Source organism: Cygnus olor, chromosome 5 (assembly GCF_009769625.2).
Source record: "Cygnus olor isolate bCygOlo1 chromosome 5, bCygOlo1.pri.v2, whole genome shotgun sequence".
NCBI classification, from domain to species: domain Eukaryota; kingdom Metazoa; phylum Chordata; class Aves; order Anseriformes; family Anatidae; genus Cygnus; species Cygnus olor.
The window spans coordinates 8,861,251-8,932,126 of NC_049173.1; the positions used below are offsets into that span (position 1 = coordinate 8,861,251).

At 44.3% G+C, this 70,876-nt stretch overlaps 3 protein-coding genes across 15 annotated transcripts in view; all 3 read left to right on the top strand.

Annotated features, from left to right (window-relative positions):
* Positions 1 to 19,620: 19,620 nt before the first annotated feature.
* GPR132 (G protein-coupled receptor 132) lies at positions 19,621 to 39,849 on the top strand. Its single transcript, XM_040560497.1, has 2 exons — positions 19,621 to 20,826; positions 35,073 to 39,849. The coding sequence occupies exons 1-2, from the start codon at positions 20,704 to 20,706 to the stop codon at positions 36,201 to 36,203; spliced, it is 1,254 nt and encodes a 417-aa protein (XP_040416431.1). The 5' UTR covers positions 19,621 to 20,703; the 3' UTR covers positions 36,204 to 39,849.
* An 11,198-nt stretch (positions 39,850 to 51,047) lies between these two features.
* On the top strand, positions 51,048 to 59,071 carry CDCA4 (cell division cycle associated 4). Of its 8 annotated transcripts, none has more exons than XM_040560499.1 (5): positions 51,066 to 51,198; positions 52,978 to 53,048; positions 54,701 to 54,781; positions 56,646 to 56,936; positions 57,075 to 59,071. In XM_040560499.1, exons 3-5 carry the CDS (start codon positions 54,743 to 54,745, stop codon positions 57,828 to 57,830), a joined length of 1,086 nt encoding a protein of 361 aa, XP_040416433.1. In that variant the 5' UTR covers positions 51,066 to 51,198; positions 52,978 to 53,048; positions 54,701 to 54,742; the 3' UTR covers positions 57,831 to 59,071. The 8 variants fall into 8 exon arrangements, with proteins under 8 accessions (XP_040416432.1, XP_040416438.1, XP_040416433.1 ...); XM_040560500.1 differs by lacking the exon at positions 51,066 to 51,198 and adding an exon at positions 51,601 to 52,674; XM_040560498.1 differs by lacking the exon at positions 52,978 to 53,048 and having other exon boundaries at positions 51,048 to 51,198.
* A 6,170-nt stretch (positions 59,072 to 65,241) lies between these two features.
* LOC121071787 (SERTA domain-containing protein 2-like) overlaps positions 65,242 to 70,876 on the top strand; it is a 14,147-nt gene continuing 8,512 nt past the window's right edge. The window contains exons 1-3 of one of the 6 annotated variants that reach the window (XR_005820770.1): positions 65,242 to 65,389; positions 67,921 to 68,039; positions 70,306 to 70,397. The gene's annotated coding sequence lies outside the window, so the exon portion shown is untranslated. The other 5 variants (XM_040560513.1, XR_005820771.1, XM_040560512.1 and 2 more) reach the window with 5 other exon arrangements.

Sequence of the window (70,876 nt, forward strand, 5' to 3'; positions counted from 1 at the left end):
TGGGAAAGTCAGCCCTTCTGGTGCGTGTCCCAGGGAGGTATCGTTAAGGATTTACTCTGTGGTTTTGCCCTTCCACTAGCACCTGCCTTTGGCCAAGGCTGGAGACAGACACAGAGCTGGGAGGACCCTTCTGCCCCAGTTCATGTTTCAGGCTTCATGTGAGGTAGCTCCAGTTCTTCCCCTCCTCTCAGCTCTTGTTGTATCAGCAGTTAGCGTGCTTGCAGTCTTCGCAAGCTTTTGATTGCCTTGATTCCTTGATGGCTTTTGATTTCCTCTCTCCCCTGTCTCAGGGACATGCCTAAACAAGCAGACTGCCTGGTTTTGAGAAGGGGGGGTCTCAGCCCCTGCTGTTGGAGCAGGTCTGGTTTGTGCTGCTAGTTAGCTGTTCAGTGGAGCAGTAACCTATAACCTGACTTTCCCACATCACACACATGAGTGTCCTGACCTATGGGGCTGCCGAGTCCATCTTCCACTTCTTCTTTCTGCTCCAGTGAATGTTTAATTATTTATATAACATGGTACAGCTCCTGCACGACTTTGAGACCAAACTCCAGATGATGTATCAGTTGGATGCTCACACACTTTCCCAGGACGTGGGAACCATACGAAATGCAGGCTCAGTCTGGGTTTCCAAGCTAGGAGAGGGCTGCAACCAGTGGCATCTGTTGTCAGTGCAGATTACTGATGTGCTTAAAATGCTCATGGGATGTAGCCATTTATAGACTTACATGGCCCCCGTAAATTTAGAGGATAAAATTTTAATCAAGCCAGGAAAGATGCTGGATTTCCCATTTGTTTACACAGGCCAGGACATCATCAGGCAGTGTTAGGCATGATCTCCCCAGCCAAGCCAAGATTTAGGCTGCTTTGTGTACAGGAACATGTCAGAAATGTCAGCACTACGTACAGCTAGGTAGGGCAGACACTCCTGTGTCAAGTTAGGCTCAAAGTATCAGTTAGACCCTACCTGCCTTCATGGAGTTAACCTGCAATAAGTGCACCACACTAAGCTGCAGAAATGCTATTTAAGTGATTGTGTATATACGGTTAACACAAGGAGGAGGGAAAGATATGAAGGCACACACAAACACTACCGTGAGTATGACTTTCCTGCAGCATAGCCTTTGCTTAGGTTGCATATCGCAAGGAGAGATTTTATTAGAGCTCATTAAATTTTAAAGCCTTAATGGTACCTTCTGTGCTGCGTGACTGGTACATAAAGGAGAGCTCGACAAACCATTAATGCAGCAGGGTGAAAGCCTCCACTGCAGTGCCTGTGGCTGGGAGATAAGCTCGGGGCTGCAGGGCATCCACAGGATTAGCGTGACATCGTCTGGTGAGAGGCGGTACGAGTCCTCCAGCGCCAGGCTGGAGCATCCCTGGGCTGGCAGGAGCTGAGCAGACAAGCAGAGAAGACCTGCGAGGTGGCTGGGCTGGTCCTGATGCCTTTTAGAAAAGCGTCAGAGTGTCAGGTCGGAGGCAAGGACAGCAGCAAGGCAGGTGAGTACAGCAAACCTAGTGTAACAAAAGTGTAAGCAACACACAAGTCCAGCTTCTCACTTCGTATAAATGGGCTAGATATGTCTGCTCAGTCTACTGGCTCTTTACTTCCTTCTTCTCCCTCACTTTACCCACTCTTGGCTTATTTTATACTTTAAAACTTCAGCAACAAGTTGACATTTTTTTTCCATCCCACTTGTCTACCACCTCCAGCCACACTTTGCAGAGCAGAGGAAGCGTGCAGCTGTGGGACAGGGCTGCTGCCTGAAGCAGAAATGGGCAGAAGCGGGAGGAGTGAGCCCCCACCAGAGTGAAACACTCTGAGAAGGATGCTCTGTGTGTGACTTGAGTCTTTGCATTTAGAACCCAAGAATTCATCTGTAAGGCCAGTGTAATTTAGGGGCACAGGGGAATTTTCAAAAATCTTTAAAGGTACAGTTTCACATCTCCAACTCAGTCTCCTCAGATGTTGAAGGTCTAAAAACACTCAGTTCTCTTTCTCTCTGAGCTGAACACCCACAACAGTAATCTGAAACTGTGCATGTTGGTATCCAGGTCAGGGAGATAGCATAAGAGCTCATTTGCCTGACTCACCAACTTCCTTGCCAAGTGAGCATGAAATTTTCATGACACTGCAAAGCAGCAGATCCACAGCCTCCTAAATGTCACTGCTCCAGAGATTTTATACCCAGGAAGCACCCTGACAAGTTGATTTGCTTTTGGGATGCAGGATTATTTTTATTATTTTTTGTGTGTGTATGTGCGTGTGTCGGTAGTGCTGCTGGTTTGGGGAAAGCATATCAGTTGAGTAGCGGAAAACAAAGCCTCTATAAAATCTTGGGTGGGATAAGAGCACCTACCAGCTCTGTATTGAAATTCCTAACACAAACCAGAGGAAGATGATGCATGGATGTGAATTTAAGCTTGTTCCTGGACTGGAGGAACAGTTTCCAGTCTTGGACATGGAGTGTCTACCAGCCCATCCTTTTAATACAACCAGTGTCAATTGCTCAGATGGAGACACTGTTCTCCTGGGAGTGCTGAACATCTGTCCCAAAGCCTTTCAATGGCAGCTTAAAGTGGCCTCCTACAATCATTCACAGCTTTTTCATGTTGATGTTTTTGTTGTTGTTGTTTGGTTTAGTTCGTTGTTTGGTTTTGGTTTTTTGTTTTTTGGTCATAAGTTTGTGCCCATTATGTTTTGGCATTCTGAAAGATGCTAATGAAAAAAGTAAACAGACCAAGCAGTGAATCTGTGTGTTATCCATCATTTTCAAATCGCAAGGGTTTGAATGACAAATGGCCTCAAAGGCTGAATGCTGGCAGTGCTTGTCCCAACTTTTTCTCTTCATTGGCTCAGACGGCAACCACAGAGGCATGTGAAACCTTTCTCCATATCCCATTTTCATGGTCTAATGCTCAGAAGTGCCTCCCTGCCTCAGACACTTTCCCTGCAGGACTGAGCAGTTTCCATGACCAGGTGTATCCAAGGGGAGCTACAACTCTGGAGAGTGGGGCAGCGGGAAGGATTGAAGCCTCAGCGAGAAGAGTCATGCCCACGTCTATTTAACTGGCAGCACAGGTTAGACACTAAGAAAGATGCAGTGCTCTGCAGCCTTTCATAGCCCATTTCATAGGGCAATTCCTTTTTCCTCCTGTTATATATACAGCACTCAGGCCATGATACGAAGTGTCCACAGTGCCCAGCAGGGACTTTGTGCTCTGCAGAATGTGAAGCATCACCTCCCTGTGAGTACTCGGTTCACTGCTCCCTTAGCCAACAGCGGATGGGACAGAGAGTTTTCCTCCTGTCCTACTTACATAGCTTCTTCTGGACATGTCACAGCGGATGGCTTGTTTGTTGCCCATGTCAAGGGACATGTCCTGAAGATGACATCCCTTCTGCAGGACCACTGTTAGGTACAGTCAGCCTGGGACCTTCCTGAATCCCTCTGCTTTGAGAGGTTCACACATCAAAAATCGTCTATCAGTTAGACTTACAAGATACTTCGGAGCTACATGTTGCAAGCTGGGTCTTGCTTTTAACACTCAGTGGGGCCCAGACTGGGTCTCTTTATTATTCAATTGCACTACATCTTAGTCACATTATTTTTTCAACATGGAAACAGCTAAATTCCTTCTGTGAGCAAAGAGGCTGGATGTGCAGCCGGCACAGTCGAGGCATGTCTGAATTTGCCTCTTTCAAACTCTTTGATAATTTTCTCTACCCTTGAGTAATTCAAATAGTTTTACAAAGAGTGACCCAGAAAAAAATTATATATATATATATGTATATAAGAAGCAGCTCTCTGTGAATGCATGAGCTTTGAAAGGTTCCCTTCAGATGAGGAGATTATGACAGCCTTTCTGTGCCACCTCTGAGCTCTCTGCAAGAAGAGGTGCGAGCTTCCTTCAGTCGTGTAAGAACAAGAAGAGCTCTGCACAGCTAACAGGCATTTGAAGATATTTATCGAGGCAGCCAGCCTAACACAACACGGGCAAAATGTAAACGAGCGCCGCTTCGGTGCTCGCACACCGAGCATGCACGGGCTCCTCACCGCAGCTGCAGGGTCTCTTTTTAATAAATAGCCAAGTAGAAAATTAAAAGCGGCTAGGTACCAGCAGCAGGGAGCTCTGTTGAGCTGCTCCTGGCCCGGCGTGAGGCCTCCTTCCCTGGGGCTGGCTGGGCAGAGCTCTCCAGGCACATGGCACCAAGTACGTGTGTCTGTGAGGAACCCAGGCACCCACACATGAGAGGGGCTGTGGTGATTATCCTCCAGACCCAGGGTAAAAAGCGAAAATTGTCTTTCCTGACAAAAACAGGGCTGCTTTCAGGATGTCTCTTGTGCAGCCTTTTGGGCCTGGACCCGGTGACCAGGTGGTGGTGGCCCTGGCTGGAACAGCTCTGATTCCTTACTGAGGGCACCTCTAGCAGGCTGTCCAACTGGCCAGCAGGCCCTACCTGGGGACAGATGGACAGAGAGACAGACAGTAAAAGGATTCCCCTCTGACATGTGCTTTCCCAGTGCATTGACTCTGTTTCCCAGTCATACAGACAGGCAGAGAGGAGCTAGAGAGCTTCATTTTCATTTTGAAACGCTCCCTGTTTGATTCAAAGCAGCAACAACAACAACAACAACAACAAAAAGCAAGTTTGATGTCTGCAAAGAGAGGACTTTCAGGGCAGTCTCAGGAAATTTTCTGAGTCAGGGGGAAGGCAGCGTGGTACCACCAAGCTGGGTGGCAGTGGGAAAGCCCCGCAGCAACCCCAGAACCTCTGGTGTCCTCCTCCTCACTCCAGGCTGCCGGGACTTCACAGGCAGAGTGGGCGCTCGGAGGTTTGTGTTTCTCATGAGAGATGTCTACACGATGCTCCTCACTTAGCTGAGAAGACTAGGTAGAAATAGATTGTCTTCAAAAGGTCCTGTTTAGTCCCAAGTCCAGGGTCCCTGCTCAGCCCTGAAGCATAGGATCCCTGGGTTGACAGCCATCCTTCAGCCCGTCCCACTGAGCTAGCTGGCACACATGGGCAATAGAGTTTGTGTGAAGGATTTTGTCTGGGAACTTGCACCTTTACGTTGCTGAACGTCTTGGGTTGTGAAGTTTTCATATTCATAAGCCTTTCCTCCAAGGGTTTCTTCTCTCAGATCTCTCCATTTCCCCCAAAGCTTCTTGGCTCCCTTGGGATGAAAAGGGTCTTCTACAAGGTCCACCAATTTCTCTTTTCATTCTTCTCTGAGCTGACATGATCGTACTCTCATCTGAGAGATTCTGCCATTCCCTGCTAGCCAGGTTCTTCTCCCTAGCTCCCCAAAGCAGCTCTCCACTCCCGTTCTACATTTCAGGCAGTCATTCTGAGCTCTCTTGCAGCCAGCTTTCTTTTCAGAAAACTGGTGACTCCATGCATCACCTCTCAGGACAACTGATACTGCCTGCACATCCACTTGCCTCCTGCCTCTGAGCTTCTCCATGCCCCTAAAGCTAACACAGCCCTGGTGGCGGGTCCCACCAACTCCACCCAGAGCCTCCCTGGTGAACCTTCATCCCTGTCTGCTCCAGGAGCCACATTTTAATCCTTTGGTACCTGTCCCACAGGTCATCTGTGCAGTCCTTACCAGTGGTGGCAGCATCACCATTTGCCAGCCTGCCTACCCCCAGCAAACTTGTCCCCATTCCCTTTCACAGTAACTTTTTATTTGAGGATATTTTCACCTGTGTTGTTAGTCTGTTATCTCTGTAACTATGAAGTCTTATTTGTCCCACAACCATTTCAAATACTGCCTTTCCTATAATAAAAATTACTTTTTGAACTAATCCTGTTCCTTTTAATGTCTCCATGCCAAATCCCTTCTCCTTTCCTTCTCCTTTCTTATTATTTCTCTGCAGTCAGATTTGATAATTTCTGCCCTTGCTTACAGCAATGCCAACTCTAGGGCATTTCTCATTGTGCTCACACTAAAACCTCCTGTCTTCACACCCTCTTCATCTTCAACAGCCTTCACTAGCACAAATTCCTGTTCCCTGACTTCCTAGCCAAAATGCCACAGGTGAAGAAATCTCCTTGCCCTCCCTACAGCAGCCCACTCTTCCTGACCTTCTTGTGCCTCCTCTGACTGTAATACCTTCCACTAGGTCCTGACTTCCTAGAGCAGACATGGCAATGACTCCTTCATCCTTATGTCCCTTACTACTCCCTGCAGGCTCCATCTGACCCTCCTCACACTGCCCAATGCAGCACCCATGCTCTGGGTCATGGGATGCAGCAACCACCTGCCTGGGTAGCCTTCTGCCTTTATGCAGAAGATGCCTGCATCTGGCTCAAGACTTTTACATTCCTCCACCCATATTAGCCTCTGCAGCCAGGACAAAGGCCAGTCCCTCAATCTGGGCAAGTGCTGGGTAGGCTTGGCCATCCCGTTATGGGATGGGATCCAGGACCTAGGAGCCAGGACCATGCTGGTGGCTAACACATTGCCCTGCCACGTGCTGCAGCAGCTCCCAAAGTGGGAGGCTGGCTGGCTCACAGTGTTTCTCCCTTTCTCAAACCCATGTTCAATCACTGCTACTGTCTTGCACTCTTTTCTCTCTCCTCTTCTTAAAAGACACTCCCAACATCACAGTTCGTCTCACAAGCGCCTTCCCCTGGGCCAGATATTGTAAATGATGTTTCATTTTCTATTAATTACTGTAACAGTGTTGTATGTGACCCAAGAGTGGTTTAGAGTTAGTCTCACTTGTAGATGTGAATGCCTACAGATTAGCAGAACTGATCGTGGAAACTCCTAAAACTAGGTATTTTCTCATGAGCATTCAGGTCTTTCTTGTTTTCATCCAAGTAGAGCTGATGTGAAACACTAGCCTGAACACAACAAAAAAGATTTTGACTGCTAGTCTGACATATAAAGGCAAAGCAGAACAACCTGGGAATCACAGAATCATAAAATCATGAGCTGTAGGTAGGCAGCACAACAGGTATGAGGCAACCTAGTTTGGTTTTGCTTGTTTTGTATTTGTGGTAGAGGTTTTACATCAGGAATAGAAAAAAAATGGCTGTTACATAGGTCCCACCTATTTTTAGCGGGGGGCAATAGAGAGGTGGTTAGACTAACAACACCAAAAAGCGTCTGAGAAAGTGAACGTCATGCAACTCTGCAGGCAGACAACTCAGCAAGGCTGAGAGAAAAAAAAAAAAAAAAAAGAACTTGCAGTCATTTATATCAGTGCTAGAAAGCTCGGTAACAACTGAGGCAGACAGGAAGTTATGTTACTTGTGAAGAAATTTGATGCAATTAATGCCTGTGAAGCCTGGTGAGATGACTTTCCCGATTACAGTAACAAAACTGCTGATAAGGAAGGGCCTCCTGGGTGGTGGTTCTCCATATCGTCACTATCAGCTTGTGAGTTGCTGTGAAGTCAGATTTACAGAGATGCTGAGCAAAAGAGGAAGAGTATCTAAAGAATGATCTGCTACAGACATCAGGCATAGTGAGGAAATCAGAAAGAGTTATTCCTTAAACCCATTATTCACTAAACCCTTGTCCGATTTGTGGAAATAAAAGTTCTGTATTCATGGAGGGCTTTAGCATGGGCAAAATATGCTAGTGATGCATGCAGGTGAAAGAAAAACAGTATTCAGGTGGTACAGCAGGTACTATGCCCAAGGTGAGATCCTTCATTACAGCAAACCATGGTGAACTATTCACTGAATGGAAAGTTTGCCACCCTCTAAATACCAGCCATCATGATTGTGATCTGATTACCTGAAGCATTAGGTGCCCTAACAGCTCTGAATTAAAAAGTTAAGCTCTCTAACTTGAGTAAAGTTACTGTCCAGATTCACCAGTAGAAGAAAATGTGGACAGAAAAATCTGAATGCAAGTTGAATCCTCTGATGAAGAGTTTATCAGATAGACAGAAAGTCGGACAAGTGTACAAAGATAACATGCTAAAAATCTCATCCTGGTTCAGCGACAAGATGAAGGAATCAATATGAAATAGAAAAGCTATCTACCACAAAGGTGAAAGGGGGAAATAGCTCCCAATCAATATAAAATAGAAGTAACAAAATGCGAGAAATGAGTCAGTGAAATTAAAACTATCCGGAAACAGCTCAGAGCAAAGAAAGATTGTGTATCAACATCTATTAAGACCACAAGAAGCTTAACTATAGCGCAGGAATATCACAAGGGAGAGGTAGTAAAATTAATAATGACATAATAAAGGAGAGAACTTAATAAAAAATTGTTGTCTGTATTCAGAAAGAAGACAGATCATGTACATGTATAACATGGGGCTGATGACAGACTTTTCTGCTTGGTAGTATCTCGAGAGGTTAGTAAACAATGTACTAGGGAGCAATATTTTCAATGAGCAGTCTGATTAGTACGCTTAAAAGATATGATGTGATATCTTGCCTGGTTCAGTGTGAAGAAATGCTTACACTGTGTCAACACTACTAAAAGGTAGAGATGATGAACTGGACAAGTACAGGAAAATAGAAGTGTCAGATACAACCACCTGTGAGCTAAGGTTGGAACCAAGGCAAACGCTCACAAGCATCTTTCAAAGAACAATGAGATTTATTTCCAAACTGAGTTCCAGACTTTATGATTCTGGCCTAGATGTGGTGGATTCAGGGTTTTAAAAGGCATTCGATGCTGTTCCATAAAATAAACAGGAGAAGTAAGAGATTTCAAATAGAAATGAATGACCACTCCCAGAACAGCACTACAGCATGAGGAACTGCACCTGTGAGCATGTATACATTGACAAATTTAGGCAGGGTTGTAGAGAAATTATTTTATCTTTGCACTCTCATGCATAGTATTGGAAAGATCAGTGCTGACATAGACTCTGACCTGCAGCCCTGTGGGGTCAGGCAGAGGCTTTGGGGAGAGGATGCTGTCCCCGTGATATGGCTTTTCCCCTGGGAGTGCTTTTAGACACTGTTGGAGACTGGATCTTGAGCTAGACAGACCGCTGGGCCCCAGTAAAGCCACTCTTACTGTTTTATGTTACCTGCACGCCTCCCATCTGTGCATTCTTCAGAGCGATCTGAAAGGGAAATCAGGGACTGCCTGCACCAGCCTAGAGACCAGAGCAAACACCCGCCCGTGAGAGGCTCAGGTCTCGCTCTGCTCTTCAGCCCTTTATTTGCTTTAGTCCTTATTCATCCTCGTTAAATCACCTCTTGGCTTTCAGTGACTGCGTGCAGGCTAATTGCACAAATATTTGCACAGAAAAGCTTCCTTTCTCGAGTCCCAGCTATCGCCACAGCCCGGCCTTTGGCGTGACCTTTGGCAGGCAGCAGTTGTGCTTCAGGCATTGCTGTCAGGGCTGGTTCTTCAGTAGATCCAACACAGCTGTCTGCTGAAAGACAAAAATAGCCCAGGGACCGGGACTTCCTTCTGAGCGCCAAGTTCCCCACTCACCAGGTCTGTTCCCCAGCCGCTTTTCTTCTGAACCGTAAATGTATTTCCCACGTGCTTTTGGTGGGAGAGATACAGACCTTACCCTCTTCCACCCCCCTCTTCATCACACCTTTTGTCCAGAACAACCAAATGCTTCGTAAGAATCAACAGGCACAGACAGGCACTCCCCACCATCTGGGGATGCCAAGAACTACAGTAGTGTAATTGCCATACATGAAAGAAAAAGATGACAATAGAAATTTGAAAGTAAATCTCAGCTGCAGCAGCATTTTCTGGAAGGACTCATTGATGTGAGCAGGATGGGTCTCCCTTACTGAGGCTTTTAGGAAAAGTGACCATGGTTTCTCCATGCGCACCTTTGAATCCAAAGGTGTTTTGCTGCTCAGCACTGGGCATGTGGAGAGTCTCGGCTGAAGCTTTCTGGGAATCTCAGATGCTGAAGAGCATGATTTCTAAGTAAGGAAACAGATTGTGGGTTAGATGTGGGCTAAACAGAAGGTGTGTTCATATTAGGTTTCTGTGTTTATACTAAAAATGGGTTCCCAGAGTTATGCCTTTTTTTTTGTACCTTGAATTCGCATGCGAAGAAAATACCAGGAACTAAAGACTGCTTTATTTTAGGTGAGAAGGCTGAAATAGTTGTGCTCCTTTTGTATGAAACAGGTGTTCTCCTTACATATAAATGATGTACTGGCTTCAGTGGAGCCCAGACGCACTGGGACTGGAATAAAGGAGGTACTTTTGAGGGATGACAACTGGGACAAAACACCATGGGAAGTGACCAAACTGGGGGGCTGGTGGAGTCTCCATTCTTTGCACCTCCGGAGTGAGGCCATACATCCCTCTGCAAGAGATGCTTCAACCCAGCATGATATCTTTGAACTCAACACAGAGCACTGGGGTGAAACAAACAGCTTGTGAGGCCCAGAGGCCATACTCCAAAGCCAGCAGAAACCTCCCCAGCCAAGGACCTGGCCCATTTTTAAGCATACTGGAGTTCTAGGGAAGGTCTGGGGAGAAGGAGATTGTTTGAGCTGGTTTTTCTTTTGAACCCTGTAATAACACTACTCATGTGTAGTTGCACATGCTCTTTAAAGAGCTGGGATTCCCCCTGCTGATAGAAGATACGGAGCACTCTCACTTCCTTTCATCTCCATCAAACTATTATTTCAACATACCACCTACACAGCCAGATGAAAAAGCATCAGTAGAAGGGAACCGTTGTTTTGTTTTTTCCTCCTCAGAAAAAAAAAAAAAAAAAAGATTAGCAGAAAAACTCAGAGTCCAGCTTTGTAAGTACTAACTCCTCCTCTCCATCTGGAAATTCCCCTTAGTTATACAATAAACATACTCCCCTCAAATATGCTAAAATAAAGTGAACTGAAATTCAGTACCAGACACGGAACAGCCTATTAGAACCAGAGACTACTTGTAATCTGGTGGTTACCAAAAAAAAAGATTGAGAGCAGATAGAATCTGATTTTTCATTTAAGACTATTTTAAATTACTTATTCAATGAAGTAATAATTCACTTTATAAAGTTGCACTTGAATACAGCCTTTCATGTGATTTTGTGATTGAGCTTAATAAGGTTGATAACTACAAGAGGTTGCTACTCTTCATTCCCAAATAAAGGATTAAACTTTGAAGAGCAAATACCACCGTGCTGCTAGTATTTTTCAAAAGGATTTTGGCAACATAAGATGATAATTTATTGCTTTGCTGTCCATTGATGCTTCCAGTAACACCCTCCTCTAACAGGGAGATAACAGACAGTATTCTAAGAGAAAACATACTTTGCTAGGAATAGGTGCAAAAATTTTAGATCACCATGACACACTCATAATTTTTTACAACACACCAGAGGATGCCTTTAATAATAAATAATATTCCAGCTTTTATTCTCTTCCCCTGCTTTTAAGCCTTTGGGTTGCGAAGAAGCTTTCTAGAGACATCAGCCAGGTATCCAGTCTATATTAACATTTCAGAGCAACAAAATTAGTAGAAACATCCCAGGCTGCCATTCAATCAACCAGCAGATTGAGACTGCATTTTTTTTTTTTTTCAAACTGCTGCCTCGTGCTAATAGGAACAGCCACTGGAGATCCTGATTTCGTTCCAACAGAGGTCTACTTACTAAAGTGGCTCGGATCTAACTGCATAGCTCAGGTCTAGAAATAAGACCTCAAGTCACAAAACATTTGAAGCACACTCTTCAGCCTGACATAAACTGCATGCAGCTGAGCCAGCGAAACAATTTGCTGCCAACCACCTTTGTACCATCTCTGGCATTTGTCAGACCAAATCCGTCTCACTAAAATGGCAGAAAACTATCCTATCATTTATCCTATCCTATCCTATCCTATCCTATCCTATCCTATCCTATCCTATCCTATCCTATCCTATCCTATCCTTTTTTTTCTTTTTCTTTTTCTTTTTCTTTTTCTTTTTCTTTTTCTTTTTCTTTTTCTTTTTCTTTTTCTTTTTCTTTTTCTTTTTCTTTTTCTTTTTCTTTTTCTTTTTCTTCTTCTTTTTTTTTTTTTAAGGGTAGATTTAGATTAGATATAAGGAAGAAACTCTTTACTATGAGGGCAGCAAGGCACTGGAACAAGTTGCCCAGAGAAGCTGTGGATGCCTCATCCCTGGAGATGCTCAAGGCCAGGCTGGATGGGGCTTTGGGCAGCTTGGGCTGGTGCGAGGTGTCCCTGCCCATGGCGGGGGGCTAGAACTGGATGATCTGCAAGGTCCCTTCCAACCCAAACTGCTCTGTGATTGCAAGCGTCTTGAAAACAAGCAGAGCAAAGCAGCTGCATCCTTTCTGGACCATCTTCCTTCTTCTTTTGTCCTCACAACCCTTTCCCACTGCTCCCAAAATGCTGTGATGTCACCAGAGGTGATGGGACATGAAGGGGCTGTTGTAGCAAAAAGGAAATCAGGCTTTGTGGGTATGCTTTTATTGGTGCTTTCCTGGATAGCTAGCACTGGGAGCCTCATGCTAGATACCCAGTAAAGCCTGTGCTTTATTTTGACCTGCTTATCTGCAGCTGGACTGCAACCTGTCTTTCTCCTGCAAGAGGTTCTCTTTGGCTGGGGTCTGAGTGGTGACACTGGCAGCATCCTGTGATACCTTCACCCAGTCAGGTCAGCAGGAATCTTGGCATTGATTTCTGTAGAGTTCTCTGAATTTCTTGCCTTTACACTTAGGTCTCTCTCTGTATACATATATATTTTAATTTGTACTAATTTCTGGGTCTCATATGGTGGGGTTTTGCCACCTCATCTCAAAATATCTTCAAAAGAAGCAGTCATCACAGCTGTCTCTCTAAATAGAGAAAACAAAGGTGCAAAGATGTGATTAATGAAAAGAACCCACAAGATCAGTCCAGCACTGAGTTGCATCTGTTTCCTTCCCATTTTTTTGTCCACATACTCTACCGAAGCTGGTGGAGAATAACCAGTTATTTGCATTTCTCTACATGCTGAGTCTTGCAAATTTGCCTGCATGAAGGTTTACTGCAAAAGGGCCCTGCATCTGAGCAACCTGGAGCACGCAGAGCTTTGCTTCCTCTTTGCAAACTCACGTTAAGAAAGCTAACTCAGGTGTCGCTCCCACGCACCGCAGACTGCAGAGCAGACAGACTTCCCGTCTCCAGCCCCGTGTGCTAAAATACCTCTGTACCACACCAGCACCAGGTGAAGTTACACCATTTGTCTTTCTGCAAGTAGCTCTGCATACGAAGCAACTGAAGCTGCTAGTCTTAGGAGAAAAGGAGGGAAGGGATCCTTGCAGTACTGCAAAGAATCCTTCTGTGTAACACGGTTGCTTCACAAATACGATTTCAAGAAACACATTCCCAGCACCAAGTAAGGTATGGAAACCATGTTAGGAAGATAAAGCTGTAAATTCATTGTTTAAGGGAATGGAAACTGATGAACACAAGCCAAAATCCCGAGTGTCTTTAGGAAGACAAATTTATAGGAAGATCTATTTATATCAAAAAAAAAATGTGCCAGACTCCAGAAGTCAGCATTTTCAAGGGTGATTTCCAGTGGATTTTTCTGTTGACTGTTCTATCTTTATGATGGAGTAAAAGGAACTGAAAAACTGGTGGGAAAGGAAGGGGAAAAGGATTTTTTCCCCTCAGTGTGCGTACATAACTAGAAATCTCAAGGAAATCCATACTTGTTATTTCTGACTCTATCAGGGAATTTGCTTGAAAAAAGCTGAAGAAAACACTTCAAGATATGTGCTCCACTAAATCCCTCACTTTAACTGCATGTCAGATCTTAATTAGGCACTTTCCTTTCTCCAAAACAGTAAGTCGCTCGTGGCAATACAGCAGCAGAGGCTGAAAGGGGCCTCTCACACCTACCAGCATCCCTCGAGGCTGAGAGAAGATGCCTCAAGAGGAGCATCATAGGTAGCTGTGTAACTGCAGGAGGTGGTTTCAGGGCCTGGCCACAGCAGCGTCGTGTCAGCACCCAGATCATCACCACGTGTGAAGCTCAGTTTCCCCAGTGGAAGCCAGCAACACACAGAAGGTAGAGCGAAATGAATAAACAAGCAGAGCCTGTGTAAGCTCTCTGGGCTCCCCACTGGAGGTGCAGTTGGATATCTCACAAAATACCTCGTAAAGGCTGAAGAAAAATGGTTGTGCAGAGGAGAAGTGTTGTGACACCTTCTTCTTGCATATACTAGGTTTTTGGGATGGCTGAGGCCTCCTCGACCATATCCATATTTTGTATGTGTCTGTTTATTGCTGTCAGCAACCTGGTTGGGCTCAGCACACGCAAGGGTTTCGCCCCCAGCAGGCTCCCCCTGATGCTGTTAGGGAGGGAGGTACGTGCTGCTGGCACAGCTGTGTCTCCTATTGCCTGCTGCGTGGGGTCAGTGCCCTGCAGGGAGGTCATGGAGACCTCTGAGGTCTTCTTGCAAAAAGGAGCTTTTTGAGAAAGTCTGAGAAACGGAGCATGGGAGGACAACTCCACCTTCATGTGCCGGCTCTTCAACCACTTCTCTGTCGCACGGAGGAATCGAAGTTCAGATTTGTGACTCAGGGGCTGGTTTGCTCTAGATAAGGGCTAGCATGCCCAGGGTGTTTCCAACCATATACACGAGGGAATTTCTGTTGCAGTAGAAACCCAAGATGACGCAAGTTGCCCATCTTGGTAAATAAATACAGACATTTCCTTTAAAGAGTGGACTCGCATCCTCAGCATTCGTGTGTGATCACAGAGGTGCACAATGCATCATGCTCAGGAGAAAACCCAGAACATGAAGTCCCGTGCCCGATTAAATCTGCCGACCCATTTTGTTGTCCTCGTGCCCTTTTCCTCCCACTCCTCCTCCGTCCCATTTCCTTTTCCTGTGATGCTTACATGGCAGCTCCTGCACATGCGAATCAGTAAATCAAACCATTTGCCGACTACTATTTTCAGCGTTATCTCTGCTCTGCAAAACATTTCCTGCTTTCCTGCCTGCGGCATTTCTCTAAGGTGCCCCTCAGCAGTGAAGTCCTAGCACAGATGTGACAGGGTAACCTGCGGGCACCGGTCGGCTCTGTGGCAGTTTCCCCTGGCAGAACACAAGCTTCCTAAAGCCCCTCACCCCCAGAGCACTTACCGCAGCTCCCCGAGGGGGTTTGATAGGGTCTTTGCCATGGAGAGTTGGCAGTGAGGCTCCCTGAGCATGCAAGGAGGAGGTGAGGTAGTATCAACACCAAAGCCTGTTGAACCTCTTGTTGAGCCTGGTTGCAGAGGAATGACAGGAGAAAAAAGCGTTTTGGATATATGGTTGAGGTCTTTGAGTGGGGTTTGGCTGATCCCAGGTTTGTCCAAGGCACCTGCTCTCTGTGCCGATTCCCTGTCCTTGAGCCATTTACCTCCCTGGGGTTTCCAAGCCAGAGGACAAATTTTATGACACTGTTTCCACTATTGACACCGTTTTTCCATTAACCCGAGATACAGTAATTAAAAATAAAAAGGACCATGCAGCAGCACCAGGCTTTGGGCTGCCAGAGGATAAAGTCCAACCTACTCCTAATTCGTCCCCTCAATGTGTACTGAAATACTGCAAGTTCACCAGCTTTTGGCTCTACCATGGAAGGCTTCCAATGAAAAAGAAAAACAAAGTGAGATTTGAAATTACAGTGCTGTGCACAGGAGGTGCAAAACCAGCTTGAATTTCTCCATATTTACACCACAGGATAAATGTGGTTGCTCAGGAGTTCAGACCATGTCGGAGACGTGCAGTTGGCTCTTCCCTCAGTGGCTGCTAAGGTTGACCAAAGTTCAGGTGCTGCCTCTTTGCCTTGGTAATAAAATCACACATGCGTATTCTCTGAGCCGCACCCTTTTCCTGCACACACTGACAAGTGTAACCTTCTTCACCCTGAGGGTGTTATAATTTCCTAGTATGAGGAGGTGTTTTCTTAAAAAAAAAAAAAAAAGCCAGACATATCTGTCAGTTGTCTGTTGTCTGCAACCTGGCTGCATGTGCAGCAGCAGCAGCAGTGCTGAGCCTACGCTGCATCTCGGTGGTCCAGGCTGCAGTCTCCACCTACTATCTGGATGTATTCATAGTTTTCAGCCACTTTTTGTTGTGGCAGTTTGAGCCATATGAAATAATAATGTGAATGGGCGGTAAGGCCTAAGGACGCAGAGCCAAATCCATTCTTGCTACAGCACTCACTAATTTCAGCCTGGGCTGTGGGTGAGCCAGTGGCAGTAGTACGTGTTGGTGAGGTTGCTGTATTTAAGGTAGCGATGTACCCCATCTTGTCACGAGGACCTCCACAGGCACACTGATGCCTCTTTACTCTTTTCATACAGAAGATAAATCTGTTATTGCCCTGGAGAAATAAGTAAAGTTAAAGGTCTCTAAAATGCACCATGTGACAATCAACCGCACGGTGCCAGGGAGCTCTTGCCAGGGTAGGTGTTAATCCCAGTGCCTGAAGGCAAAGGACTGTGTAACCAAACAGGGCTTTGCTCTTCAGGGTGAGAGGCTTTTGCTTGAAGGGGGCATGATCAGTCACACATTTGACTTACAGATTTCCACCCCCTAGGCACACGGGGTGCATCACTGCATCAGTGAAAGCTGTGGAAGGGCAGATTTCGATGTGTCACTCACAAAAGCAGGTGAATCGGAATCAGGAGAGCTTTAAAGCACAGAAGCGGGGTGCAGGCATTACGCAGCCTGACAAACCAGAAGTGGCCTGACTGTGTCATCCTGCCATACGACAGCGCAGTGCACATCATGCTTAGAAAAGCCAGTGAGCTGAAAATCTCAGCAGCTGACACTTCTGCGTCTCATTTCCAGCAGCAATACAGGAAGGTTTCTGTACTCCATGCAGGATGTGTGCTGTGAGATGGATGTGCATGGGAAGCCAGAAAGCCACATTAGTTTTTTTGCCACTTACCTGGCCTGTTTGCAAAGGTGGAATGGAGCAGCCCCGCACGTGCAAGGGGAAGACTGCGTGCAGACAGTTGCTGGGAGGAAACTGAGCTGTGGTTTCATCACACTCCTCATCCCACAGTGTCTCGTTTGAGGGATCCAACCTGCGGTCGATCCTGTTATCAACTTAAAAAAAAAAAAAAAAACAAACCAGCGCTGCTGGGTTTCTTCTGGGTTTTGTTCCTGCCTCAGATTAATGGCATCACAGCCACTGTCACAGCTAAACTGGGCTTGTGTCACGAGCTACTGAGAGCCTTCATTAGGCACAGTTGTGTATCATTCCTGTGCAGGGGGACTTGTTCACAGACATTTCCACCCTGTTCTTGGTGAGAGGGGCACAGAGTTCAGCAGTCCTTGGTGCTCCTTAGCCCTGCTCCTGGAGAGTTTTGTGGGGAGGTAGGACAGACAGGGAATTTGAGGTTTCCTCCATTCATAGTTTCTTGTTCTGAATAGCTTCCAAATGAAAAAGAGGAGTGAATAACTCAGCCTGAAAGTCCTTCAAAGACATTGGACCCCACCAGACTTCCATGGTTATTTCTGTTTTCTGGTCAATGGTGCAAAATCATTTTCTCTAAAAGTGCTGGAAATATCCCATGCTGTGTTATGCAGCCATGAGCTAACACAAAGCTGGACTCTTTTCTCCTTAATTTTTTGAAAGTCCTTGTACCCCAGTAAGAAGATGATGAAGATGATGAAGAGTGAAGACACCTTATATGCAGTTCAACATGCTTAGACATGGTACCTGCCTTAATAGCACCCAGAAACTAAAAGGTAGGAAAAAACATGCTCAAAATGTCCTATTTAAACTCCCTGAGGTGCAAAGAAATGTTTCCGTTTACTTCAGTTGGATTTAGACAGAGGCCAGAGGGTTTCTGCCTTCTGCTACAAATGTTTTTTTATCTGCCTTCTGCTACAAATGGTTCTTTATCTGATCTTTTTTCTGCCTGGATATGGCATCAGTACAGTATAATTCAGGCCAAAATTTATATTGCTGTACTGCTTGTATTATCTCTACTGAATACAGACTAAACTTACTTGAAATGTTTGATTTCTTTTTGCCACACATGGAAGTGCTAGCTGTGTTTTCATCTCCAGTCACTGAAGATCTTGTCGAAAGCTTTTGAAAGCATCTTCCAGTGTGAAATCTTGACATCTGACCCTAACTTGCTAGGGCAATAATCGTGGGTGATGTTGATTCAGGCCATGCGTTGATAGGGGCACAAACCAGCAGTGACTCTAAAATAGCAATGTTTTTCAGGTTCATATGGAAGATTGGGGGGCACAGAGAGCTGTTATCTTCCATTTCTCTATGGAGGACCACACAACTTTTAATGTGTCACCATAACGTCTAGTTGGCAAATGCGTATGTGCCTCTATTTGGGTATTCTCACTCCTATGTCAGCGTGAGCACGTATACGTAACAGGTAGCATAATCATGCAGGTATCTATCTGAGTGCACGTTTGACTGCACTCTAAAGCAAGCTGTGACCTGGTGCTCACAAATATCACAGAGAAGCCCACCAGTCCCCATGAAATTTCCAGTTCTTCAGGTCAGATAGCACTCCCCTCTCTCCTGTCCCACATCTCTGAATGAGGAATGGTCATCTACACAGAGAAATCAGCTTTAGCCACCTCAGAATCATGCCCAACCTTCTCCATGGTTTCCTTTGAGTTTGATATCTACACAGAGAAGGACAAGGTGGAAATCATGGGTGTGGAGCAATGCACAGACTGGATCCAGTGCTATGCCCAACCAGTCTGAGCTGGTGCAGATACAAATTTCACCGGTCTCCTCCACAGACAGAGGCTCCCAAGCTGGTTTCAGCCTCTTCTACCGCAGTTCCTCCTGGGCACTGGGAGTGAAGTGCTTTTTACAAGAAGACCCTTCCCCAGAAACCTTCTCTGGCAGAAGTGAACCAAAGTTACTTTTTCACCCCAGAATGAAAGTACACAGCAAGCATTTCTTTTATTTTCCAGAGGAAATATGTCACTTTCGATACAGCTATAAAAAGCAAATTCAGTAATCTTCTTGCCCTTGGTCGTAACCCAGTTCCTCCCTGGCTTACCTCAGCCCCCAGCACTCTGCAGACACTGACAGACCCCCAGGGAGGGCTGCAAGCACCTCACCACAGCTGGAATCAGGGGAAGTTGATCAGGAAGTTGCCCGAAAATCTAATAAATCTGGTTCTAACTGCTCAGGGTCACACGTTATCTGGCATGACACATGGAACAGGTCTCAGAAACGAGGTCTAAGCTGGCATTGTAACACTGATCTCTCCTTCCTCTGTCGCTTAAAGCCTGACCTAAGGCTTTTGCCCCCACAGTCCTTTTTATCATTACTCTTCACTGTCCTGCAAATCTGCTTCTTCTTGAAGCTGCTCAAACCACCATCTCATCTTCTGGGTACTCTGTCTTTTCTAGCACCACTGTCACCAGAAAGGTCTTTCCCTGATATTACCACCCCCTTCTATTGGGCTGTAATACTGCTCCTCATCCATCTAAATGCCCAACCTAATACATATACAAGTGACTATATCTGTAACGCCCGGGGTGGGTTTATCTCCACTTTACAAATAAGAAATAAGCACCAATTGCAGATATCCCATTCCTCTGCCAGAGCCTGGCAGCCCAAGCTGCTTCAGAAGACTTTTTAAAATGTTTGAATTTGCAGCAATGATGCAGAAACTCTGATAACTCTTTGGAGCAGTTCATTACTCTCCTGTCCCTCCATAGCACATTGGCACAATGACTGAGGTGCACACCCAGGACTGGACTCCAAGAGATGAAACTCCTGGTCACAGATGCAGTCTGCAAGATCTGCAAGATGCAGTTACAAGATCTGAATTTACATCTTCTCACCCTTCTACAAGTGACTGAATTTGAAAACAATTACTTCCTTTGTTAAGTTCTTTTTTTTTTCTTTTTTTTTTTTTTTTCTTAGCTGCTCGCCTGACTGCACTGGTCAGTCTCTGCTTCCTTTGTCAGCCAGCCCATCGTGCCATGGCCACACATGCCCAGCAGTGCCCAAGTTTACCTCCTGCATCTTGCAGCTTCACTGAAACAGCAAGAAGGATGGATTAAATAGAGGCTGGAGGCAAAGAGCAACAGCTCAAATACCACTAAAATGTGCTGGGCTGCCTGGCTGTGCACACGGGGAGGCAGAAAGCAGGGCCTTTCTCACAAGCCCCGTCCTAAAATGCAGCCATGGTTCCTTAGCTGCTAACTTGTGAAAGGCAGCAGCAATGTGTGGCTAGTCTCATGCGTGCAAGAGTCCACGGTGCAAAAGCAGCGCTGTGTGCAGGCACCATTTAGTGTCTGAAGGCAATGCGGGGGACATCCATGAGAACAGACTGCTTCACAGGACTTCTTGAGACCTTTGAATCTGCAGCAGTGTTGCAGAAACTCTGATAACCTCTGTGCTCTGATCAGTGGAAACGTCATAGCCCCCAGTCCGGGGGCTGTGCTTACTCACAGGCCCACGAGCATAATGATATTTATTCCTCTGTCTTCCTACTAATGTCACATTTTCCTGTCCTGACCATTTGTTTTTTCCCCTTTCTGAATATCCTCTACTTACAGTAATTAGTAAATAGTTTCTTCTGCCTCTTCTCAGTCTTTCAGTATATTTTCAGGAGCGGATCTTCCCAACGCGGTTAATATAGATGCCTTTTTACACTGACCTTCTCAAGTCATGACAGGACTACGATTTTCAAGGCTGGGGGATTCCAGTCACCCTCCTATCTATAACTGTGCACCTAGCTACAAGTGACACTGGTACCCTGGGGAAGTCACCAGCAATGTATTTTCTTTCGGCTCATGACACTTACAACTACGTGGTGTTGCAGGCAACTTCCTGAAGTGCCTACAGATCAGCCTGTGAGCGCGGCACAAGTCGGAGTGCCTTATCATCTCCTCTGCAACGGCCAGGGAAAAAAAGAAGTAAGTGGTTTCTAACTCTGAGATAAGGCATTCATTCTGCTTAGCAGCATTTGGCTTTGTTCTGCTTCGGTTGCTGCTTTTCCATGCTGCATATTCGTGCTTCAGTATTGTAGACTCTAGTGATGTTTCACAATCTAAAATGCCTTGTGATTGATGTAACAGGCATAAAGTGCTGTTGGGTCTGTGTTAGTTAGAGCTCATTGCAGTTGAAGGAATCTTTTATTCAACCTTGAGGGTCTCGTCCAACTTGGGACATTCTATGACTATGATTCTTTGCTATCTGCTTTCCTTACAAATTCCCTTTCCTATACAAAATATATTCTTTCCTTACAAAACGATTTCAGTTCCAGTCAGACATAAGTGATTACTAAGACTGAAAGACTTTGGGAGGATCCAGGTTGCTGTAAGGTTAGATATGACGATCACTGCAAGCACAAGGCATGAATACTAAACTACTTTAAAATGCCAATGGCATTGCCAGACTTCATTTGGTAGACCATTAGAGAATTCACACCCAGCCTTTCCTCTCATCCTTTCTCTGACGGAAAAACTAGACGGGCATTTTATCGTGATGCTTGCCTGATGGTCTATAGTGCCTGACTGGATATACAAACTTTATTTTTTTTCTCCATCTTCTGTTCACACAGTACTGTTGATCACTGACACGCAGAAATATCAAGACTAAGTTGAGATTATTTTTTTTTCCCACCAAATATCTTGGGATTTGCCTTGTTTTTCTGAGACACCAAAAATTCTGTGACCATGCTCGGTGTTGTCCTCTGCAAACACAAGACCTTGCTTTTATTTAAAAGCTGATACGCTTTTGCATTCAGCATAGCCATTGCTCAGTGTAGTAGCTACAGTTTTAAGGAGACCACACATCTTCTGATACAGTCACAGACTGGTAACAGCGGTTGCATCACACTGGCAGATGGGCAGAATGAATCAGTATGAGACTTTAAAGGATCCTAGTTTTGAGAAATTTTGAGAAATTCTGAGGTCAGAACGGATCTTTCTTACATCAAATGAAATTTAGCAAAGGGTAAACATCCTACAAGAGCTAGGCTCCCCTAATGACTAGATCAAACTGAACTGTTTCCCATATTTAGTTTCTCATAGGGTCTTAGTTGATTTTTATCTCCCTGGTACCTTCCCCCATATTTATTTATTTATTTATTTTTAATTTATGTTGCAATAGAAAACACTACAGTTTATAGATACAAGCTCATGTGGAATTTTTAAAACAAAGTTTGTTCCTCTGCCAAAGGCTGACGTGCACCTGAGCTGTTTTAACCTGCTTTTCCTGTGATACTATTTAGACCCATCTCTGCATTCAGACAAGTGGATCTTCAACTTCCAGTAACCTCATTACTCTGCTCTTCAACAGCCAATGGGCAGGCTTATTTTCTTCTGAGGAGCTTTCCATAGGTCTATACACAGGACACTACATTTAAACAAATAGAGTATAAATTGAGCACCTCTTCTGTAGAGGTTTCTGCCTGAAACTGCAGACGACTCTTTCAGGTTCAGCATTTCCCATGCCTCTTGGACAGACACGGAGTTTACAGCCTCATCATGATCACACAGATAGCACTGATTCAAGGACAGTGTTTTGACTACCTCTGGGTGCCCTGACAAATCTCTTCTGAGCTGAAATGGAAATTTCACAGTTTTATTCAGAATGATTTTACATTCCCAGCCAGGTTCCTTTATTTTTGCATACAAGAGGCTATGAAAGTGCAGATAGGTCACTGGTTCCCAAAACAGACAGAGCTGGGAGTGGGGAAGCAGACAGCAGTACTGCTGCGGTGACAAAGAGGGTCATGATATGGCTTACATTAATAGTTGTGGTCCCAATGCAGCGGGAACATGGCTGGAGTGATGGCTGCAGCAATATGAGGACAGGTTTCTGTGGCTGCTCTCCGCAACTTAGTACCTGTACATCTGACCTGAGCTCAGCACAAGCTCAGGTTTTGCTTGGCTATTCTTGACATGCATTGTGTTCTTGGTGTGCCATGGGGTGTATTTAGCTAAAGCAATGAGCAGTTCAGTGCTGAAATTAATCTGGGTTGTCATTGTCCTATTTCCACCTGAGGCTGTTTTTCTTTTAGCCGTTTTCCCTGGCCAAAAGCATCTGGATATCTCCTCACCGCTCCAGGGTTGCTGTGAATGTCTCATGCAGGTCTGACTGGGTTTACCAGACAACCCTCTACCTCTTGTCTCCTCAGTAGGCTGTGCCTCACTGTGTGAAAATCACTGCTTTAAATCAACTCTTTGGGGCCAGTGTATACAAGGGACACTATTTTTTGCTTTGTGATGTCTCCTGTGCTGGGGATATATTGGAGCACTGGAGTAGGAGGTAGTCAAGGATCCCATCATATTGGCAGAAATCCCATCATCTTTATGGATGCTTTCTGTAAGGCATGTCAGGCTCAACAGAATCTGGCTCTTAATTTATTGTTACTTTGATTTTATCTATGTTCATGGATCAAGGCTATTTTAAAAGCAGGGTGCAGTGCAGATGCATGCCATCAAACACATCTATTGTTCAGACCTGGTAGATGCATGGTGGAAGAAAGCATGTGACAAAAATATTCTCCAAGAATATCATGCTGTGGACCTGAAGTCTGTAAAGACAAAGGGTTGAGTACTCAGCCTCATATCTGGAAAGTGAAGTGGGTTACATCATTGCATAGGAAAGCAGGGTCTTACTGGAGTGGAAAGGCTGAGAAGTGGGAAATTCAGAACAGGGTCCACTGGAAATAATGCATGATTTTGATATCCCTAAGGAAGGATACTGTGAGGAATAGCTGGTAGCTGGGATTTTTACATATCTTTCAGTGTAAAGTCTAAGGGTCCCAACCACGAATGAGATACTCCGTGGCAGGTGTACAAAGGGCTGAAAGAGATGTCTGCTGAGGATATGGACAAGACACAACAGGAGATTTAGCAGACAGAGGAGTGGGCTCACAAACACGTCAGAAACACGTGGTTACCAAGAGGAATCTTTGAGCGTCACAGTTTTTACTGGTATAACTAAAGTCTTAAGGGGAAAACCCTGCTGCTGGTACATGAGTTATCTCTATAGGAGGTGACCCAGCTGGCAAAAAAAAGGAAAACAGTAGTTCTCCAATTAGTTGAGAGTGAATCACAGAAAAAGAAGGAACAAAGAAAATGAGTTTCAGGGTAAATGGAAGAGGAGGAAATACTGGTGTCTGAGTTCAGAGCACTCATAACTACCATCTTTAACTGTTCTGTTAAAAATAGGATTGCTTCAAGAATAGAAGGCACTGCGGTTTTCACAAGGCTTTGCAGATCCCACCTGCTGAGCCACATTCACTTCAGCCAGAGTAAAACAATTTTCAGTGAAAACTAACTAGAGTTATCAGCAACAAGCAATTAGTCAGTGAGCCTGAGTCTGGAAGGTTGCAAAATTATTTGGGGCATATTTTTGCTCTGTTTTTTCCCTGCAGCCTCTTAGTTAATATGACGCTACCAGCAGCAGTGCAGCTCCCACATGGCAGTGGTTCCTGCACAGATCCACAAGGGCAGTACCAAGACCAGTAAATTGCCCACAGCAGAGAGAAAATATAGTGTCACGAGGGCAAAGCTCAACAGCATCTTTGCATTTTCCTATTGCTGGCAGAGAGTATTTCCTATTACTGACATCCTCTCTGCACTGACTCTTTTCAGCACTGTTACACCACAATCGGTCTGTGGAATTTCAGTGGGATGAAAGGGACAGCCATATTTTCAGGTTGCAGGGAACGCCTGTGATTCCTGTGACTCACTGTTGCAATAGAGGTGTCAGTGGAGGAAGGATGGAAGCTTGTGAATTTGTGAGTTTGACCAGGAGATGTGTTTGGTTATGAGTAAATATTCTCTGCAAGTGTCACTGCCTGATGGCAGTGGACACTGTTGTCCCCTGAGCCAGCGTCTTCTGGCTTCCATGGGAACTTGAGCAGCAAAGTAGGTACAAGTTACCAGATGCGGTTCTCCTGGGTCAGCAGTGGATTGCAAATCACTGACTGAATTGGGATAGACGTGGGGAAAGCAACTGCAGGATGGCAAAAGGCAAGAGAAAACTATGGCCATGCACAGGCCACATATGGAGAAAGACACAACCAGGTGAAGACAGGCTGGCAGGATGTGACCTGATCTGTAATAGAGAACATACTCTGGCCAGGGCTCAGCGGTGAGGCCAACAGCACACAAGACCAACCTGTGGTTGGACAAAACCCTTGGCCATTAATAAAAAAAAGAACAACCAATACAGGGAAACAAATTGAGCCATCAGTGAGCCGCAGTCCACAGCCATCTTACAAAAAAAGCAAAGAAGCTTACCATAAGGTAGGATAAATACCCGTCACTAAAACACATGCCATCTACCTGTCTCTGTTACAACAGCATCACTCTGTTTATGTGTCATCAGCAGAGCCCAAGGGGCCACATAGCTTCTGTGGGTCCAGGAGCACAGCTGGGTGCCAGCTTCAGGCTACCACAAGCCATAGGCATGGCTATGCCATTCCCACGCTGATTGCCCTGCCTGAGAGCTGATGGGATTGAATGTTCACATCTCTGGACATGATGCAACCCAGCTGCTCCTAGCTGGGGCAAGCGTCTCTCTTGGCTGCAGGGTCACTGTTGTTGTCCTTTGCTTTCTCATGCACAGACTTAAAGGCCTTTATGTAGGCCTTGTGTTGGTCCAGGTGTCACAGGTGGCTACCTGCCTGCGCTTACTGAAGGGTGAAAATATACATGGCCTCATTCCAGAAATCCCCAGCAACTCCAGGCAGAGTTGCTGCCCCAGAGATGATTTAGAGTCTTGGTAGTTTGAGGTGAAAATGGCTCTAGCACAGGCCTTTCTGTGTCTCGGTGTGCTTCTTTCTGACCAGAGACGTTGGAGATTTGGCAGGAGTTTGCTGTTTGAAGGCCTGGATGACTGAAGCCCAGAAGGAGGAAGGTGTCCTTAAGGAGCTCCTGGGGAGAAACTAAGGGCAAGAGGGTGGTGGCACAGCAAGCCGTTTGTTGGCATTATTCTCTTGGCATCTCTTGGGTACCTACCCAAGAAATGTGAAGGAGGCCCAGAACTGTCAGTAGACAGAGATGAACAAAGAAGAGATCACTGAAGAGCTACGAGGAGAGAGCCAAGATTTGTCCACACCTTTGTATCAAGGGTTGGAAAGTGGGCCCCGCGAACCACCTGGGCCACAAGATAGAGCAGTTGGGTGATCCCAAAACCCCGGTGTCTGCTGTTGTTAACGCAGCAGTAGGAAGGCTCAGGCCTGAGGGCTGAAGGCAGACTGCAGCAGTCACAATCTGCCTCACACGGCCACCACACCACCAGTGAGGGCCAACTCCCTAACCCCTGCCTGTTCTTTTGGGAATCCAGAGCAGTATTCATCTTCACATTAGCTCTCTGTGACAAATTTTCTGGTGATTGGCTGTTTTAAATATCCGGGAGCACCCCAGGGGGTTCCAGAGAACCTGTGCATGGGAATCCCCCTCTCAACTCTTTCTTCCAAGACTCGGTGATTTCGGCATGAGCTAAGTAGAAAGTCAAGTTAATTTTTTAATAAGCCACTCAAGTAACAGAAGCCTTATTTAAATAGCCTCCACTCCCAAGGCTGTCAGTTATAGCTGGGCTAGCTTTATGGAGGCATCAAGCATGAGTGCCTACTGGTTTCATGTCTGGGGAAAAAGTGGGTGTGAAACAGCAGCACAAAACTTGCCAGTCTCAGGGCTGTTCTCAGCTCTTCACTTTCACCACATCTGCTCCAAAATCTATGCTTCCCTCAACCTTTTGACATGACTGGCTTTGTAGTTTAACTTCAAATTTATGACTGCATTTCTGGGGCTCCTGATGGCTCTCCTGATTATGAATCAATTCCTCTGACCATGGTACATTTTCTAGAAAATCCAGTAGGTATCATAAAATAAATCTGGCTGGCAACATCATTTCTCTGATGTTTTCAAGGAGGACTTTTCTCAGTCACCAGTACCAAAAGTCCCAAAATCATGAACCATGGCCTCAGAGTCATGAGACTGGGGAAAAAAAGTCCACTGATGTGGGGGACTTGGGAGTCTATTTTTCAGCTGCGAATTTCCCCTATCTACTCTCTCATCCTTTACCTTGTATGACATGTATATAGTTTTACCTACCACCTTGACTGAGGTAGTTTTAAACCCTGTAGCTGGAGCTTTCATTTTTATATTTCTCTCTTATCTGCCTGGCATTGTTTTTTCATCTACAGTCCCTCACCAGCCAGTGTAACAGGAACATAAGATGCCCGTTTTATGGAAGGATTGCAGTTTTGAGCCACGTCATTCATCAACCCTGAATTACGTGACAGTTCACCTCATTGTCCCCACAGCTGCTTATTTTAGCACAATAGTATGTTTAAGGAAGTGGATGTGTGGATCTAGGCAAATGACCACACACACGTATTTAAAACCTCTGGTTACTGAGAGTTCACATGTATGAACAGTGTATCATGAAATAAATCAAACGCCTTCTTCACCTTCTTCTCATCAGAAATGGTTGCTCCTCTTGAATGGCAGATGATGGATATCTTCTCTCTTCTGACAAATATGTTCCTTTAAAAAAAATAATATATATTTATATTTAATGACCACTTATATATGCAGTATAAAGTTATTTATTGAGACTGTATAACTGATCCCAAGGTTCAGATGCTTCCTCACAGTAGCTATTTGTGGTTCCTGGCAGTGGTCTGCAAATGCTCTATAGCTGTGTTAACCAGCAGTAGTCAACAGAGAGACTATCTGCCTTCACCACAATGCTCTGTCTGGTGTCTCACAGTTGGAGAGTGTTGTAACCACTGATGTAGGAGTGCTTACTTCTTGCAAAAAACCTGCCTAAACTTCAGGTGACTACACTTGATTATCAAAACAAAGCTTATGCCTTGCCTTGGTTCAGCAGAAGGATGCTTAGAGATATTTCTTGTTTCCTAAGAGTCTTCTCCATGGCCACAACAGCCAGAGTGTTCAAAAGAAGGCAAAACTCAAATAGAAATCTAACAAATGGACAAAATTGCCAGTTTAATATCTCAGGAATCACATGGAAGGCTTTTGTTTGGTTTTGTTTTTCATGAGTTGGTATTAAAAATGCCTCGTACAGTTTTTATTTATCTCTGCATTCAAATCCCATGAATGCTTTCCCCTTCATTAAGCTAGGATGGGGGCAGCCATTGTAAGATGGAGCTGCGCTCAGGCTGGATTTCTCATATAGTCCTCTAGCTTTGAAGCACCATTTTTTATTTTTTTTTCTCTCTCTCTCTACAGGACTTTGAAACTATATGGTTTCAAATCCCACTGTCTTGTGTATGTCATTAAAAATGGTCAGTCTGCTAAGTAAATAAGTGGAGCCACTGCTGCCTTTCCTTTACCTGCTGAGACTGCCTGAAATGAATGACTTTTTGTACTAGTCTCTTTATTACTAATGAAGGGAATAATAGTAATAAAAAAGCAGTTCACTGACTTGATGGGCTAATCGGTCATAATCTTTTTTTATCCACAGAAATAGCAAAAACATTGTTTACTTTCAAGAACAGCAGAGCAACTAATCCACAGCAATTTATTACTTTCTATTAAAGTTAACAGACACGAAAGCTAGTGGCTGGAAACTCAAGATACAGGTAACATAGTTTCTGCGTGAGAAAGAGAAGCCCAGATTCAGAATGGGAGTGATGTGGCTGGTGATGAGTATTGTAGGTGGTACGTTTGCCATATTTAGGAACTGATGACTCACGATACTAGATTTGAGCGGTCAGACCAACATTATCTTTGTAATACTGTGTCAAATAGTTATGGTACCACATGCTACTAAGAAAAGCACACAAAACAAAGACAATCTCAGGTCCTGTTTCATTAAAGGCTGATTTACACTTTAAAACATGAAGGTTGATATCCTTCACAAATACTGGGGGCAGGAAGGGAGGTGTGAAGGGCTGGTTTGTTTTTATCTTAACCATTACAAGGATAGTTTTATTTTATTATTATTATTAATATCCATATAAGCCCCTCAAAATTCTCATCCCTACCAATAATTCTTGGCATAGAAGGATGATTGGAAAATGATTTGAAAATGAAAAATATGTAAATAAGGTGCTCTGCTGATATCCTTGTATTCATGTATTCCTGTTACGGCTTTCACTGTGTCTTTTTTCTCTTCTGCCTTTCTGTATCTCAGGTGAATTAACCCAAAGGCTTTCAACCAGTGCTTTGTTCAACTATTGTGTTTTTTTCTACCTCCTCTGAACTGTATCTGAAATTTTTTTTCACCTTTCCTAATAATGGTTATTTTATAACTCCAACTTCTCTGTTGGAAATCAAAAGTTTTACATGAGTAGCTAGTAACAACAGACAATGGCAAAATAAAGCCTTTTGCTTTCCCCCTCATTTTCACTTCCCTCTTTGCTAACACCTCAGTGTTAGCAAAAGCACTTCAGACTGTTCAGGGAAGATCAGATATTAATGCAACTGGCCTGGATACGCAGCAGCAGCACTCAGTGAAGCTTGTCAAGTCTCCACACTTCTCAGGACCCTTTTCTGCTTCATGCAGGACCAGACTCCAGTGAGGATTTTTAAATCTGAAACAATAAGCTCTAAGTCAACAGGCTCACAAAAGCTCACGTGTTCTTCAGGACTTAGCAGTTAAGTTTTCAAAGATATCCAAAAGAAAAAAAAAAAAAAGAGAGTGATGTGGTTGGAGTAGCTGTCCATCTGCCATGTGGCTCAAATGACCACAAGCACTGCTTACCCAAGGTGCTTTACTTAGGACTTGCAGCATCCGCAAAGGTGCCTGGTGGGGTAGTTTTGTTGCTAAGGCCGCTAAATAGCAGAGAACAGCAGCACCTCTGGAGGTTGGTGGAGGGTGCAGTTCACATTCAGGCTAAGCTGCTCTCAATACAGCCTCTCCCTCCATCTGCTTCTGGCTGCTCTGCTCCTGGCCACATGCTACTGCTAATCGCCTTGTGCCTGCCCAGCTGCTGCTGTGACCCCAGAGGGCCAATTCAGAAAGGCAAACCGATGGACAACTGACCCAGATAGAAAAGGGGAGGCATTTTCTGCTAGCTTACCACTCTGTATAAGTTCATTGCAGGGTCAGGCAATGTACTGGTCAGGGAGAATGCAGAGAAAAGATCAATGCCAGCTAGGCTGTTATTCTGATGTGGCTGTGATGTGAAACCACATCCTCACAGCATCCCAGGTTCATGGTCTCACCTCCCACGAACTGCGTGGGGCATCTGTGCAGGATAGTTCAAGGCTCTCATGCCAGGCAAGCAAGAGGACAGATGACCACCACACAGGCTCTCCTGCAAAACAGCACCGTGCTTTGGCCTCTAGCCACAAGATGGGACATCTGATTCCTATATCAGACATCAGTCTGGTGTTTGAACTCAGATCTGTCACTGTGTAGCAAAGCCCAAGAACTCCTCCTTTCAATTCCTCCCAGTAAACCTTGGCCGACAGCCACAAGCAACACAAAGTGCAGTGGATCAAGGACAGAGGGAGGAAAGGGCAGGCAATGTCAAGAAGGTTTTATGGACCCATTTGGTAGGCTGGCAGCAAGACATTGCTGCTGCTTTCTTACCATACATCAGGAAAGTGGGATTTCACATCCAACTTGCCTCTTTCATCCACATCCCTTTTTACTTGAGCACCTCAATGTGCCCTGACCTCTTCTAGGATTTTCTCTGTGTAAGACCTCAATACATTAGAGGAGGTAGGCACTCCATTTTAGGAGCAAGAAATGTAATTACCTATTTGTCTAACAAGTGGGAACATAACACAGTGAGATTAGAAACCCTACCAGAGATCTACCTTACCCAGTATTGCGAGTATAACCCAGGCCAAGAGTAGATGTCCAAGGAAGAGGGTAAATACAGAGCAGGCTCACAGCAAACCTTCTGTAGTAGATTATCCCATCTTCCCATGATTTGTGCTCAGGTGCTTAACAGAGGTGTTGTCTTTGTTCTGTCAACAAACCAGGAAGATGAGATATTTTATAGGTGATAAACATGCATGTGCTGACTGAGGTTTAAGTCTTACTCGGTGAGCCTCAGAGAACAAGAAGCTCCCGCGTGCTGCTAAGTATATGTTGAGCTGTTGAAGCAAAACACAACCAGCATCTGATGTTAACACCTAACAGTAGCTGGTAAGCCCTAGCAAAAACAGAGCTGTCACAGAAAGGAGAGGACAGCTACTTTGGACAGGCTCTCCTCAACAGGTTAGCCTGCTGCCCCCAGTGAGGTGCCCACAGGTAACCAGCTGCTTCTTTAGAGAAAGCAGTAGGGTCATGAACGCTGCATTAGGGAGATGTGGGGATTCAGCTATCTCAGCCCAGCCACCACAGAAGACAGGACTTCTGGGCCGAGCAAAGTATGAGAACAGCAGACTCTAAAGGCCTGCATAAAAACGTGCATTCAGTTCCAGCGAGTCAGTATTACAAGGAGAATTTTCATGAATTGCCTGTTGAGTGCTGCTTTCTTTTCTTCAGTTTGAGGGGAAAAAAGGTCTCCAGTCCTGGTGAGCTGAGCAGACTTGTCAAGCTCAGGGCCAGAAGACTGCTCTGGATAGGGCCTAGAGCCAGGAGAAAGGCAGGGGGCGAGGGGAGCAAATGGATGCCCTCCCCTCCTCCTTCCTGGAATGGGGCTGCGATCGGGAGCATTATTGCTGGGAAGGATCCAGGCTACTGAGCTGGCAGGCCAGACCTTCGCAAAAGGCACCAGGCACATGTTTTTTCTTCCTGAGTGTAAATTCATGCCTATGACTGCTCTTTGTCAGTTGAGACTTTGTGGCTAGCAGCTGGCTGGCGGAGGGTCTCCTGAGCCCAGCATCAGCTCTGTGGTTGAGGCACTGCACCAACAGCCAAGAAAAAGAAAAAGAAAGAAAAAAAAACATGCCTGGTGAAGGCAGATTAAAAAGTCACACGCGTCTCCTTCCTGAGGCTCTCACAGGTGCCAGACACAGGAAGGAGACATGGCCTGAAGGCAGGGCCTTGCCTCTCCCTCATCACTTGGCTGATGCAGAGAAGAGGTACCGGGACGGGCTCCATGCCTCTCCCTGCGCCCTTCCTGAGGAAGAGCGCGGTGCAGAGAGGAAGCAGCAGGCTGGGAGCAGTGGCTATGCACAGCAGAGCCCTGCTGACAGGCCTGCGCTGCTCCGTCCCCTCCTTTCTTGTCCTGCACACGTGCACAGATGTCATGGGGGACACGGGAGGAGGCCAGAGGCCCAAGAGCCCTGAAGAGCTGGGCCTGGAGAAACTGAGGAGCGGAGGGGGAAGAGAGGAGGCAAAGGAAGGTGGCAAGCAAAAGAAATATTGGGAACCATGTGTCTACAGAATGTCTTCTACCACTTCCTTCCTGCTCTGCACCATAACTGGTTGCTTGCTGGTGAGGCAGGTACCTCAGGGGGAAGCATGCCTTCGCACAACGAGTGGCGAACAACAGGCGTAGGCAGTGCAGAAAGAAGAATTCTCAAACAAACAGGGCCAAGAAGCACATGAAGCCCTGGGGGAGGGGAGGAGAGTGCACCTTCAACCACTCGGAGAGGTTTTGTGCGCTACGGCGCCATTGCTCACAGCTGAGACAGCGTGCGACTGTGCCACGTCCCCACCTCAGCTGTCGCTGCCTCCATCACATATCAGTTTCATTCACCTGCTGTGCTTCACAGCTCCGTCTCCAATACACCTTTGTGTTACGCAGGCTCCTGGTGGTCTCGCATCACTCAGCCACAAGGAGAGGTCAAGCTCTCCTATGCCATGTTCCGGGTGAGGTCTGGCACAGAACCTCTGCTGACCCAGAAGACAAGTACTGCTTTTATCCCCCCTCCACAACTGTTTGGTTGGTGGTCTGCAGAAGGCCTCATCTCATTGACTCAGGGTGGCAGGTGCCCAGAGGCAGAAAAAAAGTGAATGTCACTCCTTATCACAACTATCACATTTCTAAATTAATACCAGCTATGAGTACACTTTCACTGCTAGCAAAAAAAAAAAAAGGAAGCAAATTCGAAAACATTGCAACAGCCCTGCTGAGTCCTGTGCTGTCTTACCCCCACACAGTAGTGAGGATCCTCTTCTTCAGTCATCCTGAAGCTGGGACATTTGAAACTAAAGGAAGCTTCAGATCCTCATAGAGAGGACCTGAACATATCCATTGGACACCAGATGGTCCAGCTCTCAGATTAGGAGAGATGAGAGATGTGTCCCTCTGGCACTTGGCTGGATCAAGGTACTTTGGCTTGACTAACGCAGTGACCACTGCCTGCTAACCTCTAAAGGTTTCAGCATGCAAGCGGAGCATGGTTTGCCGCAGAGGGAAGTGGAAGGTAGACACTGAGCAGGTCACACCCTCCAGTGTACTTCTTCCACACCAGCAGCACTTTCTCAGTTCCTGTGTCTACAGAGTCCCCATTCCAAGTGTCACCCTGAGGAACAGCTTTCTGTGCCACCAGTGCTGGGGATGGCAGGTACCGCTGCCTCTGCCCCACCTGCTTGCTTACCAGGACTGGAAATGCATCTTCAGTCAGAAGCTGCTGTCATTGGGGCTCTGACAGTGTGTACTTGCTGCACATGAGCACATTTTGGCATGGGTCAGGAGAACTTGGTCTTTATGGCTGTGGCTAGCACATCACTGCTGTGAGGATTTTGCAGCCTAACGCAGCCTGTGTCCATTTCCTCATACCTTCCTTATCATGCAGTAACTAAACTAAGTCAGAGGGCTGAATGTCCCTCAGGCTATCTTGAATGATAGGTGCTCTGTTAGGCATTCAGGTGGAGCAACTTATGCAGCACCAGGAAGGGGAAGGAACGGCCCCACCAGCTTGCCCACCCTCCCAGAGATGTAGGAGACTATGCAAGTCCTCACTGCCCTGGGAGCAGACTGCTTCCCCCTAGGTCTGCTTGAGATTGGCCCAAACCAACAAAAAATAAACACAAGCTACCTTCTCCCCTGTATGAACACAGGGTTAAAGAAATTGCTCGTGCACAGTGAGGATGAAGGCTCATACCCCACCTCTGTGTGAAGGGACTCAACCTCTACCAACACATCTCCCCTTGGCAGTTAGCTGACTGTTCCCTGGAGCAGGTGTCCACCTGAGTGCCCAAAAGATTAGGCCAGACAAGATCTCTTCTTATTAAGTATCTTGCACTGCGGGCAACTTCAACTCATAAATACAGGTAAGTACAAGTTTTAAGAGAATACAACACCATTACAGCACTTTCACCTCCATGTTCCTCTCTTCACTTGGTAGGAGATTTCCTTGTGGAAGTCGTGTGACTTTGCAAGAAATGCTTCTCCTAGCACTACATAACACTAACCAAATACCAAGTCTGCTCTTCTGTATGGTTGCCTTGGAAAGGTGGAGATTTTGTAACCACTCCTTTTTAAGGAGCATTAATTTTCTTCACCACCATTTCTTAAAAGCATATATATTCTTCTCTTCAGTCTTGTTTACTTCCTTTCACTACATATTTCCTGTTGTTTCCCAGAGGTATCAAACAGATGTGGTAGGCAGCTTTGCTGACTTGTTATGGTGAATGTTATAGCACTACAAGTTTATGTTCCTCAGCTACAGCTATTCATTAAGAGGAGAGAGGTGTAAATTATCTAGATTGGAACCACTGTGCTTTATTACAGTGTGGAAGTACACACCAGTATCTGGATTCTTGTTTCATGTATGCTGGGTAGTCTCTGATAAAATAACTGCCCCCACCCAATTGAGATGGTTGTCCCATTTGACCAGAAATGATAGCTTCTGCTACCAGCCTCCTTCTGAAATCGCAGCAGTTTGCAATTTTTGTTATCGAGTTTGAAAATAAATAAATAAATAAATTGGAGATTTATGCCCTTAATGCTGTTAATTTCCTCTGCAAAGTGACTTTAGTATTTGATCAGCAGCTCAATTCTTATGTCTTATTTATTAGGCAGCCTGGTTTAAGGTCAGTCCCCAGTCCCTGTTTTAGTGACTAGGAATGCTATAGTCAAGAAATTCCTTCTGAGGAAAGGCACTTTTTCCTGGAACTAAATCAAACCTGGCTTCCAGGGGATACTACAGGAGAGCAGCAGGTCTTGGAAAGCTCACCTGTCCTAGATGGTTCCCCAAGACAAGCACCCCATTTGTTCCCCTGCGATGCCCTTGCACCTATGGGACTATAACTTTTACTGACACATTTCTAAGTGATACAAATGTTAACTTTCCATTTTGCCTTTTCTGATTCTCAGGAAAAAAACAGCTGGAGAGAAATCATGGCAAATTCTACAGACTGTCTCACAACTGTAAAGGATAATGCCACCATTTGCATAGACATTTCCTACAAAGACAGCAAGACACTTCTCATTGCTGTTTACAGCTTTGTTTTTGCAGTCGGCCTTCCAGCAAATTGCATAACTTCCCTGCTTACATTTATGCAAATCCAAAGGAATAAAGTAGTTGCCATCTACATTTTCAGTTTATCTTTGTGCGAGCTGATGTATTTAAGTACCTTGCCTCTCTGGATTATCTATGTGCAAAATGAGCACAAATGGTACATGGGAGAACAGATTTGCAAAATAACAGGATTCATTTTTTTCTGCAACATATACATCAGCATTCTACTTTTGTGCTGTATTTCTGTGGATCGCTATGTGGCATTGGTGTATGCTCTGGAATCAAGGGGAAGAAGAGAACGGAAAAAGGCCATCATAATAGTATGCTTTCTCGTTGCTGCGGTTACAATAATCCACAGTCCAGTATTTAATATGAAGAGTATACATAATGATACCTGCTTTGAGACTTTACCCCTTGACAAAACACTGGCTTCTTTCGGCTTTGCCAGATTCCTGTTTGGATTCGCCATACCTTTCATGATCCTCATTTTCACAAACTACAAAATTTTCCAAAGTACAAAAACAAGTACCAGCTTGACTTGTCACCAGAAAGCCAAAGTGAAGTATCTGGCAATTGCCATTATTGTCATTTTCCTGATCTGCTTTTCTCCCTACCATGTGGTACTCTTAATAAGGTCTGTATACTTTCTGCTTCATACAGATTGCTCATGTCCATTTGAAAAAGACATATACCCAGTTTTTACAGTGTTTCTGTGTTTATCCACTGCAAACAGTGTTGCCGATCCAATTATTTACGTGCTGGTTAGTGAAAACGTCAGAAAAGACGTTTTAAGGAGTCTGAGAAGATGGAGGTCAAACTCATCCAGGTTCAACTCATCTGTTAGTCATAAAACTGAGAGCATCAGACTGAAAACATCAAAAGAATTGCAGGAAGGAGTACAAAGAGAAGAAAACAAAGAAATAGCAAATTCATCCCACGTTGAAAAGACCTGTCATACCAGCAAAGACCCAGAAGGTGGTAGCTAGCAGTTCGCTGCTGCAGCTAGCTGCTGACAGCAGATAAGAAGTTCTAAACTTGAGCTGCAGACTGCATGCTGCAGCACACAAGTATTTACATGCTGACCTCTGAAGGAAGGTTTTTTTACAGTACATGAGCCAGCAACTCCTAGAGGACTCTACCGGAATGATGCTTCTTATTTATGTTTCTCTCCTACGATAAAGTTTGCCCACCAGTATCATCAACGCAAACCTTGCTTGGTGAAGGATGTGTGGAATAAACTATGAAATTTACTTTGACTCAAACTGAAGTCTTAAAAGCTTATTTTTTTGGAACTGCTCTTCTCCTTTCACAAACTGAGAGATAGTTTTATCTTCTGAGTTGGACAAAAAAGAAACACTGCACCTAGGAAAACAATGTAAGGCCCATTCTTCTGGTTGAAATTACTAGTTCTCGAGAAGGTACATGTTCAGATTCTCATACACATGCACCGTTGTTAACGTTTGCGGTTAACCAGTGGAAAATATTAAAAATGAGGAAGTCTTTCAAAAAGAGCCTTGAAAATGTTCCTAATGCAAAAGTATGCAGCTTTATCTAGCTTGCACATTCTGAATATAATAGAGGGCAAAATAGTGTCCTGAAAACACATAGCAACAGTACTTCCACAGTATTACTTGAGAAACGGCACTGTCCTGATATTCTTAAAATGTACATTTCTAATGCTTAATATTTTAGAATTAGTAGATTTTACTTGTTTTGCAATAAATTCTGGAATGCACTGAGGTATATAGAAAATGTATAAATTTCCAAGTGGAACTGGGGACTGTTTTTATGCCATCTCTGAACATTTGTTGAAGTTGTGTTTCATTTCTGACTAAGATAACATTTCCCTCCCGGTATTGATCTGTTGTTTTTCTTAGTGTGTAGGAGTCTATACAAGAGGTAAGAGCCTTACAGAAAACGAAGGGTGGCAGCATGGAGAACGTAGTCCCTTTTGCACATAGAGAGGGACTGCCTTGGACATGCTGGTGGTGCATAATGAGACTATGCTGGACAGATTTCGTTGTTACTGCCTCTGCTTTTGTTGTGAATAAATTACTGATGGCAGTATCCTGTGCCCTCAAACCAGAAATTACAAAGTAAGAAGCATATAAACCTGCCACCTGGCAAGATTTAACTGAACACTTTCTTCGTATTTTTGTGTGATCAAAATAAAACAGGAAAAGATCATGAACCAATTGCATGTTTGAGTACAAGTTTCTAAAGTGTTCCATGGTGTCATTCTGCTTTATCTGCAATGTTGTATTTCAGTAATATTTTTAAAATGCCATTAATGTCCACATTTCTGAATCGAACTAATATTAGCCAAGGTTAATGTAAATATTTGTTAATGTTTTAAAATTGTCATAGATATTTCTGTACTTTATGCTTGATTCTTACACACTTTTTGAAAGAAGCATTGTGCCAAAACAGCATTTCCTCAAGTAATTGTATTTATGATGTATTTAATTTTTGTATTATTTAACGACTCCTCTGGCATCTTCCTATGAAATGTTTGTGTCCTCAAAAATTGTTCACATGGTACTGAATGGACTAGAATATTGTTTCTAGGAAAAATGTGAAATTCTGTTGTGATGTTAATTAACAAATAGTGTTTTTCTATTTCCATATGCTTCCTAGAGATCAAACTCTCTAAGGTGTAAAGGAGAGATTCGTGAAGTGCTGAATACCCACAACTTTGCTGAAAATCAGACTTTCCGTTACTAAAAAAAAAAAAAATCAGTAGCAGGCGTTGCTCGTAACAGCACCAGTGGTGTTGGTTAATCTCTGAAGATGCGTATGCAAACTGCAACAACCTCAGGATTTTCGTAGTCTGAACGTAAAACTTTGATGAATAACAGCAGTGAATTTGGAAGAAACCAAAGAGACAGACTTCTGAACTGACTGAAATGGATGCAAATTAGATATTCACCCTGATGAATTTAGAAATCGCTCTTTGATGTTTTTTCTCTGATAAAAAGTGAGTGTATTTAGAGCAAACAATATCGGAGTCCAGGGCCACAGAAGCAGGGGACAGGAATTAGCAGGGTCTGATGCAACAACAGTAATTCTTTTTCCTTGCCTAATTTACTTGCCGTTCCAAATTACTTTATCATTGCGCATCTTCTCTTAATGAAAATCCTTGGAGCATCTGTGTCCAGACACACTCTGAAATAAACCCCTCTGCAACCTGATGTAACTTCAGAGATGACCTACATGATCTCCAGCGGTCCTTTCCAACCTAAATTATTCTGTGACAGAATGCTGAAGGGATTACAGGAGCCAGGTACCAAGCAACGTATCCATACAGGAAAACTGCAAAATCCTAACTTCTTTAGGAGTTATAAGTAGAAAAACAGTTTTATGGCTGAGTGAAGACACCAAGAAATGCTATTTCCATGTTGTTAAAATATCCCATCAGGTACTGACTGTTCCCACGTGATAAGTTGAAGCGTGTGATCTCAGTGTTTTGTCACACAGTATCTGAGGCACAGTATCATAAGGCAAATGAAGAACCTCAACACTGAGACACTGGCTAGAGACCCAGCCAAGGACACTATTAGGATCAGAACGGATCTGAAAGGTTGATTGATTGTGTGGATCTTTCCATCATTCCCCCCTGGAAGGAAAACACCAGTGAGCCTATAGGGACCGCTTCAGTCTGTGAGGAACAATTCACCTACTACATCTTATCTGCAGTTCTCAACCCAGCTGTTTGGATCTGCCCCTGGAAACCTGCCAGCTTTCTCAACTCATTTTAAGCTATAAGATGACTTGGAGAGAGTACAGAACCAAACCTAGGCTGTGCTTCCTAACTTGATCTTTAGATGGCCAGGTTTCCACAGAAACTTCAAAGCAATAAGTTGCTTACAAGCATAACAGGGGACAGAGTACAAATTCCACTCTATTTTGTATTCAGCATTTACTCAGGTATAATTTCCATAATTTGATTTAAAGAGTAGGCTACTTAGAACCATAGAATCACAGAATCACAGAACATCCTGAGTTGGAAGAGACCCATGAGGATCATCGAGTCCAACTCCTGGCTCCACACAGCACCACCCAAAAAATAACCATGTCTGAGAGTGGTGTCCAAGTGCTTCTTGAGCTCCGTCAGGCTCAGTGCTGTGACCACTGCCCTGGGAGCCTGTCCCAGTGCCCGACCACCTCTGGGTGCAGAACCTTTTCCTGACACCCAGCCTGACCCTCCCCTATCCCAGCTCCATGCCGTTCCCTCGGGTCCTGTCACTTTCACCAGAGATAATAAATAAAAGATTATTTTTACATGTGTCTCAGCCATTCTTAGAGTACGTGGGAGATAAGTGGATTGCTGATTATTTTAAGTATGACTGTGAAGCGTAAAGTGAATAATTTTTGACTATCAACTAGAGCTGGCCAAACTAGTTTTTGCAGATAGTATGTATTTTTGTTTATTCATCGATTTTAAACTAATTGCAAATACTGCACTTTTAAGTCTTTGCTTGTGGTAACACTCTGAAATCTCCACTCCTGTCTAAGAAGCAATCAGTATGCTCAGTAGCAAATTTTGCCTCAAGAGGACAGTTAAACTTCCTCTACAAAACATGCAAACCCAGATATGAATAAACTCAGACTCTCAGAGCGTGACAAAGTTTCATCTGCAGCTGGTGATCCTGTTGCTGCTCTGATTCAGTCCCTGCTGTCATGTACAACTCAATGCCGAATTTCTGTTTGGTACTGAGTGATGAAACATAACTCAGAACCAAGCTTTCAAAGAATCTTAGTTTTCCTTTGTGTGTTGCCTCCTAGGTTGGAATATCTGTCTTGTTTTCGAGCCAGTCCAAAATCACGGAACAAATAAGAGTGGGGGATTGCATCAAAGAGCTGTAATCACTTTTTGAACATCTTTGGTGTGCAGGGGAAGCATTCAGGTGTCAGCACCCCCAAAGGTGGATCTCCCAGCATGTTCTCTGTGACTGGTGTCTAGAGATGAGGATATCACACACCTACCAGTCCTCTCCATCTCTTCTGCTCTCTTTTGGGGTGTTTTGCATCCTGCTGCACTTCCCCTTGTTCCCTGCACAACAAAGCTTTGCACAGGAGAGGGCGCTTCTCACGTTCCATTTGCACTAGGAATGCAGTAGGGCCTCCTGACATGCAGTTTTCAAGCAAAAGGAGTATGAAGAATAAAGAGAACTCTGTTATCCCAAATTAGACTAATACTAATATCCTGAGAATAGTTGCTAGTTGCTGCTCTCATGAGCAATTAGTAAGAAAAAGTAGGACCCTAAACTCAGTGTAATTTGGATTACTGATAACTTCTAGGGTGTTACTCTCTTACTCCATCCTGTAAGAAATGCTCACAGATAATGAAGCAAAAACCAGCCATTCAGGCACATGGGAAGTCTGCTGAGGAGGGACGATAAGCTATGTGGTAAGAATTTCACAGAACATCATATGAATATCATCTACGCGAGCAACCGCAGGATAAGACTTCTTAGTACACCATGAAATGATCCATCCTGTTTGGCAGCTTCAGTCTGTAACAGGGCCCATACATGATCACAAAGCATCCCCTGCATGTTCAAAGGTCTGTCTTGAAATACTTTCTTGCGGGAGGTGAAGAATCAAAGAGAAGAGATACTGTGGGAGAATAGTGTTGTATGATATACAAAGTCCTGAAAAGCTTCATAACCCTAAAAGTCACAGATGTTCTGAACAAGTATGCAAATACCTGGGTGTTCTGAAAGTTACTTATAAATTCTTCAGTCTGAATCACAGTTCCCCATCTGTAAAATGGAACATTTCTTCCCTTGAGCATTGTCTGTCTTCTCTGTTTAAAGCACAACCCCTTGCAGGGGATGCTAGAAGGAGCGAGCAGGTGTGTGTGGTGTACATGTTCCGTGCGTACTGCAGCGGGGCAGTGAACTGTGTGGAGGCGAATTTCAGCTACTGAAACATAAATTGTACTGAGTCAGCACTTTCAGGGTCAGCTTCAAAGCACTTTATTTGCTTCTATTTATTCCGGTCTCTGGGGGGGGGGGGGGAAGAAAAAAAAAAAAAAAAAAATGAAGAATTTCGTTTAACTTATTTAACTTTGTGCCTCCTGCTAGTGACTCGGTTACTAGATCCTTTGGGATTTCACTGGGATTGGTCCTCAATGGGATATTTTAGAGTTCGGAGGAGTTTTGTTGCCTCCAGAAGGTAAGATTAAGTTAACACAGATCCACAGATTTGACTTCTAGACTGGAAACACTTAAGGCCAAGTGCTCGCGAGGCTCATGGTATCTGTCTAGGTACAGGACTGAAATCAGCCAGTAATGCTAAGAGCATTTGCGGTTGCAGCTTCTGCACATAGCAGGGTGCTGGTGATAATCTTTCAAATCCTCAGTGCTTAGAGATCTGTCCATGGGGACACTGCTTCTCAAGCTCTTCCTTTCCTGGCAAAGATTTTGTAGGCTGGGAAGCACTTCCTTAACGCCAGATTTCTGGAGTAGGTGGGTCTCTGACAGCCTGCTACGCTTGAGGCAACAGCATTGTCACTTACCTATTTGATTAATTTTAGGGTTGCTTTTTCCCTTTCTTAATTACTGTCGAGGACAAGACTGGGCTCACACTACCCACTACAGGTAGTTTTTATTATTGTATGTTTGACATTTATCAGTGACTTGACAATATGTTGGATTTATTTTCATTTGGGGTTTTTCATTGGGGAAAAAAATTTTCATTATTTTCATGAGGGACATTGGATAAGGCATTAAAGAAAATCCTGTGATTTTCCATTTACCTGCATTTATGATTCCTGTATATCTCTAATTCTTTTCTTCAAATCTTTCCTAGACAAAATAGGGCTTACAAGAATTGATAGTCCATAGCTCTTGATGGAATGGTGTGCTTAAGTGCACCGCTTGCAGTAATAGCTCTGTCCCAAAGATAACAAACACACAAGTCTCAAGCTAAACTCAGAACTGAATGCACATTGTTATGTGCAAAAAAAAAAAAAAAAAGCAGAAAAATGTTTATTAAATAATGAGGGAACTGAGGAGTGCGACTTACTTCTTGCTTTCTTCACTTACTGTGGGAATGGCACACCAACAAAAGGCAGGAGATTCTAGCAAGGCCAAGCACGAATCTGAAGTTTCTGTCAGAAATGAAAAGGGGCTACTGGGAACTTTCTTTGTACACTGGAGTGTGAAGGAGATACAGAAAAAACTATAATGTAATAATAGAAAAGATTTGGGGAGAATGGAGGGTCAGCAGGTAACTTCAGTGCTCCACAAAAGCAGAATTCAGAGACGTGTGATCTCACAGCTCAGCAAGGGGCCTTCTCTAAAGAGAGGCTGTGGGCCCTGCTTGCTTTATTCAAGGACCACTCACTCCAGAAATGTTCCCCTCTCATGAGAGGTAAAAGGCTAGAAATATTAAATCTTTGTATTTTTGTTTTCTTATCATTCAGTTTCAGATACCAGAACCTCTTAGTCAAATTCCACGATGAGAAATAACACTGTACAAGGAAAAATCCCAGAAAACCATCATTTTTTCGGGAGATACTGAAAACCATTAAAAATAAATCAACACAAAGTTAAACCAAAGCTATGAAACCAGCCCTCTTGACCTGAAGGTTGTGGAAAACAGAATGTGCATCTGAAGTTATTTTGACTTTAAACCTCCAGGATTTGGAGGAAACATTTTTTGACGTAGAAGTGTAGCTTGTGTATATGCTTACATAATGTGAAACAATATTAACGCATAATCCTGATTTGTCAGTGTTTCAGCATCATATGTCTAACTGACTAATATGAAGAAAAGCTTTTATGAAAGCAATGTATCGTTCAAATAGTCAACACATAGTCAAATACAGATCGTGTGTCCACTGCCTCTATTATGAACCATGCAACAGAAGTTTCTGATTTCAGAAATGACACTGAGAGGTTAATTCTTCTTTTTTTTCTATACTTCCAGGCTCTGTCCTGGATAAATATCACGTGTTTTCAATGTAATTCAAGCCCTGATCCTTTTAAGGCACGGGATTCCCGGAGTTTAAAGTAGGCACAAGAGGGCACCAGACTCTAGCCTATCTGTCCTCCTGCCATCGTGGACTTCAGCGTGGGAGGAAAAAAAATCTCTCAAGTTCGCAGCCTGTAATCATAAATTTTTAAGACTTCGTGCTGCTAGGTAAACCAGTCCGTACACGAGTGTCTGTGCATGCGTGCTTTCATGCTCATCACGCAGATAGCTGTTGAAGTAGAGGCAACGTTGGGTTACGATGTTTATCCAGCTACGGCAGAAACACACAACCTTTTTCAAATGGTGCCTGTGAACAGAAAGAAAACCAAGAAGCATAAAACAGAACTGAAAACAAACATGAAAAGTCATGCAGAGAAAAGGGCAGAGCCAGTTCCCTTGTGTCACGCAACAAAACATGGAGGGTGACGGAACTCACCGGGATCTGCCCGTGATTTCCTGGAGAGGATGTCAGTGATGGGGGAAACCACCTAAGGCATTCAGCTGAGCCGGGCACTGCAGCATCTAAACACCACACAAATACTAAATAATTCTTCCAGGAGCCCCTCTCGGCCTCCCTGCCCAGGCAAACCCCTCTCACATTGTCCTGCCTCGCTGCTCACTGCAGCCCCTGTGACTTTATCACAAGTCTATTGGCCCTTAGTGCTATTTGTTAGTCACATTAAGTAAGGCCAATTAAACAGTTATTCTTCTGCTAACATTAGACATTTTGAAATGATTGCTGGGAAACCGCTGGCTACCGGTAGAGCAGCAGGAGACACGAGTTAACATTCCTTCATTGCCACAGAAGCCAAGGCTGTCATTCCCATCAAGGCACAGGACCCAGAGCAGAGAATGAGGCTCACTCACAGCCTGTTATCTATGTTCATGCTCACGCTCCTAATTGGGTTAACCCTTTAACCAGATAAGTTAGACAGGCATTAACAATCCTTCCCTTAGGGGGAAAAAAATTACTTTTTAATAGCACATTTCATGCCCTAGTTTATCTACTTTTTATGCTTATTTTCAGATACCCTCCCTGAACTATAATTGCTGTCTTTAGACACATATATTTACAACATATTTTTTCTTATGGACTGTAATTCGGATAAGTCACCATCAAATCAACATCAGCAATAATTTGTGGATACGGTATATTTTGCAGTTTAACCTATCAATTCATCAGACTCTAAAACAAAATTTGGAAACAATCCAACCACTCCAATGTGCTACCACTGCCTTCATTTACTCTTCCAGGGAGCACACAGGGTCAATTTCACTTGCAGATAAAGTGTTACTTCCACTCCAGCTTACCCACTGTTCTCTTACCTATGCCAAATTCTATTTTCCTCATCAGAAGTGGTGGGTGAGAGGAAAAGCCCATTTCTGTTTTGGAAAATGTAAAACAACTAATGCTGTCAACAGTTTGTTACTGAAGTCTCAGCTGGCAGAATTAAGTGACTGTAGAAGAAACTCAGTGTTTTGATTTTTTTTTCTACTTTCCTCCCCTAGTTTTCATGGTCCAAACTCTTCACAACTATAAGGAAAAATTTAAACCAAACAACTGGCCTAGATATTCCAAAAGAAATGTGTTAGCTTTATCCATGCTTTTGAATCATAACTCTCCAGTTTACCACTACTGCAGAAATTCGTTTCCAGTTGATACTGTAATTTTCAGGGACACAACTTCTTGAAACAGCACAATGCCTTCCAAAAGGCTGATTTCAGGACAAAAACACTGCAAAATCAAAAGATGCAGAATAGCAAAGGTATAAGCCTCACATACGGACCAAAAGATCTCAAAGCCATACTCTAACGTATGTTCAAGGATATACGAAAAAGGAATTATTCATCAACTTCTTCAGCTTGCAACCGCTTCAGGCTATTTTGTTCTTACAGTATCTGCAGTTTTCAAAGGAAGGTAGAGCTGGTGAAGAAGAAAAGATCTTCGCATGCACAGCACAAACACATCATCAGAAGCAGACTAACTCCCGAGAAGAAAATATGGTACTTAGCTTGCTGCAAAGACAGGAATACCATGTGTAGTGACAGGCTGCACATGTTTTACGAGCTTGTGGGTGCTATTTAATAGTAGATGCTTAGTTGCTATAGCAACTGTCATACCCTATGGTATTTATGCTTAGATATGGAACACATATTTTAAGTGGCACCAGACAACATGGCATTCAAGTGTCCAAGCTGTGCATTTAAAATAAATTCCCTGTTATGAAGCAAATAGGTATGATCCTTCAGTTATTATAAAATCCTTCTAACATAACACTTTTACAACAAGAAAACAAGCTTGCCCCTTACAAACATGGCACAGAACTACCACGACGATCCAGAAGAGGGCTTAGACACCTTAAAATAAAACCCCAAACAACACTGAGCACTTTAAAATCCATCTTTGCTGACTGCCCCTGCATAACTTGGAGACTTCTGCCGTTTGGTACAGAGCACTGAGCTTTGCCACTAGAGTTTTCTATCGCAGTATTACCACCTTGCTAGGTATCGCTTTGAAAGTCTGAACTAAACTTTGCATCATCTGCACTTTGTTCCTACCACAGATGTCCCACGACCAACATGAAGCCACACACCGGTTTCTGTCCCCCGCCTGCCAGTGCACATATGCATTATTTGTGTTTTCATGGCTGGGATTTCTCAAGCACAGTTTGTAGTCCCTTCAGCTTTTGTAGTTTTGCATATCACCCACCACTGAGAACACTTCCTCTGAATCCGCTGACAGATGCAAATCTTGCTTGGAAACACTTCTTATATTTTTATTTTGTCACATCCTGGTGGCTGAGGACCACTGACGGATACTGTAATACGAAGGCACTCTTTCTTTCAGGTCTTTTCGACCAGCAGAGGAAACTGATGGTCCGTAACTCCTACAGTTGTGTCTGAAGGGTTCTTAACTCCAATACGACCGTGTTAGCAAGGCAGGCTAAAAGGGTCTTCAGACTAGTACAAGCCCAACAGCTTTCCTGTGTCCTGTTTCCACTACATTTCCTGCAGTCAAAACATTTTAATACCTCTTCTTACCAGTTTATTATCAGTTCCATAAAGCTACTAGCTGATAAACTGTGGTGGTGGTTTTAGCACATAGGGTTTCTCAGTCAGGACAAGTTCATTCTCTGCTTATTTCTTAGCTCATGTCACCCCTAATCCCTCTGGCCTCCTAGTAGATAGATCTGATACCTACAGCCATAAAACCTAAGGCCTGAAGCTGGTGACCTGAGGCAGACAAACTTCTGCCTAGGAATGGCTTTTGCTAGCACTGGCAGCCTTACACCCTCCCTCCCATCACCTGTCTACTCCAGCTCTTCAGTTGCTCAACAGCTGAGCCAACACAGCCAGAAAACTGCTGCCATATTCAGACATTTATGAGCTGGTGCATGCATTAGCAGGTGCGATGAGTGCTGACTGCTATTCTCATTCTGTAACCCACTAACACCTGAAGACAGTGTCCCTGTCATCCAGCATGAAGCTACATTTAGACCACAAATGCACAGTTAGGAATATTCTCCTCTTCCTCCTCCTCCTCACTCCCTATGAACTCGGTGGTTTGTTTTACAGGCACCAGATGCCCGCTGTCCTTTGTTGCACCCCCCGTACAGGTAGGGCTAACAGCCTTTCCAGGCTCAGAGCCCTGAAGAAGCTCGCCCGTGCTGAACTTTCAGCGACATTTTGTGGTCCGCACATTAGCACGTTGTATTATTACAGAAACACTTTCTCTTAAATTCCGTGTGCTGTGACTGCAGGCTGCGTGCGATGAGGTTGCATCCTGTATCTGGCTTGCAGGGCGCAGCTGAGCTGCCACAACAGGCTTACTTCTTAGGGAGCAGCCACATTTAATTACCTCCTTTAGCCTTCCTTCCATCTGCTCCTGGATTTTTAGGCAGTGCTCTGCTGCAGGAATGTGCTCGTCTGCAGAAGCACTCAGGACTGTTTCATAACGCTGCTCATTTCAAAGGTGGACAGAATTTGCCAGGTTGGACTTAAAGGAAACGGCACATTACAGCTGGGCCTCCTGCCCTACTCCTGAGCCAAATTAAAAAGACAAACATAACTTAGGTGCTTTAATCAAACGCTAATTACGAGAAAAACAATACAGACTCGGAGCACGTCCACAACATCTTTAGCAGGCAGAGGCAAGCAAGCGCCGTCCCTGTTCTGAACCAGCCGGATCACAGCCAAAACTCTCCCCAAACATGCGGTCGTGCCGGTACAGCACGGAGCTTGAGCTCACACACCTTGCCTCTCGACAGCACTCGCTAGCTGGAGCTCAGCACTGCTCTGACGACAGCTACGCGGCTTCCAGGACAGGGCTGACTCATGTCTGCTTGGCTCACAGCACCGGCAGCGCAGCGCGAGCGCACATTTTCCTGCTCTAAACTATTCGCCCAGCTTCAGAGCCCCCGGGGCCTTCGAAGAGAGACAGAAAACGCCGCAGACACACAGCAGGGTGTAGTGGAAAATGCCTTGTTGTCAGCACAGAATTGGTACCGAGGCAGGACTCAGTCCTATCTCTCTGAAACTATTTGTTTCAAAGCTTAAGCAACCTCCTGACTAATTTTCCTAACCTCTTTATCAGAGGGCTTGCAACCCACTGGTTGAGAAACACGGTGCTAAGCCTCATACAAACACCTAGTAAGGGACAGTGCCTATCAGAGCAGATGAAATGCTCCCTCGGGGGGACCTTTCCATGGGCTAGAAATAATGCTGGTGCAGTGACCCAACAGCCAGTGAGGAACTTCACTCCACATACATTTCGGTTTCTTATTCACCTACATAATTGTTAACTGCATTGGCCCTTTAAAACTATTTTAAAACCACCTTTTTTATATGTGTTTGTGATGTGGAAATATCGTGGAGTGAGATCCCTTATACAGCTCAAAACTGCACAAATAAGCTGGAAATCAAGCCTTTTTTTTTTTTTTTTTTTTCTTTTTTTCTTTCAAAAGCAGAGTTTCAGCCCTGCTCTCAGCCATGGAGTTCCTATTAATTTCTGCGGTTTTATAAACACTGTCCAACCCTAAACCAGCCTTCCCGTCACCGCCGACGTGTGAAAGTCTGGCCAGCTCAGCAGGGGCTGAGCGGCTCTCAGAAAGGAGCAGCAGAGCTCGGAGGCATCAAGCGCAGCCCAGCACGGGCTTGCTCCAGGAGGGGAGGAAGGAAGGGGGCTGGGAGGCAGCAGGAAGCGGCTGCCTCCAGACGAGCGAGCGTGGCACGCAGGTCACGCCACCCGGTACCAGCCAGCGCCAGAGGAAGAGGCAGGCTGGCGGCTCCCGGGAGAGCCAGCTCTCCGATGGGGCTGGCAGGCTGGGGAGAGCCAGGGCCAGTTGCCAGCACGGCTCTGGCAGCCGCAGCCGCTTGGCCATGGGGGCAGAGGCATGGCCGGAGCCTGTGCACGCACACAGCTCACGCAGAGGGAAGCCGGGTCCGTCCTCCAGCCATGCCAAGCGCAACTACCAGGTGCCCAGCCAAGGGAAGGGGGTCAGGGTAGCAGCTCCTCTTGAGCCAGCCCTCCCACCTTCAGGCAGGCAATCCCAATTTGAAAAAGCCCCAGCCATGCTAAGGCTGGATCTGCACCTTGGCCCTGCTCGGAGAGTCTGAGGCGATGCCCGCTCCTGTTAAACCAGCCCCTCTGCCTGCTGCTTTCGCACAAAAAGAGTTGTCCCCCTGTTCAACCATTTCCTCTGTGGTGGTTACACATCCATAAGGCTGCTAGTGCTTTTAAATCTCCCCAGCACTACCACTCCAAAGTTTCTGCCGGCTGCCAATCCACCTCCCTAGGAGAGATCTGCTGAGCTGGTTTGCATCATTTTCCTCCCTGTCGTCTGAGTTAGTCATCACAGCAGCAAGCAGGTCACCCTGCAGCCTCTCACTAGGTGCAACGTCTCTCATTTCTCTAGCAGCTTCGAGCACATATGCTAAATACCTTTTATTTTAAAGCCTCCTGCCATTCCAGACCAGTAAAATTACCCCCCCACCCTTTTTTTTTAATGCAGTTGTTCTAATTCCAGTTTCCCCTACCACATTGCTCTGCAGACATTTTTTTTTCTCTTTTTGCTCTGCGTTTTGTCTCCAGAACTCATAACTTAAGCATCAGTTCTGCTTTTGCTTGCAGATTACCTTATCTGCAAAGGTTTCATGGGCTGGGATAAATTTCTCAAGAGATAAATGCCTGTTTAGGAAATTACCATTTTTCACCTGTTCTTTTTCAGTTTGGGGCTAACGTTTCATTTACTGAAAACACTAGGTGGATGAAAAACTTTAGCATGTAGTTAAAATTTGATCATTCCCTTTATCACATTGTGGTTACAATTCAATTTTTTTTTATAATGTTATTTTAGTCCATTCAGAGATTGTTTGCTTTCTAGTAAATACTTTGGGCTGTGTTGTTTTACATCAGTTTGTCCAGATTTTTCCATTTTGACTTGTCAAGTTTTGTTTCTCGCATACATGAGATGTGAGAGTTGTTTTTTTCTTCTCCTGAGAATAATCAAGTCTTGTCATACCTCAACTAAGAATGCAGTTTTCTCAGTTTTTCAAAGATTTTTTTCAAAGGAGGTGTTGAGAACCCTTAACAATTTTCTGATTAAACAATGGGTTAATCAGAAACTGTAATGACTGTAGAGTTTTTAAGCCGTCTCATTTCATTTTGCTGGTTCTTCAAGTGTTTCACTAGGTAATTTAAGGGGGAAAAAAAACAACAAAAAAAAAGATGTCAAGACTGTAGCTGAGAGGGAAAAAGAAAATAAGGAGAGGGGACTTGTGGACCTTACTATATGGATGATGCTATCCCCAGCAAGAGCACTACCTCTGCACTTTCCTAGCACTGATCTTGCAGGAACTCCATAGAGGCTCGAGGGTTCTTGCAGGGTTCGTTGTGAGATTACCTATTTGAATTCACTGCAGCTAATCCAGAAAAAGTCAGTGCCAAGCTGAAGAGCGCATGAGAACGTTGTCTTTGTGTTATTGTTCTTTCAAAGCCTCGATTTGTACTTTTGCACCATGATGTCACGAGCGCCATACGAGACACCATAAAAAAGCAAGGGGAAATACTGCGCTTCATAACCTACTTGTCTCGTCCCAAAACCTGATCTCACTTCGCTATGCAAATTCTATTTGCTGCCACTGTCTTATATTCAGCTCCAGCCCTCTGTTGTTTCACAGCCTTGCCCTCCGGGCCCAGTTTGCGCTGCCCCCTCCTGCTGCTCAGCCTCCTCCTCCCCATTCTCCTCCTTCCACCCCGGGGCCAGCAGAGCCTCTGTGCGTGCCGGAGGCAGCAGCTGGAGCCCGGACAAGCCGGCCTCCCCCCTGCCGGCTGCCTCGCAGCGCTCGGGACACCCTAAGTGCTTGCAGATGTGCGGCAGCGCCAAGCTGCGGACAGAGACGGCCAAGGCTGGCGGGCTCCTCGCTCAGGGCGGAGGCCGGAGCTTTTTGGGCAGGGGCTGTCGGAGGAGCAGGGAGTTTTATCCCCCCTTACACCCAAAGGAAGCGGCCTCCCCGCCCTCCGCCTCAGAGCCCGAGCAGGAAATGCCACGAGCCTTGCTCATGGAGGCAGGGGGCTCGGGGCACCCCCGCGACCCTGAGGGGAGCAGCCAGGCACGGCGGAGGGGGGGGGGGGTAGAGGAGGAGAGGCTGTCCCGCTCCTCCCTGAGGGCTGCTGCCGGGCCAGGTCCCGGCCTGCTCCCGCTGCAGTCCGCGGCCGGGAGCCCAGCCCCGCCGCGAGGCCTCGGCCGCCGTTTGAACGCGGGGCTCCGCCACCGCCCTCCCCGGGCCGGCCGCCATGGCAACGGGGAAAGGCCCGCCCCGGGCGGAGGGGCGAGCGCCTTTGTGGGCTCTGACAATAAGATGGCGGGCGGGCGGGGGGCGGGGCCAGGCGCCGCGCTCGGCTCCGCCCGCTCCCTCAAGCGCGGAGCGGTGGCTGAGGCGCGAGCGGAGCTTCCTGCGCCGGGAGGCGGCGGCGGCTACGGCACCGGCGGCGGGGTGGTGAGTGGGGGAGAACCGGGACGGGCTGCGGGGCCGCCGGGGTGCCCGCACTCCCCTGGGGGGCTCCGCTCGGGGCCGGACCTGGGCGCGGAGCTGGTGTGGGCGGGAGCCCGCGGGGCACGGAGCCGCTTCAAAATGGCGGCGGGCGGCTCGCCGGCTGCGCGGGGCGGGCGGGAACGGCCGTTGGCGGCCGCTCGAGCGCCTGGCGGAGGGCGGGGAGAGAACCGGGCCGGGCCCTGAGGAGCCGCGCGGCGCCCGTTCCCCCCTCCTCGGCCCGGCCCCTTCCTCAGCCGCCTCCCGTCGCGCTCCCGCATCAGCCCGGGGCTCGCTCCCCGCCCCGCCGGTCCCGCCTCTCGCCGCCGGTGCCAGCCCCCTGCCTCCTCCCTTCCTCCCTCCGCCTGGCTTCTGCTCTCCTCCTCCCCTCGCCTCCCTTCCCGCAGCCACCCGGGAGCTGGCGAGCTGCCTGCCGGCCCCCCGAGCCCGCCGGGGGCAGCCAGACCCGCTGCCCTGCTCGGGCCTTTGTCCCTGGCCCAGCGGGGACGGGGCTGGCCCTGCCAGCCCCCGCGGTGCCCGCAGCCCTCCCTCAGAACCAGGCGCCACCATCTGCGCACATGTGCGCGCCTGGAAGGCAGTAACTGGCTTTTCTTCTTCTCTTCAGCTTTATGTGCGGTTTTGGTTTCTTGCCACAGCTGTTACGAAGGGCGGTTTTGAATTTGGGGGACTAAATTCTAAAATTTGGTGGCAAAGGGAAGGTATAATACCTTCTTGCCTTGCCATCGTCGCTATGTTTATATCAGTAAGAAAAGAAAAAAAAAAAATGCCTTGCTTAAGCAAACCTCTAGCACTTGGCTTGGGTAGTTCTTGTCTGCTTCCGCCTACGGACAGACAGCGCTAGAATCTCTTTCCTGTCTTCTCTGTTAGCCCAACTGTTACCAAATGCCTTGTTTTTAACCAAATGCCTCGTTTTTAACCACCTGCATATGTGTTTTGCAGCATTTACTACCTGAATTTGAATAGAATGTGGATCTGGAGTATGTAAGCTGATGTTCTAGTAGAAGCTGGATCAAATTTCAAGCACCTTATTTGTAAAACAGACCGGGAATTTGTCATAATCTCCAAAGCAACATTTTTAGTGAATTGCATAATACCGTGCTACTATTCCAAAAAAGAAAAAATAATCCCATGCAAATCCCCTTGTTTTCGGACTGTTATTTTACAGATAGCTGTTGTCTCCTTGACAACTTCTTTCATACAGCTGTTTCAAACAACAGTTAAGGTTTTGACACGCTAAGTTTGGGCTCATGACACTCGGTTAGCAGCAGCAGAAGGGAGGTGATACAGCTAGTCCAGCTACTGCCTCTTGGACAGAGGCAAACGCTGCTTAAAATTACTGTGGGATTTTGAATGCTGTGCCTCAAAAGCAGCAGCAATCTTGCAGTCATGTACCAAGAAGTTTTACACAGCAGCTTGTACCTTGTGAGTACATTAATAAGTAAATTAACAGAGAAATATGCTTAACGTTTTTATTAATTAGCTTTTAAAGTTAGCGTTCTCTTGAGTATTTGTTGGTGATTGTGCAGAGAAGTCTGGGAGAGGTCATTTATTTGTAATTTTTAATTGAATCTGATAATGGCTGTTAAGGTATTTTTTTATTTTATTGTTCTGAGGCACACCGATATGACAAGTTAATAGAATCTGAAGAAATAGTTGCTATGATGGCCAAATTCGTTAATATTTTTATGCTAACACAGGTTCCATGTGGTTTGTTTATTGCTCTAGGGAAGAACCTAGAATCACACGCGGCACGTCTTATACACTCACGTTACATGGGAAAACTGTTTCCGTCTTCAGTATGTTAATAGATTACAGACTGAACTGCTCTGCCAGCATCCCCGTGTCTTTTAGTTTGTGGATGTGATGATAATGGTTCTTTTACTCATGTGCTCCCATCAGCAGTCTCCCCCCATATCAAGTCTACTATTATGAGAGTCAAATGGACAAAGTTTCTTCCTTAAAAATTGTCACATATCCAAAATAGCTCTGGAAAACCTCTTTGTTTATTGTTCTCATGACTGCATCATCTTTACCTGCACACTTGTTGTTTTTCTGTTTTGTAAGAAAGTTTACACCCATGTCACCTACCCTGAGCCAAAAGTGGATCTGGCAGAGGCTTAGGGATTCAAATGCTCTCAGCGTACTTCTTTTATAGAATGGGCTGAGAGTATACCCAGGGAGCAAAAACCTCTGAACTTTTATAGCATTATCAGGTGTTTGATAGAAATAAGAAATACTTACTCAATCTTATGGTGTGTCACTGGAGTGGTAGTTGAGATGCCTCATGACCCTGTCTTGGATGTTGGTGTGAGCTCAGTCTGTGAAAGAGAATTAGTTGGTTGAAATACAGTTTGTATGGCAGGACAGCATTTTAGTCTGAATATTTTGGGATTGAGTCAAAAGGTTTTGGCTCAAGAGTGTTTAAGGGTGGCTTTTTTGATGTGGTGTTTTAATAAGTATGCAGTTTCTGGAGAAAAATAAATGCTTTTTTTCTGCCAGAAAAAGGCCTTTGTCAACCATCTCCCCCCCCCCTCCCCAATTTTCAGAGCAAGTGGTTTTCCAAAACTTTTAATTACCAACCACAACAGAAAACAAAGAAAGATGTGCATATGTGTCCAGTTAACTTATTTTCATCTAGGTATGTACTTCAGCTGCAGACACTGAAGTGTCTTGTGCAGTACAGACATGTCTAGAAAAGTATCTGAGTTGTATTCATATTTTGTCTTACAAGGTTTTTGTAGCTTATTGAAACAGCATTCTTTTTGGCTTTAGTAATTAAAGGAATTATAGCATGTATTTGATAGTTGTATTTGGTATATCGGAACTTGTTTTGCCTTGAATGTCTTTTGAAAACTCAGCCTTTATAGCTGAAACAATTTCATTACTGTAATTGCTTTCATTATTGTCATCTTGCAAAGTAAATCTGAGTCATAAAGTTTCTGTGTTACTGCTAAAGGAAAATCCTACCTGTCTTTGCTGTGTTTCAGTTTTATGTTTGTGCGCACATATTCTTTTTCTGTAGCTGCTAAAGAGATGCATGGTTTTCTACAACAAAGGCGTAAACCGTATGCTTTTGTGATAAACTTGCTTCCAGTATGCTTTTCTGAACCTTTAAGCTTTTAGATGACGGCTAAAGATGTTGTTTGCTCTTTAAATGGCTTCAGCGCAGGGATAAGGGAGAGGCTGGTCCAAAGGTCAGGATGATAGCCTAGGACTGGGACTTAAATGGGCAGTTTCGTTCTCCTGTCACAGATTTTGCATGTATTGTTCACAGATCACCTTTGTAATCTAGCTGTAAATTGCATTTAATCTAAATTCTAGAAGTACCGTGAGGATGGAGATACTGAAGCAATTGAAAGATAGGGGTGTATAAGTTTCTGAAATGGGAAACCGTTTTGCTGTGCATCTCCTGTACTTGCCTGACGCCTTGCTTCCTGGTACTTGGTAGGTGCTGCCCTAACTGTTACTGTATGGACTCTTGCTCAGTAGCATGGGAGAAGAGGAAGGACTACATCAAGCACAGTTACTGGTATGTAGCTTTTTGCTCCTTACGTGAAACAGTAATCCTTTAGTATTCTGTGTGGACTCAGAAATAGGGTGACAAAGAACCGTTTTCTTATGGTGTAAGATACTGACTAGAAGTAAATACTATAAGAAGGAAAAAAAAAAGAGGAACATTCCAGTGAATTCTGTGAAACATTTAAGTTTGAGAATCCATATAAGCATTTTGTTTCCTTTTTGCTTTGTCTTCTACACTTGTGTATGTGTGATGTATTGATGTTTTCAAGTTTTGTGATATATTCAGTTATTCCATTGGTATGCCTTAGAAGGTATCTAAATGCCAAACAGTAGATGGTTGAAAACCATTGAAGTTCTAATTATTCTTTACAAGAGAAGAAGTTCAAATAAAAAGGAGCTTCAAACTCTGCACAGAATGTGTAAAGCTTAATAACATAATTAACCCTGTATGAACATTAGTCCCCAAAGATGTCTTCTGGAGGTTGTTTCGCATAGGGAGCATATGTGTTCATACAACTGTATATGAAAAATTAGTTGGTGAATCCCCAGATGTGAAGTTTGAAGGAATATCTAAAAGTCTAAAGGTTTGAAGGAATATCCAAAAGTAAAAACTTGGGTTGTTTTTAATGTGAATAATGTGACTAAGTTATAGGAAACATTTTTGCAAAGAACTTCAAAAGCATTTAATATATTGATAGTCCTCAAATAGCTTTTAAGAAATCTGTTAAAGATGGCCATAAGACAAAGTTTCTATATTCTGTATTGTAGTCTCTGTATTACGATTTCTCCAGAATTTTGTATCTTCAGTGGAAAGAAGTCCCTCAGAGTCAGCAAATCTAACAAAAGGTTAATTCACAGATACAACAATGTAAGAAGTGTGGTAGAGTCAGTGTTTATGTCGCTACAATGCTATCCCCAGGTTTTCAGGGCAGATAACTTTGTAATGTATGATGAAAGGAACAATGTAGTTGCACTTCGGTGGATTTTTACTGACTCTGAAAAAGTCGAAAGAGATCTCTCTCAGAAAATATGGGGACCATTCAGTAACAGCCAAAAAAGTGAGGCAGAGGTTTGGGCTTACCAAGAGAAGTGGAATAAAAGACATTGCAATAGTAATTGGGCTTTATCAGCTTTGAGATAAAAAATGTTGTTCTGATCAGGTCACTACATTAAAAATCCCCAAAATGTTAGGTAAAGAGGAACCATAAGGGCAGAAGACTTGGAAAGGGCATAAGGAATGTGCATAAATGTAAAGATTAGGTATTAGCTTTTATAAGACTAAAGGAAACAACATCTATTGTATTTACAAAAAAAAACGTATTTCAAGAGATCATCTGTAATACTTCACTCACATGGGGCACTATTGTAAAAATGAATGCAATTCAGATGAAGATCTGCAGGGTAGTGCTTGAGATTCATACCTTGGCTAATTCAGCAAGTGATTTTTTTGGGTGGAAATAATCCAAAGTCTTCATGCACCCCACTTACTTTCAGCTGGTGAACCTAAATTAGGAATACAGGAGTTTTGTTTTCTGGTAGTCAGCTGGGAAAGAAGTACATCCCATACAGAGGATGACTCTGCCTGTCCTTACTGGAATTGCACAATTCATATTGGAATTGCACTGTTCAGTTACTCACTTGAGTAAGGGAACCTGAAGGACTGCTCTAGACACCTCAGTTGAATGTCTCAAGTTATATGGAACAAATGGAGATGTTACCCTCCAAGTAGCCAAAGTAACGTAACCTTTTCAAATATGCTGCCCATGATATGTATGTTTTTTTTGAATGTTACTCCGTTAGGCATGTTGGTGTTCTGCAGGGGTCAAATCTTTCAAAGATGGTGTGCCAGGTTGTATTTTTATTTCCAAAATTAGAGGTTAAGCATGCCAGTAGAAACTCGGGAGGAGCGAGGAGAAACTGCCTCTCTGCTAGGTGAAATACAGCCGTTGAGATGTTCGCTTCTGTGCGAAGCAGTGGCTCCTGACTTCCATCAAGTTTGGAACTTAATGGGAACCAGGAGCTGGGAGCCTCTGCCTCTCTCAGATGCCACTCTCCGAAGCCATGACTCGTGGACCTGCTCACCCCTGGTTCCCGAATATCGTCTTTGGGATCCAGTCCATATGTTCCTGGCCCCTGTTGTACCACACTGGCCATTCTATAACCTGGTATGACAATTCTGATGTTTCTATCTTCAAAGAATTTGCTGTTCAAATTTAAGTTTTGTTTCATTTTTTTCAGTCTTTTTTTCCTCCTTTTGAGCTGTTTATGTTGTACAAAGTTTGTTTTATTTATTTTTTTAACAGGACACAATGTTTGTGCGAGGATTGAAGAGAAAATGTTTTGATGGCGAAGAAGATATTGAAGGAACTCTGGCTGGTATTAAGGCTATTCCTTCATATAATCTTCAGCGACAGTCACTTTTAGATATGTCCTTGGTTAAACTTCAGCTGTGTCACATGCTGGTTGAACCTAACCTTTGTCGTTCGGTACTTATAGCCAACACGGTACGCCAGATCCAAGAGGAAATGACCCAAGATGGGACTTGGCAGATGATAAATACACAGAGTACAGGCCAGGCATCTGTGGATCGTCTTGTTTCAACAGATATCCTCTGTCGCTCATCTAGGGAACAGGCTGAGGGAAAGCATGTTCCAGGTTACAGTACTTTCAGTAAAGACTTTGAGGGCGACCAGGCACAAGATAGTTCAGAAACTATGTCAACAGCCTCTTCAGTGCAAGCTCCGAGAAACCTGCAAAGTAATGTGTGGGAAATGGAGAATCCACAGGAAAACAAAGGAAACTTTCAAAAATCGTTAGATCAAATATTTGAGACACTGGAGAACAAAACTCCTAATTCAGTGGAAGACCTCTTTTCAGAAGTTGACAACTCTTACTATGATCTTGATACTATGTTAACAGGCATGATGAGCAACACCAAAATGGGACACTGTGATGGGCTAGAATCATTTTCTTCTCCAACAACTACAACTTCTAGCTCTAATTGTAAATCTGATCTTAACGAGCTTGATCATATTGTGGAAATCCTCGTCGAATCCTGAAACACCTTGTGTAGGAGAGAAAAATCTGTTAATGGAAAAAAGACTCGAGAAAGCTGTTTCCACAGTTTGTTCTATCAAATCTGCACGTGTATTTTACAAATATCTATATATTATATAGATATATATATTAAAAAAGCACTTCATATTGCAAAATAGTGTTAACTCTTAAAGTTAACCTGCAACTTGTAGTGTAATAATCCAATTTCTTGTCCACTGAACTGTAAGTACATACGGTAAATGGTTAAGTATGGGGTCCAAGGCTTTCAAAATTGGGTTCCTTTTACCAGTTTGCTTTAGCCTTTGATGGAGGACATGCTCACTGAAAGGAAAGATGAGAGAATCCCTCTTTCTTACCCTTCTCCCAGTGAAAATGGTAATAAATAGAGAAGTTGGTGAGCTTTTTTCTATTTTCCTCCGGTTTCTACTTTGTTACAGGACATAACTCCTACTATATCTGCTGCTTCTGATCTAAGTTGCTACATGGCTCTTAAAGAGCAGTAAGCAATGGTTCTTGTTACTCTAGCTAGCTTATTCTGGGTTTTGCTACAATTTTTACTTTAAAAATAGTTTTAAAGTGTTTATTGGTGTTTAGATTTTTCCAGGTATTTTCCTAAAATATATTTTTACTACAGATGTTATGTCAGCTGCTAACTTAGCAACTTCTGATCATAACTGCAGTTGATGTATTTTTTGAAAGGTTTTCAAAAAGGGATGCTTTTTTACTGTGAGCTACCCAATGTAGTTCAGTAAAGTGTATGTAAATGTAAATATACGATTTTATACTTTACATTAAAATGTAAGAGCTGTTTTCATGAATCTGTTTTATAGAGTAGTACTTTACTAAATTGAGAATTGTACAATTATGCTTTTTATACCCCATATACTTGAGTATCATTAGAGGAAGAGCTCTGATCCAACTAGATACAATTAAATTTAATTCATTTCAGACCGTATTTTTTGTTAACTGCAAACCTAAATTACCTAGGTTTTTATTTATGTGTATTTATATGTAAATGTCATCAAGTGAATTGTTTATCACTGAAGTCTACCATCAAATATTTGTTTATATGGGATAACTATCTTGCACTAATTACTACAAAAAGTGTTACTAGCGGCCTTTAAATCTCAACTCGTATGTCTTGATGTTTTGTCATAATTAGTATGCTCCACTCTTACCAAGGGTTTCCTCTTGCCTTTTTTTTTTAAATAACAAAAGATAATACAACATGGGATGGTGTTCATTTCTTCAAGTATTCACATTTATTCTGGAGTATGTATAATTAAGTGTATTCCTATGAGACTTTTTTTGGGGGAGGGGGGGGAAGGGTAGATGAAGTACAGTGTATGATGATGTTACACCCCCAAAAAACTTACCTCCAAGCTCGTGCTGGGGAAGAGGCCTGAGCTAGCAGGGAGGTAGGCAGGGGGAAGATTGATTGGTTTCTGGAATGTTTTAGCGTTGGCTGCACAAGGGGAAGATTAGCCTCCATTAACTTGGTTGTTTTCCATAGGCTTGAATCAAGCAAGTCACTGAACATGAAAAGAATACGTTTCCATGTCTGACAGACCATGCCTTCCCACAAGTGACCTTAATTACTACACGCTATCTCTTCCAGGTTCTCAAACCCTCCTCCCCTTCTGGGGAGATGTTAAGGACGTTGCAGTGTCACCTCCACAAAAGGAGACCGCTGAGCTTATGATTTCAAAAGTGCTTCAGAAGCATCTGGTTTGGGGAAAAACAACGTTACTTTGATAAATTACTCAAACTTGATAATTGAATACATATTAATCCGTATTTGCTGTAGTAGTTAAGCATTGCTTCCTCAACTGTTGATTAATAATCATATTAAAGTATGAAATACTATATAGACAACTGCAATTTCAGTCCTTATAATACAGCTAGACCAAAGAAACACAATGTATTACTGGAAAACAATAGGACGTCATCGATAGCTGAAAGGTGTGCTAGTACTATAATTCAGGAGGATGCAAATATTGATGTGAACTGTCATATCTCTCGGTGAAATAAGTCTGTTGTATTTGGCAGTGTTAGTGTCAGAGATTCCATCTGAAGTTATAAGTCAGCAGGAAAATTTGCTTGATGGTTTTCTGTGTGTGGATAGATGCATTGAAATGGACAGCAGCTGCCTTAGGGTAAAGTAGCCAGGCAGTTTCCAAGTCTTCTAAATGGAACCTTAGTGGTGAGTTGAACAAATACCTTCTGTACCTCTGGGAAAGTGCCCAAAAGCTGCTCTGAACTGTGATGGTTCAAAACCCCTAGGTTTGAACAACTGAGTGTTCCCCTTCCCCCCTTCCATTTTTGTTAAATGGGAAGTTTCAAGTGTAGGTATTTAAGAAGATGCTTACCCCTTCCTCTTCAGTGTGCTTCAATCTCCCTGTTACAGGTAGGAATTATTATAATTCGTTCATAACTCTTGCCCTGTGCATGTCCAATGCACGCATGTGTGTGTGTGTGTATGTATGTGTATGCATGATCACACCAAACATCTAGACAGGAGCATTCCTTTACTGGGGAAGTCATGCCCAGTTAAGAATAATTTGTAGAGACTACTTGGCTTAACTGGAAGGGTATTAGGTAAGTATGCATTTATGTAGTTAAGTATTTAAACAGAAATATATATCCTGTTTTATTATGTTCTTAAAACTTGTGCCAAATCGTATGTGCTCTTACACGTCTGATGTCTTGGCTCAAGTGTTCAGCAGGTATAAGAATTTGTATTGCTGAAACTTGCACAGTCACTCTGCGGATGTGTACTCAGAGCTGCTCCGACTGCAGGTCAGCGTACAGTCGGAATGTCTGCCTGCTGCTTTCTTGCTGTGCCTCACACTATTTCTGCTGCTCATTCTGGGTAGCTTCACTTCTATAAAAAAGAACTTTACTTTCTAGCTCGTATCCTCATTTCTTTGCTAGGCCAAAGAGGTCATAGTTGAATATGCATCAGTTAAAGGTTAATACAATATTATTCTCTTCTGTGTTCCTCTCTGATACAGAGAGAGATTAGAAATGATAGTGCCTGTAAAGTGTTGATTTTTTTGTGTGTGTGAATTGTGAAACGGGGATGTATGGTATTTGCTGATGGCGATTTTCTGAATTTCTGCATGTAAAGGGAAAATAATTTAACCTCTGTTACGGCTTCTGTAAGGTTCTGCTACCATTTCTTGTGGCCTCTTCTGTGTGTTCCTGTGGAAGAGTCACAGAACTTGTACAGCAGTCAGCACTGTGTCTGAAACTAAGTTGTTGGTCTGGATGACATAACTCAGCTTTAGACTTGCACAAAAGAAAGTACGTTCAAACGCAGCTAACCCCCAGTCTGCTTCCTTCTCAGGTAACCTTGAATGTCTGTCCCCTCTGCTTCTGTGCCTGTGGTTTTATTTCTCTTCTTTTGCAGTAAAGTCCAGAACACGTGGGTGGGGCCTCTGGAGTTTGTGCATTCAGCAAAGGCAAAAGTGTGAATCCAGGCTGGGTTAAGGATGGCTTGTGTACTTGAAGGCATGTCTGCTTATTGCTTTCCTTTTAATATTTTGATTATTTTAACCCTTTTCTCATCCGCAGCTCTATGTGAGTTTTTCTAGCACAAGATGTTGCCTAGCACTATGAATGTAGCCATATTTGCATAAAGGACAAATCTGTTAAACAAGGAGGGAATCATTTATTTGGATGAAAAATACCTTTCCAGACTGTCTCAAAGGTACCGCAACGAGGGGTCGTAACTGGCTTTCATCCTTTAGCAGGTTGGGGATTCTCACAGGAGTCTGCTTTTTACCTGTGCTTGAGGCTGTCCTTGATCGATTTTGAAGTCTCAGGTATGTCTGGACTGGTTTGCAGACATTTTAAAAAGCATTATTGTAAATTGACTGATAGTACAGTTTCATACCGTAATTATCAGTCCATTACGGATGTCTCGTGTCTCAGGATATTGATTGGAGTGTATGACTGCTTTACAGTTTTGCAACTTAAATTTATATTCCCATATAACCAAACAACCTTTGCAAAAGCCAGGGTGAAAAAAAAAATCCTTTTATTTGCTGACAACTTGCATGAGACAGAAACGCTTTCAAAAGTGAGTTCTGTTCAAAGTGAAAGTATGTTTATGTCTCAGGACTAGGATGTATAGTCCCGTATGCAAAAAAAAGTTACCGATGATGACAACTTTTGATTGCTCATCAATTCCTAAATGAGTGTGATTTCACACTGTGAAACATGATTAATACTAAAAGGACAAAAACAAATTAGCTTTAAGACTCCATAGCAAAGAAATATCTACATTTTAAATAGTAAATAAAATGCTTTTTTGTCATTTTGGTTCATTTGACAACAGGGTCTCGCAAGGATTATCCCAACTCCTTTTGGTGTCTCTTGCAAAACTGACAGTTACAATAAACTTTTGTTATTTTTTCAAGGAAGTTCCACTAAGAGATGAAATCCGTGAATAATTCAAGTTGTCAAAGAAGATATACTTCAGTTGCATGTAGTGACTTGACTTTTTTTATGGATGGTGAAAAATACTAAAATTTCATTATCTGATGTGATTTTCTTAAGTTCGTATGGTAGCTTTTTTTTTTTTTTTAAATACAACTACTCCTTTACTTAACTAAGATTCTCCTAAAAATGAGTGTTTTATGACCTGTAGAATTATTGTGGTAAATGTTGATGCAAGACCAACTTGTCAACAGAAAAATATATAGCTATGGGCAACTTTCCACTGCAGGGAAAACATTCAGTAATTTTAACTGTCATCTTTTTAGGGAAGAATAATTGAAGATACAGGTGATTACATGACTTCTTGCAAAAACGGAATTAAAAAGAAATTGTATCCACATGTCTGCTGTATTTGGAAGTCCCCTAGGAGCATGTGGGAAGTGGCAAGTAAGTACTGCAGTAGTAAAGTGTTACGAGAAGGGAACAGTGCATCGTAATTCTTATGTGCTCCTTACAGACGAGTTTTGGAGATCAAGAAAATGTAATTTCCGCCTCTGGTTATGCAAACTTCCAAAACAAGACTCTAAGGAAGAGTAGGTTATGTTGTTTAAAGAGACACCAAAAGAGTTTAACACGCAGAGGAGAAGAGCAGTGCTTACAACAAATTAACTTCTGTGTGTTTGAGAGAAATGTGAGACATGAAAAGTACCGGGTGGATGGATTTATTTATTTATTTATTTATTTATGTGCAGCGAGATGACTGAAGTTTAAGATTAATTTTTTGAATGGATATGTTTTTAATTGAAGCCCAGTAATGTGGTTTGCTTTTGTGCCTCTGCTTTGTTTGAAAAGGTATGGGGAGAAAGCACCCATCCCTTCTGTTGTTAATCAGGTTTCTTGTGGCAAAATAGAATAATGGTTAACATAAAACTCAGGCAAATTTTCAATAATGTGTTTTCAAACCAAAATTTCTATCTTGCATCATGGCTTTTTTTAATTTTGAGTAAGTGTAGGATTAGTTACTAAATTCATAGAGGCTTCAAAGGAGGTGGTAAAACTAACAAGGCACTCTTCTTTCCCACTTTCCTGTGGGAGTGCGACATACCATGATTGATCTGCCATTCAGCTTCAGAACAGCTGATTAAACCAGATTTTGCTACATGTTTAGAAATTATTTTTTACAAATGTGCAGGTGAAAGAGAGCAGAAGAAATTGTGTACTCTACTGACATCCAGTAATCCAGATAAGGCACAGAGACATTTTTTAAGTACCTTAGACACAGAGTCAATTAATCACAGGCATAAATCCATAGGAAACCAGTCTTCATTAGTTCCTGTGTTCCTGGAACTGTTTTCTTGACTAGCTGCCTGGTGCTAAGGTAAGTAGAAGCAGCAGACCTCCAGTAGTCCTTTCGGATGAGTTATATAGAGACCCTGGGTGTGGTTTTTCTGGTTCATGTGAAATTCGCAGCAAAAGCAAAAATGCTGCGTGTGAGGATGGTATCCTGGTGTGCGATGGTGACTGCGAGTCAGACTGAAAGACCGTGTTTTAATCATAAAAAATTCATATTGCTAGGTCTCCTGTTTGCCTCTAGGTTAATTTAAAGCAAAATGGGAGAGCATTAAGGACTGGTAGAACGTGCTATCTCTTGATAAGGACCTTTTGAACGTTTTCTCAGGCAAGCTCTACAATTTGAGGCAAAAGCTCCGGTTTCGGGAAGCCTGTGAGGTAGCACTGCGCTCCGGCTCGGGGCGCGAGTTGCGTGGGATGGAGCAGCCACCGAGCTGGGTTCCAGTTCTCTTGCATGAATCCTCCTGTTGACATTTCACACAAGTGGAAAAAGTGACAAAAACCTTTGCCAACAATCGGTGTCACTTCTGTTAACTCCTGTAAAGGTTGGGTTGTAAATCCAGAGCTCGGCAGCGGGCACTGGATCGAGTCCACGTTAGCTGTTTTTCGCAGGTCTCCTCAGGGCGCCTACGAGGCGGAACCGACCTTCCCAAAAACCGCAGATGGAGGAGGCACGACTGCCCTTTTCTGGTGAAGAAACCCAGACTGGGTGACAAAACGACTGACCCTACGGGGCCAAGAGCTTCAGTGAGGGTGGGGAAAGCTGGTGACAAACGCTCCTCTGCCACAGCAGGGCACGAAGGCCTGAGGGGGTGGCTGTGGGGGCAGTCCCCGTGTCCCCTCGTCCCCAGGCCATGGCTTGCTGCCCCTCGCTCCTCGTTTTTGCTGCCCCCGGGCCTAACGCAGGGGCTTGGCGATGCCGGGGTCGGGCAGGTATCGCCAGCCGGGGATCGATCCGTGCTTCGGCGTCACACGTGGGAGCCCGGCTTGCACAACCGCCAGCGCTGGTTACGCAAGGGCCCGCCGAGGGCAAACGCACGAGGGGCTCGGCGCGGCCAAACGGCCTCACCTCGGGGGGGGGGCGGGAAAAAGGGGAGAAGTGCGCGTTTCGGGGAGCGTTTCGCAACGTTTGCCCTCGTGTTATCGCTGGGCAGAGGCGTGCGCGCCTCGGTTCCCAGCCGGGAGGTGTGGGAGCGCTGCTTTGGGGTTAAATCGGGCGGTTTTGGGACAAGGCGCTGGGATGGGGGGGAGGGGGGCTCTGCCCTGTCCCGGGCCGAGTCGGGAGGGAGGGGCCGCCGCCCGGAGGGGAGGGGGGGGGAGAGACGGGGTGGACTCAGTGGCGCCCGCCTTGCTATTGGACGAAGCCTCACGGTGTCACCGCCCACCTCCGCTCTCCTCCCTTTCCCATTGGGCCGCGGCGCGGGGCCAGCCGCAGCCCGACCCCCTCCTGCCTCCCAGACCAGTCAGAAAATGGTTGCCGGGCAGGTTGCGAGGGCCGCCGGCCAATGGGAGAGCGGCCAGCTGGCGGCGTGCGCGGCCCCCTCACCCCCACCCCACCCCCCCACTCACCACCCCCCCTCCCTCATTCCCCACCCCGCCGCCGCTGTGGTGCCGCGGGCGGAGGGAGGGAGGGAGGGAGGGGACGGCCGGCAGGGGCGGAGGCTGCCGGGGCCCGGCGGGGGTGGCGCCCGCCTCCGCCTCCCGGAGCCCCAGCACCGCCGCAGGGAGCCCGGCCGGCTGCCTTGGCACGGCGCGGTGCGGCTCACAGGTGAGGCGGCGGCGCCGTGAGGGGGGCAACGGCTGAGGGGGGTGGTGGTGAGGGGAGCCCCTGAGGGGAGCGGGACCGGGGAGGGGTGGGGGGGGGTGAAGAGGGAAAGGGGGGGAAAGGGGGGGCTGGAAGTTGTTAGCGCGGTTATAATTAGCGCCGGGGGGCAGGGAGGGGGAGGAGCGCAACTTTTCGCCGCCCGGGATGGCGGCGGGTACCGGGGGGGGGGGGGGGGGGGGCGCAGGAAGGGCCGGCCCCGAGCCTCGCAGCGCGGCCGGGCCGGGCCCTTCACGGCACGGGGGGGTGGGCACCGCCCGGCACGGCCCCGCCGGGAGCGGCTGCTGGGGAGGGGCAGCGAAGTTTGAGGGGACCCCACCGAGATTCTGAACCTAAACTCCCCTCGGCACCCGCCGCCGTCAGCCCGTCCTGCCCGGGTTAGGCCCGGGTTGCCTTCGAAGCGCGTCCCGGAGCAGCCCGGTTCCGAAAAGGCAGCCCCGTCCGGCAGGGCTTTGGTTTGTTTGCCGTCCTCCTGAGGTGCTTTTGGCCCCAAGTTAGCCGCAGGGTGGGAGGTGCCCTGAAAATAAAGGCTGGGGGCTCTGCTGGCTGAAGTGGCCCGAAAACAGGTACTTGAAAAGTGCAGGGGAAGGCGGTGGACGAAAATGAAAGGGGAAAAAAAAAATCTGCTGCATGTATTATTCATAGTGATTTACAGCTACCGTGGGTCTTGTATAAGTTTTTTTTTTTTTTTTTTTTTTTAATAACAGGTTGTAAAATCTAAATCTAGTAACCTTACCTCTGTACTCCTTGCTGTCACTCGTTCCTATATGAAATCATGTAGGGGAAAAATTACAACCTCAACCGTTAATTCTGCAGAATTTCTGTGCATTATATAATGAAGGAGTCAAATTTGATAACTCCTTGGACTCCACCTTCGTCTAGTAAAAGGTCAGACTTTTAAAACACAAGGGACAGCATTCATTTTATATCAAAGACTTTTAGACTTTTTCTTAACTAAAGCTAGTCAAAAACTTTTAAATGTTCTGATACACTTGTTAGCCTTCTTTTTTTTTTTGAGAGTTCTTTAATGCTCAAAAGATTGCACTTGAAAACGAAAGGACAAATGTTTTAAGTGCATAGAAAATGCAGTCAGTGAACATTCTCCTCCCCCCTGTGACTTAGCAAGTACACTTTAATAAACCTCAGTTTTGACCTTTTAAGCTCTTGCTGTTTCAAGCCAAAAAAGATAATGAATTTTCATTTGTCTGCTGTTTTTTTTTTTTTCTTAATTTTTTTTTTTAACTACATATAATATGGATCATCTTATGATAGGAAAGAAGCCAGCTTCTGGGAGGAAGAGGGGGCTATTGCTGTATTTATTACTGTGGATTAGATTTAGCATTATTAGGTCAGGGGCATCTTGCTGATGTTTTACTGCATCTTTTCAGTTCCAAGAATCTGTAAACGGAGGAGCCCTTTGGTAGCACCAGGCAATGAGTTGCTGTGTAAAATGAACTGTATTCATTTACTGCTCCATCTGCCTAAATACAAGACTGGCTTTCACTAAAGAGTTGTAAAATAACATGAATTCCTGTTTCTTAAATACGGTCTTTCACAATCATCTGTCTAACTTGATCTTTGCTCTTGTGGTAACTTTGTAAAGTGATTGGAGCGCTGCAGCTGGGGGGTGGGTCTCTGTGTGTACCTGTCTATGTTGCATGCACACAAACATGTCAGGTACAGTGCAGACGGTGGGCTGCTAGCCTGCATAAGGGCTTTTATCCTTGGAGCTGAGAAACGTGGATTCTACAGGTAGAGTTGAGACCTCTAGGGCATGGATTGTACAACTCCTTCTGTGTTTTCTAGCCTCCTTCATAGTTGACTGTCACTTCACCCTTTTTGTGTCTCCCACAGTTTCCAGTGCCTTGGTCTAATCCATGATTTAATCTGTCTACTCTGTTGGCAAACTGCAAATGCTCCTTTATCGGGATTTTGATGAAAATGATGATATGCTGAATATAGCTTGCAATTTAAAGAGTATCCTACCTGTTATCTTCTTGTAGGGGTTTTGTGCATGCTGAAAATGAGGAAAACTAGGGAATTTCGTAAAAAATTAACTCCTTTTGCAGTCTGTAAACATTAGGGGCTAATTCTGAAATGTACTTCTTTACAATTCTTGGTATAAGCTCTCCTGATTCATGATTTGTGAAACTATTACAAATTTCAGTAGTGTTTAGTAACCTGAAGAGGTGTCGCTGCAAGTTTTCACTCCAAAGCCTAACATTTGGAGGATCAGGATTCTCTCCTGTAGTATTAATTTATGAACGCATTTCATGCGTTCATAGGTGAAACTACGAGGTCCTCTTACTTCAGTGCATTCATGAACTTTAGTTTTTCTTATTTCAGTTTAACTGCTTTAGTGGGATTTAGCAGAAATAATTTTAAAAGTTGTACTGAATTGTGTGTTTAATAATTCTGGTTTAAAAAAATAGTAATGAAATATTCTGTTTTTTTTTTCCTTTGTTTTTCCCCTTAAGTCACATCATCCTACCTCTGTGGATGGCTTGGACTCGTGCATAGTTCAAGACTATTGGATGACCACACTTTATGCAAAATCTGGAATCTTCCTGCCTGGACTCCTTTCAATTTTCTAAGGGTAACTACTTGTGTATTTTTATTGAATCATATCTTACGTGGATAGCCCATGTTCTGATAATCAGCTGTAGATGTTATTTTTGTGGGCTAGAATGATAAACTGAATAATAATGTTTAAGATTGGGGTGTATGATATAAAGTGAAGTGCTTTAGGCTTGTTGAACACTGTAAGTTCTTTGGTTTGAATATTCTGAATTTGATTTTTTAATGTATTTTTTTCCTTTATAATGAGACAGTGCTATAATGTAACAAAAATTTGTAAAAATGATCTTTATTAAGATCACTGCATTGGATCCTTGTTAACAAAGGCCCCAGTCTTATAGCGAGGCCCACTGTGCAGCTGTTGAGTCTGATGCAGTTTTTCTACCATGTGCCCGTGGACTTTGCACAGTATTACAGGCTTCTTGTGAGAGGAGAAGGCACTTTGGATACTGGAGAAAGGTTGCTGTAGGCCACTGTGTTAGGGAAAATGGAAGTGATTTCTGAGCTGGTTATTCAAAGTTACCTGAATATCCCATACAGAGAGCTAAAGATTAATGGCATTTTTTTTTGTTTTGTTTGTTTGTTTTTCTATCAGGAAAAGAGCCTTTTTTTTTTTTTTGGTTGCACTTACTGTTAATGGTCTGATCTATTTCTAAGTATGGGTGTGCAAATTTGACATTGTTAATAAGCTATGGCTTTTGTTCTTAATGGACCTCTATTTAGGTCACCGTAACCCTAAAATATATGCCAGTATTAATTAGGTGAATGCATTCAGTATGTCTGTATTTGAAGTAAACAGATAGTGCAAGGAAAGAGGATTGAGAGCTGTTCAATTGATTAGAACAAGCTCTGAAGAGGTTTGTCATCACATTTAGAGTTCTTTTCAGTAAGATTTTTCTTAGATGGAACCGTGGTTGTTTGGTTGTTGTTGTTTGGATTCCTGTATGTACTCATTTTATTATGATATAGTTTTATTTGGGAAGTTTTCAGATTTGGTAACTCTTGATAAGGTGTTAGCTTTGCTACCTGCTATTGATCCTTGGTTTAAATGATTCCAGAGCGTTCTTCCTGCTTAAAAAAGTAAAAGGAAAAAAATAATCTCAATTTCCTGAAAAATACCTGCTAAACACACATGTATTAAAAACATACACCTGTGAGCTTTGTTGGTGTGGAACTATAGTCACAAGTGGAGAGGAGTGACACTGTTTTTGTGTTTGTGTAAGTATGGAAGTTTTCCTCTGCCTAACACTGGTATTGCCTCAGCACGTTTATGTATCAGCCTCTAGTGATAGATATCAGCTCCTAAGAATACGTTTCATTTACTGTTGTAAATGGCCTAGAGCCACTTGTTTTTAACTTGTGGAAAGTACACATCGTAACAGAGGAGGTTCTTGTCCAGGGTGAAATGTTGTGCCCTGAAACTAAGATAGCCATGGTAGTTTCTAAAGCAAATCTCTTACCAGTGCAGTATGAAAAAAATGAGAGTAAGGAACTTAGGAAGATGTCCTTTAAGTGCAGGAATTTTCCAAATCTAATTAGACATGATACAAATAGCTGGGGGGGTGAGATTCTATCTAACTTCTAAATCAAGGTAAAACGCAATCTGAAGTGCTTGGTAAACAGTATTTCAGTCCCTGAAATATTACGGTATGATACATATTTGTTCACTTCTTCCAAAAATAATGAAGTGACAGTGGACAGGTTATGAATTCCAGGCTGTAATGCTGGGTTTGGCTTACTCTTCCTCTCATTTCTTTCCTGTTCTTAATGAATACTCTTCCGCATATTTTTATTTGCAAAATGTGGGAAGGGATGTTAGGTGCATCCATAGGTATGTTTTCTATTTTTGTTGTTGGTGGTTTTCTTACTCTTTTTTTAAGTCTGAACAGTAGCATGTCTTGGTTCTGTGTTGTAGCTGCTTTAGCAGTAACAGAAAGACCTAGGTGTGTTACAGATTGGGATTTTGTGACCAGACGTTGACATCAGTTCTCCCTTCTCTGGGCAGCTCTTTTCTGGTTGTTTCTAACTCCTGCAGAGACGTGGTTACATAGGAGCTTAGGTATGGGAGTAAGCTGGTAGGACTGCACTCCTCCCTATATGTACATTTTTAGCCACCTCCAGCAGTTACTCATCTTGGCTAAAATGGGGCAGGGCGGGGAGGGGGAGACTTAAATACATCTTTGTGTATTTAAAAGCGTATTCTGGTCCAGGTTACTTTTTACTTTCATGTCTTTTAAAGGTGTTTAATTTTCCTTCCCTCCCTTCCTCTTAATTTCTGCTAACAGCCAAGGAGCGGTGGTGTGGGGATCTCCAACGTTTGCTGAGGACACCAGATCAGATAGGCTGTTCTGTGTAGTCTGACGGCTTACTGGGTTACGTAAGTCATGTTCAAGCGATCAGTGTTAAGTCCGGATGGGAGGAAAGGATTTATGCTGTGTCTGTTAACTGTACCTTCAGCCTCACCTTTCTTCTGGGCAGCTTCTTATACAGGCAGTGCTAGTCAAGACCCAGCCCACCACTTAATTAAAGCTTATTGAGGTTGTCACCTATGCTAAAACATACGGGGGATAGGGGAAGGATACCATTAAAACCAGTCTGCAGCGTATGCTGAATAATTCTGAGAAACATCCATTAGCTGTGGGGATGTTTGTCTTCCTTCACGTTTCCTGCAGATGGATGCATGCTTGTGAAATGCATCCGTGGAAGAGAGGAGAGCAGGAAATCAGGTTATCAATCAGCTTCAGTCAGTCACTAACACGAGTCTCTGATCCGAGGAGACTTCTAGCAGGCTTTACTGTTAGTTATTTTCCATGGTTATGAGCCAAAGGAGACTCTGAAAGAGAATTACCTAAATTA

Coding starts and splice junctions, on each gene's coding strand:
- CDCA4 (XM_040560498.1), top strand. CDS start 54,743: ATGGGAGAAGAGGAAGGACTACATCAAGCACAGTTACTG. Junction 54,782..56,645: donor TACATCAAGCACAGTTACTG/GTATGTAGCTTT, acceptor TTCCAAAATTAG/AGGTTAAGCATGCCAGTAGA. Junction 56,937..57,074: donor ACTGGCCATTCTATAACCTG/GTATGACAATTC, acceptor TTTTTTTAACAG/GACACAATGTTTGTGCGAGG.
- GPR132 (XM_040560497.1), top strand. CDS start 20,704: ATGACACTTACAACTACGTGGTGTTGCAGGCAACTTCCTGAAGTGCCT. Junction 20,827..35,072: donor ACGGCCAGGGAAAAAAAGAA/GTAAGTGGTTTC, acceptor TCTGATTCTCAG/GAAAAAAACAGCTGGAGAGA.